At 39.0% G+C, this 61207-nt stretch overlaps 2 protein-coding genes across 2 annotated transcripts; both read right to left on the bottom strand.

The window, feature by feature from the left end:
- Positions 1 to 13864: 13864 nt before the first annotated feature.
- On the bottom strand, positions 13865 to 28260 carry KRT12 (keratin 12). Its single transcript, XM_027873115.1, has 9 exons — positions 28008 to 28260; positions 27640 to 27959; positions 25315 to 25397; positions 24358 to 24514; positions 22238 to 22399; positions 22030 to 22155; positions 21447 to 21667; positions 15989 to 16059; positions 13865 to 13962 (listed from the first exon to the last, which is right to left on the bottom strand). The coding sequence occupies exons 1-9, from the start codon at positions 28258 to 28260 to the stop codon at positions 13865 to 13867; spliced, it is 1491 nt and encodes a 496-aa protein (XP_027728916.1).
- Positions 28261 to 33309: 5049 nt separating this feature from the next.
- KRT20 (keratin 20) lies at positions 33310 to 50326 on the bottom strand. Its single transcript, XM_027873168.1, has 8 exons — positions 49889 to 50326; positions 45021 to 45103; positions 40886 to 41042; positions 40489 to 40650; positions 40272 to 40397; positions 38067 to 38287; positions 36834 to 36871; positions 33310 to 34039 (listed from the first exon to the last, which is right to left on the bottom strand). Exons 1-8 carry the CDS (start codon positions 50285 to 50287, stop codon positions 33942 to 33944), a joined length of 1284 nt encoding a protein of 427 aa, XP_027728969.1. The 5' UTR covers positions 50288 to 50326; the 3' UTR covers positions 33310 to 33941.
- Positions 50327 to 61207: the final 10881 nt, after the last annotated feature.

The raw sequence follows: 61207 nt of genomic DNA, 5'->3' as shown, positions 1-61207 counted from the left end.
TTCTTCTTCTTCTTCTTCTTCTTCTTCTTCTTCTTCTTCTTCTTCTTTTTCTTCTTCTCCTTCCCCTCCTCCTCCTCCTTCTTCTTCTTCTCCTTCTCCTTCTCCTTCTCCTTCTCCTTCTCCTTCTCCTTCTCCTCCTCCTCTTTCTTCTTCTTGTTCTTCTTCTTCTTTCCTTCCCCTCCTCCTCTTCCTCCTCCTTCTTCTTTCCAGGTTTTTCTGAAGTCTGCCTGCTCATCATTTCTTATAGCACAATAGTATTCCATTATATTCATAGACCACAACTTGTTCAGCCATTCCCCAGTTGATGGGCATCCATTCAATTTCCAATTCTTGGCTACCACAAAAAGAGCTGCAAAAAATATTTTTGTACATGTGGGTCCTTTTACCATTTTTATGATCTCTTTGGGATACAGACCTAGAAATGGTTGTTTTTGGGTCAAAGTGTATGCACAGTTTTATAGCCTTTTGGGCATAGTTCCAAATTGGTGTCTAGAATGGTTGGATCTATTCACAACTCCACCAACAATGCATTAGTGTTCCAATTTTCCCACATCTCCAACATTTATCATTTTCCTGTTTTGTCAAGTTAGCCAATCTGATAGGTGAGATGTGGTACCTCAGAGTTGTTTTGATTTGCATTTCTCTAATCAATAGTGATTTAGAGCACTTTTTCATATGACTGTAGATAATTTTAATTTCTTCATCTGAAAATGCCTGTTCATATCATGAACTCTTAATCTTTCTAACTCTTTCTAACTCTTAATCTTTGATTCTCTTGTAGATGAAAGGAAGCCTGGCTTCATCAACAAGAGGTCATGACAAACTGACCTTTCCTTTTATTTTTTGGACAGGACTATTAAATATAGTTTTCCTATATTTTAAAGAAACTTTTGATAAAGTATCTCACGATGGTCTTGTGGAAATGTTGGAGAATGTGAACTAGACTTCAATGCTTCTTAAACTATGGGTCATGACCCCATACCCACAGTTTAGGAAGAGCTGAAAACATTGCAAGTAGAAAAAGTTTAAGAAGCCCTGAAGATGATAATACATTAATATTGATTTGGAACTGGTTGAATGGCTAGGCTCAAAGGGTGATTACTGGTTCAATGACAACTTGGTAGTCGGTCTCTATTGACATATCTTGAGTGTCTGTGCTTGGCCCTCTGTTTTTTAAAACTTTGATCAGTGACTTTGATAAAAGCAAAGAGTATTATCAAATTTTCAGATGATATAAAAGTGAAAGGGACAACCAACACAGTAGATGACAAAGATATTGGCAGCATTAGGGTAAACTTAATGAAATGAAATTGAGTAGGGATAAATGTAAAGTTTTACACTGGAGCTCAAAAATCAATTTCATAATTGCAGGATGAGGGTAATATGCTAGATAGTAGTTTGTTTAAAAATATATGGGGGCAGAGGTAGCTAGGTGGCTTAGTGGATAGAGCACTGGCCCTGGAGAGGAGGACCTGAGTTCAAATCCAGCTTCAGACACATGATACTTACTAGCTGTGTGACCTTAGGCAAGTCACTTAACACCGATTGCCTCACCAAAAAAAATTGCCTAAGGGGGGAAAAACAAAATATGGGGGTTTTATTGAATTACAAGTTCATCCTTAGCGAGTAGGATGATATGACAATGAAAAATCACAGGTGGTCTTCAGCCAAATTAAGAAAAGTATCATTTCCAGGAATAAAGAAGTGATGGTACCTCTGTACTCTATCCTGGCCAGACTACATCTGGAGTGTTGTATTCAGTTCTGGGTGCCACCATTTAAGAAGTTTTTTGATAAGATGGAGAGCATATAATGGAATGCAACCAGGATGTCAAAGGGTCTTAAATATAATCCAAATGAGGACTATTTAAATGAATTGAGATATTTGGCTTGGAGGCAGGCATGGAGAACCTGTGGCCTCAAGGCCACATGTGGCCCTCTAGGCCCTCAAGTGTGGCCCTTTGACTGAATCCAAACTTCACAGAACAAATCCCCTTAACTTGACTGGTTCTTTCCAGTTCTGACAATTATGATTCTGTGAACCTTTGGAATTGGAGAATCATTTCCTCATGGATCATCTATCATTACAAGATGCATAACATCAGTGCCCAGTAGTAGCTAAGTGTGGATATGTAAAGCTCACATTGGTATGAACTGGAGGCTTACAGTATTGTGAGTATAAATGAACATTCCCAACAATCTTTTTGGCATTAAAAAAACTGCATAGAAGTGAAACATCTTTACATACTGCCCTCCCCACCACCATATATATGCATTTGGACAGGATAAAAGCCTCCTTCTCCAGCATGTGAAAATCTCTCCTAGTACTTTTTATATTTATGGGGGGAAAAGCTTGCAAATGAAAAGCCTCAAAAAGCAAATGATAACTGCCAATCTGTGTATTTAAATGGAAAATCACTTTTACTGAGTCATGCAGAACAGCAGGTTGAGCAATGTGATATGTATCAATATTCTTTATGAAGCTGTCAAGTTAAGACGTGCTCATTTGCGTTGGAAAAGTACCATCAAACTGAGGCACATAGTGTTAGCACAGGAGGTGCTCAATAAATGTTAATTGGATTACATGTTTTTCATTTAAAAGAATAAAAATCCTTCTGACTGTTTTGTTGACAACCAACATTATTTCTTGCTAAACACTTTGGGATTTCAAGAGAAGGATGTAAATGGCATTCATTTTTCTTACTCATTAAAACAAGTCCACAAATATTTAAGTACCTACTATGTGACAGGCACTGTGCTTGGCGATACAAAGAAAAGCAAAAAATCCCCTCCCCTAAAAAAACAACCAGTCCCTGCCCTCAAAGAGCTCACAGTCTAATGAGAGACACAACGTGCAAATAACAATGTACAAACAAATCATAGACAAAATAAACTGGATATAAGCATGAAGGGGAGGAACTAGAATACAAAGGGAATGGGAAGGGCTTCTTGTGGAAGTTAGGATTTTAGTTAGCTTTTGAAGGAAACTGGGATAGAAGGTTGTTGTTCTTGTTGTTGTTGTTGAATTGTTCCAGCGATGTCCAGCTCTCCGAGATCCCATTTGGGTTTTTCTTGGCAAAGATACCAGAATGGTTTGCCATTTCCTTCTCCAGATCATTTTACAGATGAGGAAACTGAGGCAAGCAGAGGTAAGTGACTTATCCAGGGTCATATAGCTACTAAATGTCTGAGGCTGCATTTGAACTCAGATCCTCCTGATTCCAGGGATGGGGGTAGGAAACCAAAAAACACTTGACTTAGCTCAATATCAAATGTTAGTGAACATTTTTCCAGTATTCATTCATTCAATACCACAAAAAGATGAGCAATCAACAGCAGTTCCAGAAAAATAAATATAAACATTAATTGAAGGCTTTGAGTCATATTTCTCCTTTACCATTTACTTACTGTGTGATATTGGGCGAGTCATTTCATGGAGTCCCCGTTAGTCCATATTTCAAATGAAAGAGTTGGACTAGGGGTGGACCTGCAGCCATGAGGCCACATGTGGCCCTCTAGGTCCTTGGGTGCAGCCTTTTGACCAAGTCCAGGTTTTACAGAACAAATCTTTTTATGAAGGGGATTTGTTGTATGAAGTTTGGATCCAGTCAAAGGGCTGCACTTGGGGACCTAGAGGGTCCCATGTGGTCTCAAGGTCGCAGATTCCATTGGTTCCTGCCCTGGTGTCTCTATATATTCAATATAATTGGTTTCCTTTGTGATCTTCCATATTTTATTTTGTGCATTTATGCATTCTGAAAAAGGGGTCCACAGGCTTCACTCAAGGAATCCATAATTAAAACAGGTTTAAGAACCCCTAGACTAGATCTGGTGACTTCCAGCTCTAAAATTCTGTGATTCTAATTCTGGATAGTATAAATCACTAGAATTCTTTTTAAAATGAAAAAAAAATTTCAATTACCTGCTTTTTTTTCTAAGTTGAAAAAATGATGTTTACATGGCAAGGTAACTTTAGTTTATATATATATATATATATATATGTATACATAATTTTTTTTTAATAAATTACTCATCTGATGGTGTGACCTATTTTTGCATGAGAAATATCTCAGGCACTTTTGGCAAGAATAAGCACCCTGTTCCATAATGCAATTTTGTTAAGGACATATAATTTACAGTTTCGATGTTTGCAAAGTATCCCTTTCCAACCTTCCCTGGTAAGATCCCTAAATTTCTTCTAATCACAACTCAGATGCCACCTCCTCCATAAGACTTTCTTTGATTCTCCCACCCCTAGCCCCCATTGTTTGCATCCTCTCCCTCTTGAAATTATTTTGCATATGTTTTGGAATTGTTTGCTTGTGTATACATTGTATCTTCCTAAGAAAATGTAAAGTCCTTAGAGTAGAAACTTTTACTTTTTTTTGTATATTCTAGTGATCTTTCCCTTTTTAGAATGTCAGCTTCTTCCTAAGTAGGAATTGTTTAGTTTATTGTATTGTATCCCTAGTACCTAGCTCAGTACCTTCAACACAGTAGGACCTTAATAAATGATCAATTATTCCTAGAACAGTTGGCATAAAATAGATATTTAACAAATGTTGGATTGAATTGAATTTTGATATTCTTTGGTTATATACCTAACTAGATTGCAATATTAATACTTATGAGAAATATTAATAATATCAATTAATAGACATTTATTAAGCACATACTACATGCCAGGTATTAGCACATAATTTCAGAGAGGACATCAACTAGGATGGGTTACAAGGAAATGAATTTTTTTTTTAGCCATACTGGTTCTTAAAGACCATCTACTAAGGGGTAGGGAAGTTGTAATCTGCATTAATTAGTGAAGGGAACATCCACACTGAGAAATCACAAATCTCCAAGTTGTTGACTTAAAATTTATACTGTCTATCTAAACATTGTTTGGGGAAGCTAAGTGGCAAGTGGATGGAGTGCTGGGCCTGGAATCAAGAAGACTCATCTTCCTGAGTTCAAATCTGGCCTCAGATACATACTAGCTGTGTGACTTTGGACAAGTCACTTAACCCTGTTTGCCTTAGTTTTCTTATCTGTCAAATGAACTGGAAAAGAAAATGCAAACCACTCCAGCATCTCTGCCAAGAAAACCCCAAATGGGGTCATGAAAAATCAGACATGGCTGAAATGACTGAACAACAACAAAAAATGGAAAATTATATGATGGCAACATTTGAGGTAAAGTCTTTTTTGACTTATGCGTGAAGAAGTTTGTCTCATCTCAATTATCTGGAAAATTCAGGTAACTCCCCTTCATCGCTTAAGTCAACCAGGCAACTGTGTAACACTCTGTTTTAACCCATAACCCTGTATATGAGTTGCATGACCATGTCCATGAAGTCTTCTGTGCTCATGTCTTCTGATCATGCTTTCCATAATACTTCTGAGCCCTGTACCCTGAAGGTGGTGCATAACAATGACTAAGATGTTGATTGGCCTCTCCTCCCTTCTGGAACCTACCTTCCCCTACAGCTATTCCCATCCTCCTTCTTGTTTGTATTCGGTCTTGTTGCTAGTTTCAGCATTTAAGGATGCAACAAGTAAGAGATTCTTGCACTGGTTGCCCCTCCCAGAGCATTCTCCTATTCTCCTACCCCTGTAGAAACAGTGAAGGGGTTCATTGCTCACCAGCCTCAGAGCTGAGATGGAGAATTGAGTTCATCATGCTAAGTTGTCTAAGAACACTGGATTTCAATTAAATGACTTTAATTCAAATCTCAGCTCTACCATTTCTTACCTGTGTGACCTTGGCAAGTCAGATAATCTTTCTGAGCCTCAGTTTCCCCATATGTAAAATTAGGAGGTTGAGTTCTATGACCTCCAAGGTCAGTTAGGTGGTGCAATATGCTGAGCCTGGAATTAAGAAGATATGGGTTCAAGTCCAGCCATAGACACTTACTAGCTATGTGATCATAGGCAAAACACTTCACTTCTGTCTACCTCAGTTTTCTCATCTACAAAATGGGGATTATAATAGCATCTACCTCCCAGGATTGTTGTGAGGATCAAATTAAATCACAATTATGAAGTGCTTAGCACAGTGTTTGGCCTTTAGTAAGTGCTAAATAAATGCTCATTCCCTTCCCCCTTCTCCTCCAAGGCCACTTTTCAGCTCTAAATCGATGAATCCTGCTCAATCTAAAACTCACTGTCTAAAGGCCTGGGTCGTATTTTGTGCATGTGTTTGTTTGTGTACAGGCTTTTTAAAAATCAAAATGATTTCCTGAATTCTATTAAATGAAAATGTATATGTTTATGATTCATTTTCCTGCTCATTCAGAGTTATTTTCATCATGGATTCTCCTATTCTCTCGGTGTCAGTATAGAAGGTTGTCATCCTGTGTGGCAGGTCTGTTAGAGCATCACAAGATGTTTATGGAAATCAATATTAAAATGTAATTAAATATTTTAAAATGTCATCACAAAAACATGCCCTGAAATTACTCCTTCAAAAGAGTGATGTTGCTATTTTCAAGGTTTATTAAAGCTCATAAAAGCAAACGAGAAAGGAAATACCTCATCTTGCAGTAGAGCCTAGCAGAATGAGATAATCAACCAGCATGTTTTAAAACTGAACTCTTACTGCCTTATCATATGCACTTGGCCCTGTTCATTTCATCAACAACCTAACTTAATTCATTCATGCCAGTTAGGAAGGACAATTAAACACAGCTTTATGGTGATTTAAACATATAAATAATAAATATTTCTAGTCAAATAGTCTGTTCAAATAAAAACATTTCTAAATTCTAAAAAAGAAATATTCATGCTTTTTTTCTATTCATTTTTGTGCCTTTGTTATTCTTCTGACTCCTCCATAGTGGAATCCTTGTTTGTATCAAAGGGGAAAGAGGTTACATGTCAGGATGATGACTGAATCATTTCTGCCTCTTGGAATCCCAAGTTTCCTGGCTCCCTTCAAAGTTCAGCTCAAATTTAACTCCTGCACAAAACCCTTTCTGACTCCACCCCATTAATTATTTTATTTTCCCCCTCTCCACCAAAATGATTTTGATTTTGAGTGTATTGGAGTCAGCTTTTACTCATTCTGGAGAGCCCACTGTTAAGTTTTCAGTGTAAGCACTTACATCTTGGAGATAGGCAAATGATACAAATTAGGGCTTGATTTGTTGATTGTTTCAACTTAAGAAAGTGATAGAAGAAATGTTAATCATGCAGATTAAGTGTGTTGAGAGTATTTTTTCCTTGAGAGCTGGTTGTTAAATATTTAAAGCACACCTTGATATTATATTTTGTATTTATTTGTGTCTATAATGTTTTTTCCCAGTAGACTGTAAGCTCCTTGAGGGTAGAGATTGTTTTCATTTTTAACTTTGCCTTTCCAGAACCTAGCACAGTGCCTGATAATGAGCACTTAATAAATGTTTGTCTAATTGAATTGAATGAAAAGAAAAAAAAATAACTAAACATTTCTTTATTGCTCTATCAAAATTCTTTATTGCTCTACAAAAAAGGAAATGTATTTCATCAGCTTTCCTCTTGAGCCAAGGTTAATCATAATCTGAGTTTAATTGCCTTTTAATGTTGTTTTTACTTACATTGTCATAGTTATTACAGATATTGTTCACCTGGTTCTGCTTTCTTTGCTTTGCCTCAGTTCATATTGATCTTCCAGGTTTCTCTCAATTTTTCCTATTCCTCAGTTCCTACGGGATAATAGTACCCCAATGCATCCATATACTCCAAGTTGCTCAGCCCTTCCCCAACTAATGGGCACCTGCATTGTTTCCAATATTTTGGGCTCCCTTGTAGTGAATTTTCTTTTAAGAGGTCAAATGTAGAAGTTCATTATTATTCACTGAACAAAAAATTTTAAGTATCTGTGATGGGCAAGACAAGGTATTGAAAAGGATGAAAAAAATTAATAAGATACAGCCTCTGCCTTCTAGGAAATTTTAGTCTAACAGGAGGAATTTTTAAAGTGCACATCTGATCATGTTATTTCCCTTTTCAATATATTCCAGTGGTTCCCTATTACCTCGATGATTAAATAAAAACTCTTTGGGACATTTAAGGTCCTTTACAACCTGACCCTGACCAATCTTTCTGGTCTTATTACGCATTACTTCCCTTCATGCATGCTACAATTCAGGCATATTCATTTTATTTATTTATTTATTTATTCCTGATCCCTTAAAGATTACCAATAGCAGTTCAGCAATCACACTTGAAAGTTCTTTCTGTACTTTTGGTTGTAATCAGATTTGAGCTCATTTAGAGAGGAGAGATGCTATAATGAGTTTAGGGAACAGCCACAAATTATTCCAACTTGACTGGAACAGAGTCAGTAAAGGTGCATAATATGAAATAAGTCCCAAATGTTCATTTGGAGCCACACTATAGAAAGCTTTAGGAGCTAGGATGGAGAGTTTGTATTTTATCTTAGAGACAGCAGGGAATCAGGCACTAAACATTTTTGAGTAGGGGGTGATGTGGTCAGACTTGTAACTCAGGAAAAAAAATTTTGGCTCTTGTGTGGAGGATGGAGTGGAAAGATGATATGATAGAAGGAGGGAACAGAGAAGGGTTTTTATAATAGGTCAGAGAAGATATGATAAGGATCTGGACCAGGGCAGTAGTTTCATGAATGGAAAGAATGGGACAATAAGCAATGTGGAGGTGGAATGATAATTGGCAACTGACTAGATATGGGGAGTGAGGGTAAGGAAAGAGTCAGGGATAACTCAGAGGCTGTGAACGTGGGTGACTAGAAGATGGTACCCACAATAATAGGAAAGTTAAGAGGAGGAGTGGTCTTAAAAGAGGTGAAAATAGAGAAGTGGTTTTGAGGGTAGGTAAACATAGAAGGGTAGGTTTGAGAGGGAGTGAAGATAATGAGTTCTGCTCGGTTCTGGTTGAATTTGAAGGGCTGATGAGTTGTTGTTTGTCCTTCATTCTCAAAGAGGACCATGACATCAGGAAGGTGATGCCATGACTTGCAATTTAAGTGAGGGAGGGCTTGTGCAAGGTCACCAGTTTCGTTCTGTCGTCTGGAGATATCTGGGTCCAGTGGCCAGATACAGATCAGGACAACTGGAGATGGTCCCAGATGCAGTGGGAAACCTTGGCCTTTTAAAATTAAGGTCTTTCTTAGGTCTCAGTTTGACTGAGGCAACGTCCATTCACTGGTTGAGGTTAGGTAAGAAATGAGGGGGAAAATGGCCTCTTTTACGTAGTAAAAAAAAAAAAGAGGTAGGGACAAATTAAAGATGATTCCAAGAGTTCAAACACAGGTAACTCAGGGAACTGTGGTGTCATTAAAAAAAAGTCTTGTTAAGCAAGTCAGGAGAAGAAAAAGGTATTTTTTGGAGAAGAAGAGTTAATTTTAAAGCATACTATGGATATGTTATTATTATGAAATATTATGAATATAAGATGTTATAAAATAGATGAAAATATAATGAATATGAGATACCAGCACAGTGCTTGACACATCATAAATGCTTGAAAAATGTTTATTAATTAATTAATTCAGCAAGATTTCCAGGTAGAAATTATTCAGTTGGAAATATGAGTCTGATTCTGAGCCCAGCTCTCCATCCATTACACCATGTTGCCTCTCTATTCTACGTTAGAACACAGTAATTTGTGAGTGTATCACATCCCACCTCATGTTAGATTGTAATTTTAGTGGCAGGCACTAACTGTGCCATTTTTCATCTTTTATCTCCCCCAGCACCCAGCACATGTATTGTACTATGTGGTAATTAATGGTTGTTCATTTGAATTTTTGGTTTTTCAAAGGAAAATAAAATAAAAAACTGAAATGGTACATAATGGACTAAGTTATTTGAATATTTGAAAAAAAGTGCATGCCTTAGCTTGTATTTTTCAGATTGGCTTCAGAAGCTTTTATTCTCAGGTAGTTATTTACTCTCCACTTTCCTGTGGAGAGTAAAAACTGGACCCTCAGTCCTGGGAAAGCCTTGGGTGTAAATCATTCATTTGTAAATTAATAAAATTCTGGTTACTCTTCCCTGAAGGCTTGCTTTTAGAAATTTTCTAAATATCTGAAGTGATTTTGACAAATGTCACGGTTTTTCTAAGACTTACTTCATGAGTTTCCACAAGATGGCACTCTGGTAACAGGTAAAAAATTAGCTTGGTCACCTTTTAGTTTAGTCTCTCCCATTCATTGATTTTAAATAACCTTAGTTATTTACAACAGTTAAATCTTTGGAAAATGTACAAGGGCCCTAGAGAGTGCTAGCCTTGGGACGTGGGTTACCTTTCCAGGTCCCTTACAGCAATTCTTTGCTTGTCAGCTCCTTTCCCAAAGGAAACAGACAAACAACAAATCCAAACCAAACGAAAACAAAACAAAAATTTTAAGGCGGCAGTGTGGTGCAGTGGAAAGAAAACTAATTCTTAAGTCATGAGACCAGAGCTCAAATTCCATCTCTGTTGCTTACCCCCTTCTCTCCCCACCTCCACCATTTGAACTGGGGCAAGTCACTTAACCTCCATGAATCTTAGTTTCCTCAAATGTAAAATGAGAAGGTTGGATTGAACTCTATTTGGGTTTTTTTTGGTGGAGACACTGCAGTAATTTGCCATTTCCTTCTCCAGGTCATTTTACAGATGAGGAAACTGAGGCAACCAGGGTTAAATGACTTGCCCAGGGTCACACAGCTAGTAAGTGTCTGAGGTCATATTTGAATTTAGGTCTTCCTGATTCTAGGGCCAGAACTCTATCCACTGGGTCACCTAGCTGCCCCAAGTGGGTTGGATTTGATGGCCTCTAAGTTCCTTTCAGCTCTAAAGCTATCTATACTTTGTTATGACTCTGATATTTCAGTCTAAGTAGATATGGCTACATATCTGTGGATTGTCTGTACTCTTACGATAAGGGCATTTATCTGCACTTGCTTGTGTGGAAAGTGGGGCAAAAGTTAGCTATGAGGAATTATAAAGTCCTCTCTGCAAAGCTTAGGCTCTGGCATACTAAAACAGAAATGCAGAATGAGAGCATTCTTTCATTTCATTCAATTAATCATTCCGCTTGAGGTCATGTATCAGAACTGTAAGGGACCTGAATGAAATGACTTGCCCAAGGTCTCACACATACTAAACCTAGCCAGGATTTGAACCAAGATCTTTTGGATCCATTTCCAATGTTCTTATCACTATGCCATACTGCCTCACTAATTTCATTTAACTTAGGGAAGGGCATTCTATGCTGTGTTCCATGAAGGGAATTTTAGATACAGATGCTGGCTATGGTTCTGTGGGGTCTTTCAAAGTAGGTATTGTTATATTAGATCGTGTTATAACCTGATTAATATTATCAACTGATTGTTTTGTCACTTGAAATGTGTGTGTCAATCCTATGTCTTAAAATGGTACTTTTCTCTTCTATATTCAATTTTCACATGTCTTAAGTGCCACGTTTGTTACCAGTCATAACAAAACCTATCTAAAAACAACTACTATAGTTGTTACCATCCATCCATGGAACTGTCATTACATTTGTAATCAAAGGAGAAACGCAAAAGCGGAAGAGAGTTTATTTCAACTCCTACAGCTTCTTCCATCTTCAACCTTATTACCCAAATTTACTGTCATGCATGACAACTGAGGTTCAAATCTTGCTTCTGAGATATGTGATGGTTGTGTGATGCAGGGCAAGACATTTAGCCTCCCAATGACCCACTGAATTTAGTTCTAAGACCATAAGTTCCAGAGTAGGTGCCAATTTGTATCAGTAGAGAGAGTTTCCGATAGCAGTGAAACCAAAAGTATGTTTTTTTAAAAAGTATTTTGAACCCTTAAAATTAGGGGGTTTCAACTCCTTTGAAATCTACTTCTTATATTTTGAAAAGTGTATGTCTCCTTGATCAAACAATAAAATGTTAATGACATAAATATAAGAAAAATAAAAATAAAGCAAAATGTGTTTGTAGCTAATGTTCCATGCTGCCTTTCATCAAGAACATCCATTATTTCTTAGTATATGCAATTGGCTGTTTAGAGAACGACATGGTATCCAGGACTAGAGCAGTGCAAGCCTTATTGTACTCTGCCCTGGTCTGAGCAAACCTGAAGTATTGTATTCAGTTCTGGGCTTTACATTAGTAAACCGGGTGTTCAGAAAAGTGCAACTAGGATTCTGAAAGTGCCTTGAGTTCATGTCACGTGAGAACTGGTTAAAAGGAAATAACAGGATACTTAGCCTGGAAAGAAAAGACTTAGGGACATTTTAGTTATCTTTAATTATTTGAAGGATTGTTGCTCTCTCTCTTAATACTCGCCCCCCCATCCAATCAATTGGCAAGTACTGGCTTTTGTATCTTTTCAACATCTCTCAAATATGCTTCTTTCTCTTCTGTGACACTGTCACCACCATCATTATTATCATTTCACACTTGGAATAGTGAAATAGTTTATAGGATGGTCCTCTTGCTTCAAATCTCTCCCCAATCCAATTGATCTTCTTTAAGTAATAGGTATGACCATGTCACCCTTCCCCTCTACTCAACAAACTCTAATGGGTCCTTATTACCTCCAGGATCAAATATAAAATCCTCTGTTTGGCTTTTAAAGCCCTTCATTACCTGGTCCCTTCCTTCCTTTCCAGTTGTCTAACTCCATGTACTACTCCTCCCCACACTCCCACCCACCATGTACTCTGCTATCTATTGACACTGACCTTCTCGCTGTTCTTTACAATATATACTCCATCTCCAGGCTCCAAGCACTTTCATTTCCTGTCCTCCAGGCCTGGTACTCTCTTCCACTTCATCTCCTTCCTTAATTCCCTGGCTTCCTGCAAGTCTCACTTAAAATCCCACCTTTGGCAAGAAGCTTTTCCTGATCCTCCTTAATGTCAGTGCCTTCCCTCTGTTGATTTTCTCCAATTTATTGTGTACATATCTTCTCTGTACATAGTTGTTTGTTTATTGTCTCCCCTATTAGACTGCGAGCTCCCTGAGAACAGGGAATGTCCTTTGCCTTCTTTTGTATTTCTGGTTGGTTAGCACAGCGCCTGACCCATAGCAGATGCTGAATAAATGCGTGCTAACTGGCTCAGGAGGAGTTTCCTTCTTAAAGGAGGTCTTCAAGCTAAGCTTGGAATCTTCTTCTCGGGTACATTAAGATAAGATTCTTATTTTGGTATTCATTGCACTAGATGACTTCTGGGCATTTTCCAATTCTGAACATTTTATGATTCTATGAAATTTATTTAAAAAGACTCAAAAACAACCCTCAAGCTTTCATTCTTCTTGACCCCCAGACTTATTGTAGACTCCTTTGGGTTTTAAAATATATTGTCTCCTTTAATGATAAATGAATATATGAAACCTTTTAATATACTATCACATTTTTAATCATGTTTCAAAGTTAAAGAAAATGCATATAATAATTAAAGATGAAAATTAGTATTACTTTAAAAATCAGTTTACAAACTTTTATGATTTTTTTCCTGAAGAAGTTATGAATGTTTACATTTGCATAGCTTAAGAGATAATAACATCAGTTAAGTAAACTTGACTGTTTCTTCTTCATCTCTTCAGCATTCATTCCCTTACTAAATCCCCCAGCTACCAGAAATATGTGCATTAAAGGGCTTCTCTGAGTACTGAAGACTGAAAGGCAAAATCCATTTGTTAAAAGGTCAGTGGCTTCTATTAGTATATTCCTAGTCACAAAAGACTGAAAAGAGAACTAAAGGAGAATAGAACTCATTTTCTTTTTAACAGTATTAGAAGGGACTAAAAGAAACAGAGAATGAGTTAACAAATAAAAACCCAGAGCCTTAGAATGGCAATGTTTCCTCTTGTGAATTTCTCCTTCTTGATTCAGGAGCCAATCATACACAGCTAACTTCTGGTGTCTTAGATGTCTTCTTCAATTTCCCGAACCTCAGAGTTAACAACTTTCCCATCCACTACCTCCTGCACAATTGTCTTGATTTTCCTTGTTCTGGTTGGATCTAAAGGCAAAGTGGTAATTTTTTTTTTTAAATAGAGTAGTTGTTTTAAAATGTGAAACTAAAATATGAAAGTTTCTTTTTCAAGTTAGGCCTCTAAAATAAGGTATTAGCTGGGGCAATCTGTAAAATGTCAACTACTGTTAGATTATTTTATAGGCTATTTTAAAATAGAACTTTATGCTCAAGTATGTGAAAATCTATGAATCCTTTGATGTAGTTCAACAATAAATTTAATTCGACAAACTTTTGCTAAGCTCCTACTATGTATCAGACAATGGGTACAAAGACAAAATGGTAAGATGAGTAGGGAGAGAGCAATAATGGTTGGGGGATACAGAGATAAGATGAAGAGATATGGGCTAGATGATAATACTCTTATGGACCCATTGAATGGCTATGTTCAAAGAATAGTTATAAATGGTTCTATATCAAGTTAGAAGGAAGTCTTCAGGGACCCTGTGCAACTTAATACTTTCAACAATGATTTAGATAAAATTAGAGATCAAATTTGTAGGTCTCATAAACTTGAGATGGATAGCTAACACATTGGATGACAAAGTCAGGACCTTAAAAAAAACCTTGGTGGACTTGAAAATTGGGCTGAATCTAATAAAATGAAATACAATCAGCATGAGTATAAAGTCTTACATATGGGTTCAGGAAATTGGCTTTGCATATACAAGACAGAGGAGACATGGCTAGACTACAAAAGTTAATCTGAAAAATATCTGGGGATTTTAGTGACTCGATATGAATCAGTATTATGATATGATAGCCAAAAAAGCTAATTTGGAGGCATAGTGCCTATGTTGTATTCTGCCCTGGTCTGACCACATGTATCTACAATACCTACCCAGCTTTTTTGTGTGTGTTATGGACCCCCTGTGGAAGTCTAGTGAAACATATGGATCCCTTCTCAGAATAATATCTTTAAATGCACAAAATAAAATAGGCAGGACTACAAAGGAAACTAATTATATTAAAATGCAGTTATGAAAATATTAAAAGTTCCAAATTCACAGGATCCATGAAATCTATTCCCAGATTTCTACTCTGCATCTAAGGTTAATAACTCCTGATCCAGAATACTCTACTCATTTCTAGGCACCATAATTTAAAAAGAACATCAATGACCCGGCATATATCCACAGGAGGTCAACCTAGATGGTGTAAAGGGATAAAGGCTGTGCCATACGTGGATAGGTTGAAGAAACCGGGCTGCTCAGCCTTGAGAAGAGAAAGTGGGGTGGAGGGTGTGAAGGGGTGGGGTACAAAGAAGACGATAGATGTTTTCAAGTACTCAGTAAGCTGTCAAGTAAAAGAAGGATTAAACTTGTTCTGTTGGTTCCCACAGGGCAGAACTAGGAATGATCAATGGAAGTTGCAATGAGGCAAGTTTAAACTTGATGCCTGGCAAAACTTCCTAACGCTCAGAGCTATCCAAAAGTGAAATGAGCTGCCTAGAGAAAAGGTGGGTTCCCTCTCATTGGAGGCCTTCTGGGACAGCTTGCATGGCCACTTCTTGGGCGTGCTGAAGTGGGGATTCTTTTTTGGAGTGTGGTTTTGACTACAAGGTTTTGGAGGTGCCTCCCAATTCTGTGAAGGAAGGTTTTTTGTTTTTTTGTTTTTGTTTTTGTTTTTTACCAAAATGTAGCCCCTGAACTAAACTTCTAAGAAAAACAAGGATTCTGAGAGGAAGAGATGAGGAGAAAGCATGTTCCAGGAATAGGGAATGTTCTCTTCTCATCATTGGCACCTTCTATGCCAATGAAAAAGACATCTGCTAATTCAAAAATGGATGTTAATTGTAATGTTCAGAATGCCTATTAAGAGAGCAGCATTCTTACCAGGCCAAAGACTATCATATGCTCTAAACTAATTAATTTACTATACAGGAGCATACGTTATTTCTTGATTCTCTGTGAAGAAGAAATGTAGCTATGACTTTATGATACCGAATGGGTTTCTATGGCTTGGTGTTTGATAATCTGATACGTTGAAGTAGTATCTCAGGGAATTGACCCACCTTTGGAAGAATCAATCGACTGTGCTTGAGAATTGGATTCTGGCACAGTTAAACTTTCAACAGCACCATTCCTGCATAGAAAAGAGGAACAATAATCATCACTTCATATTTTCTAGGATCAGGTGACACAGACCCGGAGGGAACTGGATTTTAATCATACCTTTGACACCTACTAGCCCTATGACTATGGGTCAATCATTCAACCTCTCTGAGTATCAAGTTTCACTTCCATAAAATGGGTGTGTGTCATATCTGTAATTCCTTCCTTATGGGATTGCTGTCACGATCAAATGAAATATATATATAAAGCAGTTTGTAACCCTGAAAGTGCTGTTGTGATTAGGGAAAGACAAACAAAATTATGTCAAAGACAAAACCATTGTTGATTTGTGATATAGTTCAGCAATGCCAAGACCCTTGAGATGTTCTCTGTACCCAATACCTCAGGCAGTTTACAGTCCAGAACACAAGACTTCCCCAGGAATATAAACAATAAAGAGGAATGCAGAAACAAACAAGGACAGCAGTCTGAATACAACTGGCCACTAGAGCTATACAGTTCTGTGAGGTCGTACCTGGCTCATGATCTCCCTCTTCTTCAAAAATCCAAACAATTCAAGGCATCCTAACAAAGGCCAGCCCAGGAATACTGGCTCTCCCTGATTTTATGTGCTGCCTCAGGTAACTTCAGAACTGGAGATAGCCTGGGACCTGGTCTCTGACCTATCACACACATCTGCTCAGATGCTCTGGCTTCTTCAGCAGGTTCAGACATGCCTAGGGTCAGTGTGCAGTTTGAAGTTGAAGGGAAAAAATATGCATAATGAACTAACCAGATGGTGATGGTGTCCTTTTCCTCCTGCTTGAGGATGTCAGAATGATGTACCCTGGGTTTAATATTATAGTTTAGGATACTGTACCTTTTCCTCAGTAAATCCTGCCTGGAACAATAAGAATACTAATACTGGAAAATTAGTCAGTCAATTAACTAGAATTTATCAAGCACCTATATACCAACCCCTATGGGGAAGCTGTGGCCTCAAGGCTTCATGTGGTCCTCTAGGTCCTCAAGTGCGGCCCTTTGACTGAATCCAAACTTCACAGAATGAATCCCCTTAATAAAAGAATTTGTTCTATAAAATTTGGACTCAGTCAAAATGCCACACCCAAAGACCTAGAAGGTCACATATGTCTTCAAGGCCACAGGCTCCCTACCCCTGTATCAGACATTATTCTAAGAGCTGAGATGCAAAGAAAGGTCAAAAAAATGACATTTTTTCTCCAGTTCCAGAAAAGCTTTCCTGTGATTACATAACAATCCATATTTAAACATTGTATTCGTATTATTTTCAGGGAGCTTACTATGAAATAAATGACATCATTCAGATGGACATGACCTCATTTTTCATCTTTAATATATTTCAATATGTCACTAATATATTTTGGTATGTCAAAGATCTGTGGTTCCATCTATGTAGGCATGCTCTTCACTGATGTACAATCTTTCTGTCTTAGTAGATGGTTTGGGAGAATTGTTGTTGCCAAACTATTCTTCATAGAGCAGTTAGTATGGTGATGAGACTCTCTGAATTAAGTGAGTTCATCTCTGAGCCCATAATAGATTCCTGTTAGCAAGGAGGGAGGCAGAGCCAAGATGGCAGAGTACAGGGGAAGCAATCTAGCTGAACTTTCCCATTCCCCTCCAAACAACTTAAAAAAAAAACTCTTCAAATTTCGGAGCAGTAGAGCTAACAAAAAGTCAGAGTAAGACATTTTTTCCAACCTAAGACAATTTAGCAGGTCAGCAGGTGAGGTCTATGACAACAGTGTGGGAGCTGGGCTGGAGTTTGGCAACTATATCAGCAGTAGGCCTTGGAGGCAGCTACAACAGCAGCAGCAACAGTAGTAGCCTCAGAAGCTTTCAGCCCAGAGACCATAAGAGGATCAGACAACTGGTCAGAAAGAGATTAAAGGGAACCCTTTGCTGGCACTGGGTGCAGCTAGCACTGACTGGCAGCTCTATTGACCATAAGCAGTTCTGGTTGCAGTTCCAGGGCAGAGAGGAGTGCTAGCACTTATGGCTGCAGGAGAGCAGGGGACCTGATCATAGTTCCAGGGTCAAGAGAAGCTCTAGTGCTTGTGGCTGTAGGGAAACAGGGGCCTTCCCTGTGTAAAAACTAGAGCTCAGACTAGGAGAGCGGTGACCAAAGCTCTCCCTAGATCACACAACCTTGGAAGCACTGAAAACTTGCAGACCCCCAGAACTAGTTCTAGAAACAGCAGCATGTGAACAGTGTCTCCTCACCCCTGGCTGAGCAAGTCCAACTTTAACATGAAGTTCAAAATCGAGAAATAGGCTGAGCAAACAACAACAACAACAAATGAACAAACAAACAAACAAACAACAACAACAAAGAACTTGACTATAAAAAGTTACTAGGGTGGCAGGAAAGACCAAAACATAAATTCAAAAGAAGACAACAATGTGAAAACAGCTCCAAGCAAAACCTTAAAGGAAAATGTTAATTGAACCCAATCCCAATAAGAATTCCTAGAACAGTTAACAAAAGAGATAAGAATGGTAGAGGGAAAATTGGAGAAAGAAATGAAAGTGATGCAAGAAAATCATGAAAAGAGAATTAACAGCTTGGTAAAAGAGGCACAGAAAATAATGAAGAAAACAACACTTCTAAAAACAAAATTGGCCTAATAGTAAAAAAGGCACAAAAATTCACTGAAGAAGAGAACTACTTAAAAGGTAGAATTGGCCAAATGGAAAAAGAGGTACAAAAACTCACTCAAGAAAGTAATTCCTTAAAAATTAGAGTTGGAAAAGTGGAAGCTAATAAGTCCCTGAAATATTAAGAAACAATAAAGTCAAAAGAATGAAAAAAAAAACAGGAAAATGTGAAAACAACTGAATTGGAAAATAGATTGAGGAAAGATAATTTTAGAATTATTGGATTACCTGAAAACCATAGTCAAAAAAGGAGCCTAGACATCATATTTCAAGAAATTATCAAGAAAAACTACCCCAATATTTAGATCAAGAGAGTAAAATAGAAATAGAAAAAAAATCCACCAATCACCTCCTGAAAGAGATCCCCAAATGAAAACTTCCAGAATATTAAGGCCAAATTCCAAAGCTCCTAGGTCAAGGAGAAAATGTTGCAAGCAGCCAGAAAGAAACCATTCAAATATCATCGATCCAGAGTCAGGATCACACAAGATTTAGCAGCTTCTGCATTAAAGGAGTGGAGGGATTGGAATATGATATTCCAGAAGGCAAAAGAGCTAGAATTACAGCCAAGAATCATCTGCCCAACAAAACTTAATCTTTCAGGGGGGAAATGGACATTCAATGAAATAGAGAACTTTCAAGCATTCCTGATGAAAATATCAAAACTGAAACTGACATTCAAACCCCAGACTCAAGAGAAGCATAAAAAGGTAAACAGGAAAGAGAAGTCATAAAGAATTCAATAAAGTTAAACTGTTTTCATTCCTATTTGGGAAGAGGATACATTTACTACTAAGAACTTTATCATTATTAAGGCAATTGGAGTCTACATAGACAGAGAACATGGTTGTGAGTTAACTATGTCGGGATGAGCTCTCTCTCTGTCTCTCTCTCTCCACCAGTCCCTCTCCCCAACAAAAATGAAGGGATGAGGAAGAGGGCTACACAAGAAGAATGGGAAACAGAGAGGTATAATGGGGAAAGTTTTCTCATATAAAAGAGGCATGCAAGGAAGAACTTTCATAGTGAAGGGAAAATGGAAGGATGGTGGGTAACGCTCAAACATCAGAATTGGTTCAAAGAGGGAAGAATTATATACACAAATTCAGTTGGGTGTAGAAATCTATCTTATCAAAAACAGGCATAGACCAAGATCTCACACCATATATCAAGATAAGGTCAAAATGGATACATGATTTAGACATAAACGGTGATATCATAAGCAGATTAGGGGAGCATGGAAAAATTTATCTGAGAGAATCACATGATAGAAAATGAATAATTTTGATTACATCAAATTAAAAAATTTTTGCATAAACAAAACCAATGCAGCCAGGTTTAGAAGGAAAGCAGGAAAATGGGGGAGGGATTTCACAGTAAGTTTCTCTCATAAAGGCCTCATTTTTCAATATATAGAGAATTAAGTCAAATTTATTAGAAAACAAGTCATTCCCCAATTGATAAATGATCAAAGGATATGAATAGGTTGTTTTTGGAAGAAGAAATCAAAACTGTCTATAGTAATATGAAAAATGTTCTAAATCACCATTGATTAGAGAAATGCAAATTAAAACAACTTGGAGGTACCACTTCACACCTATCACAAATGACAAATGCTAGAGGGGATGAGGAAAATATGTCCACTAATAACTTATTGATGAAGTTGTGAACTGGTTATCTGGAGAACAATTTGGAACTATGCCCAAAGGGCATAAAACTGTGTATACTCTTTGATCCAACAATACTACTACTAGGTTTGTACCCCAAAGAAATAAAAGAAAAAGGAAAAAAACTATATGTACAAAAATATTTATAGCATCTCTTTTACGATGTCAAAGAATTAGAAATTGAGGGGAATGCTCTTCGATTGGGGAATGGTTGAACAAATTATGGCATATGAATTTGATGGAGTACTTTTGTGCTATAAGAAATGATAAGGGGGGTGGTTTCAGAAAAAAACAAACAAACACAGCAAGAACTATATGAACTGATGCAAAATGAAGTAAGAAGAACTGGGATATTATTATGCACAGTAACAGCAATGTTGTAATGATGAAACTGAAAGACTTGCCTACTGTGATCAATACAATGATCTAAGACAATTCCATAGGATTCATGATGAAGAAATGCTATTTACCTTTAGAGAGAGAACTGATGAACTTGGACTGCAAGTTAAAATATAATTTTCTTGCTTTATTTTTTATTTTTTTGCATTTTTGTGATATGGCCAATATGTTTTCCATGATTTCATATGTATACTTGATATAAGTTGCTTGCCTTCTCAATGGGTGGTGGAGAGATGGGAGGGAGAGAATTTTGAACTCAAAATTTAAAAAAAAATATTAAAAAGAAATAAATAATAAATTTGTTTTTTTTAAACCCTAGTACTAAATAGAGCATTTACTCTGGTACAAGGAAAATGCATACGCACAAAATAGGCACGATAATAACACCTATGTGCCAGGATTGTTGTGAGGATCAGATGAGATAATAATAGTAAAGTCTTTGCTAACCTTAAAGCACTATACATAAATGCTATCTATTAATAAACGGTTGTTGACTGACCGACTGATGTAGTTTGTACAGAGCATGCACAGATAAGCAGTACTTTAATGTCACTCTATGATTTCTTTTGCACACACCAGCAGAAAATTTAATGTCCTCATTGGTGAACCAATAAATTAAAAATGCATCTTCTATTTCAGATTTCTTATTTACCCTTCGAGTTCTCCCTCCAACAGGCGGCGGTAGGTCCCAATCTCCATCTCCAGCCGGGTCTTGATGTTTAGGAGTTGTTCATACTCTGCATTCTGACGCTCCATGTCGCTCCTCATCTGGGAGAGCTGAGCCTCCAGATTGCCAATTTGGAGCTGTATCTGGGAGAGCTGATTGCAGTAACCACTTTCGGTTTCCGCTAAGGTATCTTCAAAGGACTTTCTCTGCATATTAATGAAGAATGGTGCTAATTCAGTGATGAGCAAGGGAAAAGAGCCTTTAGGGTGGAAGGATAGATAACTAGTTTTATAAGCAAGGTTCTTTTTGTTTTGCTATCACTTTTGAATTAGAATAGTGCATAAAATCAGAGAATTGAGAGCTGGAAGGAACCAAACTCACTAAGTTCAACATTTTCATTTTACAGATGGGGAAACCGAGGCCAAGAGAGTTGAAGTAACTTGGCAAGGTCATATAGGTTCTATGACTTGAACTCAGGTCTTCTAGCTCTACCACCAGTGCTCTTTTCTTTATATCCATCCCATTGCCCTCTTTGTTGGAAGCACTATTACCGAGTGCTTTTCCATACCATAGCAAGCTGAGACTGGAGCTCAATTTCTAAACTTTGGAGCGTGCGCTTCAAGTCCGTTATTTCGCTCTTGCTTGTCTGCAGCTGTTCCGTGTTGCTGCTGATCTCCTTCTTGAGTTCTCCACTCTGAAATACAAGAGAAGGTATCAGGCCAACCTATGGGAAAATCGGAATTCATTTGTCAAGGTAGCACAGTGCCTCGACCTACTTTTTCAATGAACCAAGCTTCGGCTTCCTTGCGATTCTGCTCGGCAATGACTTCGTACTGCCCTCTCATGTCATTCAAGAGTTTGGTCAAGTTGATTCCTGGAGCAGCATCCATCTCCACGCTAATCTGGCCGGGCCCCCCAGCTTGGATGGTCTGAAGTTCCTAGGAAAAGCAAGGAAGAGTGACGCAGCTGTGGATTCTCTCCAATTTATTCCCACTGTAGTTTGTTTATACATAGTTCTTTGCATAATGTCTCCACTGCACTGTGAGCTCCTCGAGGGCAGGAACTGACTTTTTTTTTTTGTAGCCCTAGCACTTAACACAGTGCCTGGCACATTGTAGGTAGTTAACAAATGTGTATTGATTTGACCAACCGTGTCCCAGGAACTGGTTAATTTAACCTATCATTGTTCATCATCATCACCATTTAGATAGTGCTTTAAGCTCATGCATTCTCAGATTCACAGGCTATCAAAAGTGTTGTTTATTTAAACCTGCTGCTTAAGCCCAGAGGATGACTGGGACTTGCCCAGGATCACATGGGTAATAAGGCCAAGTCAGTATTTGAACCTAAGTTCTCTGTCTCCAAATCCAGCATTCTTTCCATTTGCCTCCCCTAAAGTGAAAGTGGACTTCTCTAGGATTTGGACCCAGAAATCCTTGAAACCTTAAACAAGAATCTTACCCCTAGACCATTTGGCTTTCTTTAAAGTATCATCCCTTCCACGAGGATTTGTACTGTATTTTGTTTTTATTTTTGAAATGTTTGATTAAAACCTTAATAATTGAATATCAGTGCAGCTAATTAGACTTGCTTAATAATTCCTTCTAAATCTCAGGGCATATGTAATGTGATTCTTTCCACATTTCAGTGTATCTACCCCAAGGCCCCATCGGGACTCTTTGTCCATTCATTCCTATTCACTTTCCCTCTCTTTCCTCCCTCTCCTTCTAAATAAAACATTTATCAAGCATTAGTTATGTGCCAAGCACTGTACTTACCATCTCATTTACAAAGGAGAAAATGGAATTACCATGAAATAATGGATAAAGCACTGCATTTGGAGTCAGGGTTCAAATTCTGCCTTAGATACTTACCAGTGACTGGGCAAGTCATTTAATCTCTCTGTGCCTCAGTTTCTTCATTGGTAAAATGAAGGGATTGGCATGATAGTCTCTGATGTCCCTTCCAGCTCTAAATCTATGATCCTGTGAGTCCCAGAGAAGTGACCTGCTCAAGGTCATATAGCTAATAAGCAGTAGAGCCATGCGTGATTTGAACCCAGGTCTTCTGGCTCCAAGTTCAATATCCTTTCCACTTTCTGAACAGGAATACACTGAGTAGGCTCATAGGCACCAAAAACATGGTAGAAATCTTTTCAGCCCTCTGATGTCAGGGGACAAGACAAGTATCATTTATGTGATGGGGGCAGCTGGTGGCACAGTGGATAAAGGGTTGGACCCAGAGTCTAGAAGTCCTGAATTCAAATTCATCCTCAGACACTTACTGGCTATGTGACCTTGACTTAATCTCTGTTTACCTCAGTTTCCTCATCTTTAAAATGAGGTTAATAACAGTACCTACCACCCAGGGTTGTTTAGGATCAATTGAGATAGTATTTTAGCAACAGTGCTTAGCACAGTGCCTGGCACATAGTAGGTGCTATAAAATACTTGCAATTATAACTATAATTATGATGCCTTTCTCTGTCATCAGGTAGTCAGTCCTATTTCAGGGGTTGAATGAAATTATTTCTAAGGCTCCACTCAGCTTTAAAATTCTATAGATCTGTGTCCATCCAATTTTAGAAAAGAATGACAAGACTAGAGCCACTAAACTAACTTTATTCCCCCATCGTCAAAGTGAAAAGTGAGAAAAATCTGCTGATGGAAGCATCAACAGCAGCCAGGGACTCCACCCTTCTGTCTTCATATCTGAATCTGCTTTCCTTCTATAAATGAACTTCATCCCCCCATCACACACATCCAGCCAAACAAACCTCCCAGAAGTCAATAAAAGAAGCCCCCTTCATTCTTCTTCTAACTTAATAAGAATGTAAATTGGAGTGGGTTGGGGGGAAGGAGGAGGAAGACCTTGGGAGTGACAGATGCCCCCTCACCTCTTCATGGTTCTTCTTAAGATAAGCCAGCTCTTCCATCAGGCTTTCAATCTGCATCTCCAGGTCAGCCCTGGTCAAGGTCAATTCATCCAGCACCCTGCGCAAGCCATTGATGTCAGCTTCGACATTCTGGCGAAGGGCCTGCTCATTCTCGTACCTTAAAAGCAAAGGACAGGATGTTCCAGGGGATCAAAAATAAAATACCAAAAAAAAACCCCAAAAACCCAAAAAACAAAAACAAAAACAAAAAACAAACCAAAACCCACCGGAAGAAGTGATTTGTTTCAGGCACTAATTAGCACGAACACTTTGAATGGCTACCTATCTCAGAATAGAGAGGCGGTATGGCCTAAGGGATAGAAAGCTAACCTTGGAGAAGGGAAGGCCTAAATTCAGCCTTTGCCTCAGTTTACTTGCTAGCTGTGTGATCTAAGGCAAGTCACTTAAGTTTTTAGTGCCCCCCAGAAATTCTTTAAGTCTCCAAATGACAGGTGGGCTGCTGATGAGACTCAGAAGAGGGAGTTTCTGCACTGAAAATTCCCTATGCTGAAAAAAAAACCACGTCTGGGTAGAGTTTCAGGGGGAAAAAAGCAATTATTTAATATGATACCATGTTTACTGGAATCATCTACTTCTTCTCCTGATTTTCCTGCCCACACAGATATTTGATTGCTCCACTGGAAGGCAAGGGAAGAAGAAAGAACGAAAAAAAGGTCCTCTGTACTTTGGGTAGACCTCTGTGTGGTGAATTTCTAGTGGGGGGGTAGATGAGCACTGGATGGGTAGGCATGAGCAAGCTGCTATCTGAATTGTTGGGAGGACTTACCAACATTACTTAATAGCAGATACACTATTGTATTGAAATATGGAAAGTTTTATTCATTGGAAATGAACAAAAAGGAAGGATAAAGAAAGGAGAGAACTGCCACTGTCAGATTTGGCTAGGCTTGCGCTTACTTCATCCTGAAATCATCAGCCGCCAACCTTGCATTGTCGATCTGCAAAATGAGCCGAGCATTCTCAATTGTGGCTGAAATAATCTGGAAAAGTACAGAAAAGGGATTTCTAAAAGCACTGAGAGACTGGCCCAGACATTCTGTTCAGATCAGGAGATATGGTAATAAATTAAATCATTTTAGATTCTGCCAGATTTTCGATTTGCTTATTTTTAAAAACTAAAGTTGTGTGTTAAGAAACACCTTCCTTCCTCCTTCCCTCCCTTCCTCCTCTCCTCTCCTCTCCTCTCCTCTCTTCTCCTCTCTTCTCCTCTCTTCTCCTTTCCCTTCCTTTCCTTCATTCCTAAGGATCACAGGCTCTGGAGATGAAAGCAAGGGTAAATTGAACCAGCTCAAAAAGCTGACACCATTATTAAATTTTTTATTTTGTTGATTGTCTCAACCAGAGGGGTCAGACTTGCTTCTACAGGCTGCAAGACAGTAGAAAACATTATCCTGCTGGAATCAGATTAAAATGTAATTGAGAAAAGTTTAACAAAATAAATAAAAATTATAAACCAACACAGGTAATGTTAATTTGTGATTTTCTAAGGAAATAGGTGGCCTGCAGGGATCCATTTCTCTTTTTGTTTGATTCCACCGGTCAATATTGAAGAAAGTTTTAATACTGCAGACTAAACTTTGAAAACAAAAACAAAAACAAAAACAGTATGCATAATTCTGGGAACCCCCAGCCCAATTGTTAAGCCTTTACTATCATATTCCTGTATTGTTTTATAAACAGGATTAGAGATCAGCAGGAATGGAATTAAAAGCTCATGAAATGAAGGCATCACCAGATTGTGGGCCTGGTTACCATTCAGTTGTTGTTCACTTGTTTTTCACTCATGTCCTATTCTTTGTGACTCCATTTGGCGTTTTCTTGGCAAAGATGCTGGAGTGGTTTGCCATTTCCTTCTCCAGCACATTTTACAGATGAGGAAACAGGTTAAATGACTTACTTAGGGTCACACAACTAGTAAGTGTCTGAAACTGGATTTGATCTCAGGTCTTACTGACTCTAGGCCCTGAGCTCTATCCACTGCACCATCTAGCCATCCCCTGTTGACTATAGGCTGATGATCATAATGATAATGGGCATTTATACAGTGCTCCAAGGTTTGCAAAGTGCTCTACATCCATTGTTTCACTTCAGCCTCCCAACACACCTGGCTGGAAGGGACCTTAAAAGATCATAGGTTGACAACTGGAAGGGATATTAGGGATCACCTGGTCCAGCCCTGTTATTCTACGGATGAGGAAAGTGAAGCCCAGATTGTTAAGTGAAGTAGTAAGTAGTTAAGTCAGGATTAGAATCTAGGTCTCTAACCCCAAATCCACTGGTTTTCTCACTGTATTAGGCTGCCTCTTAATTAGTCTAGAGATCTTATACTTTTAATACCCTCATATTACTGCTGAGGAAATGAAAACCCATCAAGGTTCAATGACATAACCAACATCACATAGGGAGCAAGTTGCAGAGATCAAATTCAAAGCCATGTCCTCTGACTCCAAATCTATGGCTCTTCTGTTACATCACAGAGGAAACACAGTTCACATTAAGAAAGATACAGTGGGATGTAAATTCCTTGAGCTCAGGGACCATTTTCATTTTTTGTCTTTTGTAACCATAAAGCCTAGCACAGTCCATGGCACATAGTAGGTGTTCAATAAATTACTCCTGGAATTGAATAGATACAAAGAAGGACAGCTAGGTGGTACAGTGGACAGAAAGCCAGACCTGGAGTCAGGAAGACTCATCTTCCTGAGTTCAAATTTGGCCTCAGACACTTACTAGCTATGTGACCCTGGGCAAGTCACTTAACCCTGTTTGCCTCATTTTTCTCATCTGTAAAATGAGCCAGAGAAGGAAATGGCAAACCACTCCAGTATCTTTGCCAGTTGTTCAGTCATTTTCAGTTGTGTCTGACTCTTGGTGACCTCCATGGTTCACCAACAGTCAGGTACAGCTGAACAAGAACAAGAATAGCAATAATAAGAATAACAACTACAATAAGGAACTATCAGTCTTTATAGTTTTGAAAAATAGTGCAAGTACTATCAGATTAATTACATTTAACATTAGCACAATTTAGTAAAAGATTAAAATGAAAGCTGAATTATTAAAATCTTTAATTTATATTTATTTTAAAATTTGATTGATTAATTTAACATTTAATTTATATTATAATTATATTACAATTCATGTCAGGAGTCAGATTAAAATTACATGGGCACTGAATAGCCACTGCTACTATAAATGTTGCAATGGCAGAACTATTCTTACCTTATTCTTTAGATCTTCGATTAATGGGTAGTATTTTTCATAATCATTTCCTGACACAGAATCGCTCTTCACACGCGTTTCATACCAGTCTCGAATTTTGCTCTCCAGTTCAGTGTTTGCTTCCTCTAGAGCCCGGACTTTAGCCAGGTAGGAAGCCAACCTGTCATTGAGGTTTTGCATGGTTTCCTTTTCTGATCCAGAAAGAAGGACTCCATCGTTGCTACAGGGGATGCCTATTGAGCCACCAGCTAGCCCTCCGCCATAACCATTCCCTAATCCTCCTCCATACCCACTGCCCAGCCCCGCTCCATAACCATTTCCTAGTCCCCCTCCATAACCACTGCCCAGCCCCCCTCCATAACCACTGCCCAGTCCTGCTCCATAACCACTGCCCAGCCCTCCACCAAAGGCACTCCTGGAGCTGCTGCCAAAGCCACAGCTGGAACCAAACATGGATGCAGCACTGAAACTACCCCCTGAGTTTGCCCCAGAGCCAAAAAGGTTTCCACCAAAGCCACCTCCACTACTGGTGCTGGACAACCGGCTGAGCTGGCCGCCCCCCACCCCACTGCGAGAAGAAGTCTTCTCAGAGGCCCCAGAACTGTGGACAGAGAGAGACATGGTATCGATGCAGAGATTGCTCAGTTGGCAAAATGGAGAAGCAGAGGGGCAAAATAGGCTGAGATGTGCAACCTTTTATACCCATGAAGTGGGCGTCGCAGTTGTCAAGTCCAAACCTGCACACAACAATAAAATTCAACCCTTTATTTTTCTTTCATCAGCTCAGCATCCCCTGACCAAGTTAAGTCATATGTGCAGGTAGAAATTGTTTATTGGTGCAAAAATAAGAGTGCCCACTAGGTATTTGTTTGACAGAGATTGGGTGGGGTAGAATTTGCTTGTCAGAAGGAATTCCCTTACCCTTGCATAGACAATGTGTTGCTTTACTAACATCACCCAAGTCTATTTCTCATTCATATTTAAAGTCCTTTACAACCTGGTCCCTTCCTAATGTTCATCTTCTTATACTTTACTCCCCTCTAAGTACTCCATGATCTAGTGACAATGGCCTCCTTGCTGTTACTTGCACATCACATTCCATCTACCACCTCCTTGTCTTTGCATTTATTGTCCCCTGCACCTGAAATACTTTGATCCCTAACATCTGCCTCTTATTTTCCCTTGGCTTCCTTTAACACTCAGCTCAAAGTCCACCTTCTGCAGGGAGCCCTTCCCATTTTTCCCCAACTGCTAGTTCCTTCCTTTCTCATACTGCCTTCCATCTACTCTATGTATATCTTGTATGTACCTTGGCATTTTTGCGTTGTCTTGCCAGTTAGAATGTGATCTCCTTGAGAGCAAGGATTATCTTTTTGCCGTCTTTTTATTTTCAGCACTTAAGACAATGCCTCATACATTTAAAGAACTAAATGCTTGATGAGGGGCTATTTTCTTTCTCTGGTGTCCCAGAGACCAGCATAGCTTATTGCATATAATAAGTAGGTATTTAATAAATATTTTTGAGTGAATAAATGCATAGTGCACAAAGATAATGAAGTGAGCTATTGAATGTTCTGAAGTAACTTGAGCTTGTGTCAGGATGAAATAATTAGTCAACTTCAAGTCAACAACCGTTTATTACATCTCTGCTATGTGTCAGATATTGTACTAAGCTCTGGGGATAAAAAGGAAAGTAAAACACTGTCCCTGCTATCAAGGAGTTTACAATTAAATCTAAACCTGAACTCTGTCTTCTTTCTACAACTAGTATGTCCTTCTCAACTTCCCAATTTCTGTTAATTGCACAGACAATCATTCTAATAACTTAGTTTCAAAACCTAAAAGTCATCTTTGATCATCCCTTTCATTTCTATATCCAAGCAATCTCCAAGTCTGTCAATTATACTTCCATAACATCCCTCAAATCTTTTCCTATCTCTTTACTCCCATAGCTCCCACAGTCTTGTTTCATGTACTCTGCAATCCAGCTGAGAACAGCTAGCTGATCCCTAAACTTGATACACCATTTCTTGTTTCCATACATTTTTAACCAGCAAGTTGCATTGCTTCCTACTAGCCGTGTAAAATTTACAATAAGAATCAGGTGCTGGGAAAACCTACCCTCAACCGTATACTCCATCTAGTACCAGGGAGAACTCTGGGGAAATATCCACTGAGTTCCATGATTCCCATATGATTGTAGAACTCTGTCCCCTAATACTGCTCATTTATGGGTGGCACACTCAGTCATTAATCTAAAGACTGTGCTCAGTGTGGATTTATCCAATCAGAAGAAGAACAAGGATGAACAACAACAACAACAACAACAACAACATCCAATCAGAACAGCTCTCAAGTTCCATCTTACCATAAACGTTTCTCTCTTCAATGGCAGTATTTCACTGAGCTCTAGTTAGGGAGTAGGGCACAATGGAGGTGGCTACATAGACAAGCACACTTGATGTATAGAGTTTTTACTTATAGACATAGAATCAAGTAAATAAGTATATCAATTTATTGTATCAAATAAAATAGAATAATGATTTCATGGCTACACTCAGTTTCTTCCAGATTCTGGCCTCCCATGATCTGGAAGTCTTACCAAAGACATAGTACTCATGCTTAGTCCTGCTAGATGATTTCCCAAAGCTGTTCCTATTGCAGCTTCCAAGAGATCACAGCCACATTAGTTGAGAGTTCAGGAACTCAGAGTAATTTGCCTTCACTTTATGGTTCAGAGAGAAGGTCCTCTGGATACATTCTTTCTCATTCTCCAGTGCTTTACTCTGACGATTTCTCCAGCCTCTTGTGCTTCATTGGTGCGTCTTCTGATGGTCTTGCCCAGAGGAATCAGTCTTATCATAGGAGGCTGGTAAGTTGAGCACATAAGACCTTCTATGTCCTGCTCGCCATCTTGGTTCCCTGGTTTTTCTTCCTTTGTGTTCAGGTTTTCCTGCTGGCCAGGAATGATATTTCCTTCTCTATTTATTCAGTTTTTCAAGTGAGTTTGCCCAATCTGCCTTCTTTTCCCCAGCCCAGTAATCACGGCAAGAAAAAACTCGTGGAGTTAAGCCATCTCTCACTACTAGAATCTACTTCTTCCTTTTCCTAGGCTGTCAAAGCCCTTCTCTTCCTTCAAAGTTCAGCTCATATACTGCCTCCTATGAAAATTTCCTTAATTCTTCCCATTGGAAATATTCTCTCCCATCCTCAATTTTGCCTCCATCATTCTTATCATGCATTAAACTTTATGAGTTCAAAGAAATTTAAGACTAAAGAAGAAGATGGACTTATAGAAAGAGAAGGGGATCACAGGTATATTGCTTTTGTGACTCAGCGTATCTTTGTGATATCAGGAAAAGGCTTAGAAAACCCTTAACGTATTGAATGAACACCTTGTGGAAAACTTATGGGAGGGACAGGGTTCACAGAATGGTCAGCCATAGATACATTTGAATCTGCATCCTTGGAAGGAATATCCACATCACTCAGATAATAGTCCATTTAAGTATTCAATACTTGAATGGGTCCATAGAGGACATAAGTATTTTTCAAAGGAAAATATAAAACTTTAGCCCCAAATATGCTATATATGTGTAGGGCATGCATACATGCATATGCACATACAAAATGTGCATGTATCTACAAATGCACATATACATACAAATACAGTACATCTGGGACTAACATTTTGCATTCTGCTTCTGAAGTTATTTGACTTGACAGAACTTACTTTTCCTTAATCTTTAGTAGTTTTTAAAATGTCCTTTCAGACTCATTTAACTTTAATAAAGATGACATCGTAGACATTTTGATGAAAATTTGTTCTGAATCCAATTATATGCGGTGAACAGAATCACTCATTACAACCATAAAGCAAATGTCAGTGGAAATCTCCTTTACTACTATTTTTGCATAATATAAATCAATTAGCTCTCTCTTTTTTTTTTTTTTGCAGTTTTGAGAGATGAAAAGAATTGTTTCTGACAACTTGACAACTTTAGGCTTGTATGTTTATTGCAATAGGCTGGTGGAATTTTAAGTGGAAGAAAGACTTGTGTTGTACTTAGAGAGGGGAGCAGTAAGTTTAGTGTGAGAATTCACAACTTCCTTCAAAAGTTTAGAAAATCTCTGGCTAATTAAAAAGAAGTTTTACTTAGAGCAAATGGTATCTTTTTTTTTTTTTGCAAGGCAATTGGGGTTAAGTGACTTACCCAGAGTCACACAGCTAGTAAGTGTTAGGTGTCTGAGACTGGATTTGAACTCAGGTCCTCCTGACTCCAAGGCTGGTGCTCTATCCACTGCACTACCTAGCTGCCCCACAAATGGTATCTTAATTAGAGAAAGTTGTTAATATGATATTGACAGAACAGTAGAAAGATCAGTGGACCTTGAGTTTCATTGAGGTGAAAAAATTTGCTTAAGGTCAGTAGTTAATGAGTGGCTCAGAAATCAGGATTCAAACCCAGGTCATCTAACTGCAAATTCATCAATCTTTTTTATCACTGCAGAATTTATCTTCGTGGTAACAAAAATTGGTCAGCCATTTTGAGGACAAAATGGCCACATATGTATTCTAATTTTAAAGGTGGTGAGTATTAGGCACTCAACTTATTACATTATTTATCTGATTTTCATTCTTCCTTTCCAGCTCTGCTGGGATCTATATAACAAAAATTTTAAGAACTAAATTGGGGAAGAAAAATTCTCCCATTCCCACATAAAGCCTAGACATAGATCTGACATTCTGGATTCCAAGGGGATTAATTGGTATAAAACAATTGGATATTTTAATAGTAACCATAGTGAATTGTAAAACTGCCTATTCTCAAGAATCTCAAAGAATTTTGGCAAAATTTATGACTATATATACCTGTATTAAGTAATAAAAAGGTAAAAGTTTCTTGTTTTATAGATGCAAGAAGGGCAAATGAATGACGTCATGTTTCCTCAATTATCATTGGTGGGTTTTGGAGGTCAAAACTCTAACATCTAGTTCCCAGGTCTCTGTGCAGATTTGGCCACATTTCTTGGAAGTCAACACTGAAGAAACTGCAGGTGTCATAATTTAAAGACAATTATAGAGAAGTCTACATTTTGGTGAAAAAGAATTGAGTTGGAGAATTGGGCTAAATATAATACTATGAAATTCATTAGGGATAAATGTAAAGCCTAACATAGGTTCAGAAAATCAACTTCACAAGAGTAGGATGTGAATAAATGTATCTGATGAATGGTCAATTAGAGGTAAACAAAGATGTTAACACTAGCTTCTATGTGGTCAGTGTTAGCTAATATCATGTTAATGTAAACTGAGGATCAGCATACTTCCACATGAAATTAGTTACCATAAAGAAAATGACATTGCTAATCTCTGAAACCTGAAAAAATGCACCATATAATTAGTTATCATACCATCTACAAAATGACCTTGTTCAAACCTTGTTTGTTACAGAATAGTACAAAGAATCCTCAGTGTACCTAATCTATTAATTTGTGATACCATTTACCTTTAAGCTTTGAAAAGATAGTTGTCTCTAAGTTGAATGTGAAAAGGTAAGAATATATACATTTTCAATTCACAAAACAAGATAATAATTAGTCACTGAATCATATGGTTTATTGACAAGAGTATAAGGAAAGTCATTATTTCACTTTGTGAGAGGCTAGGGTCCTTGATAATTTCTTAGATGCTCATTTCAAATATGGTTCCCTGCATTTTTAATCTCCTACGCATGTGCCATGAGTCAAATTCTTAAAAATATGCCATGGAAGGTGGGTAAGGGACAAGAAATAGAAGCCTAATTCAGAGGAGATTGAGAGATCTGGACCTCTGAAGTTCAGTGAGATCGTTAGAGAAATAGGCATGACTAGGAAACAGACTACAGAAAAAACATATGCACTTTGGGGGAAAAAAAACTAAAGAAATTTTTCTTCCATTTATGTTTGTATTTATAAGATTATCTATATCTTATAGATATATGCATCTATAAGATAAGGGTTTTTCATGATTAGAAGGTCCACAACTTTCAGTCAAGGAAGCAGCAAAGATGCTTTAAATTTCCTTGCACCAATTATACTAACAATTTATTTGCAATATTCTTGCAAATGTTCTGAGTGAAGAAGAATATTTAGAGGGTATTTTTTTTAACTCCCATAGAAGAATATGATCAATGAGTTTCTTATATCTTGTTACTGTAGAACATCCACCAGGCTTTGTGAAAGGGACTTTCCTAATAGAACGTTGTCAAGTTTGATCAAGTTTTTCCGACTTGTTGAACCCGCCTTCTTTTCGTAGCTGTTTATAACTTCTCTTCTATTTCTTTTACTTGAGATGACACGACCTTGCCATCTACTACTTCTTCCACAACTGTCTTAATCTTCCTGGTTTTCGTTATTTCTGGATGAGAGATAGAAATGGAACTTGATTTTTATTCATGCATGTGAATCTAGCCATTCACATTTCTCTGTCTCTGTCTCTCTAGGGTCTCTCTTTGTCTCTGTCTCTCTCTGTGTGTCCTGTCTCTCTGTGTCTCTCTGTGTCTCTGTATGTCTGTCTGTACATCTCTCTCTCTCTGTCTCTCTCTCTCTCTGTCTCTCTGTCTCTCTCTCCCTCTCTCTCTCTGTCTCTCTGTGTGTCCTTCTGTCTCTCTGTGTCTCTCTGTGTCTCTGTATGTCTGTCTGTACGTCTCTCTCTCTCTGTCTCTGTCTCTCTCTCCCTCTCTCTCTCTGTCTCTCTGCCTCTCTGTGTGTCCTTCTGTCTCTCTGTGTCTCTCTTGCTGTCCCTCTCTGTTTCTCTCTCTCTGTGTCTCTCTTGCTGTCCCTCTCTGTCTCTCTCTCTATGTCTCTCTCTTGCTGTCCCTCTCTGTCTCTCTCTCTGTCTCTCTCGCTGTCCCTCTCTCTTTCATTAGCGTTGAGGAATTCATTGACAACTCATCTGTAACTCACCATGCTAGGATCATAGATTTCTAGCTGGGAGGGAACTCAGAGGCCATTTATTCCAACTCCCTCATTTTACAGATGAGAAAACTGAAGAGTTTAACCCCCACTAAATAGGGAGGTTAATCCTGCATTTAAGGCAAGATTTTGAACTCAAGACTCTTAACACTACACCTAGTTCTTTCCACTGTGCCAACTGCCTGGGGCACTAAGGGGTTATGTGTCTTGCTCAGGATCACATAGTATTTGTCAAAAGTGGGACCTGAACCCAAATCTATCTAACTCCAAGGCTGGCTCCTCCATCCACTATATCATACTTGCTCTCGCCAGCTCCTATTATCAAACTTTAACTTAGCATTATTTTGTACTTATGTATTTCTTTAAAAGATTGGGCAGCTAGGTGGCACAGTGATAGAACTCTGGGCCTGGCGTCATGAAGACTCATCTTCCTGAATTAAAATCTCACCTTGGACACTTACTAGCTGTGTGACCCAGGGCAAGTCACTTAACCCTGTTTGCCTCAGTTTCCTCATCAGTCAAATGAGTTAGATAAGGAAATGGCAAACCACTCCAGTATCTTTGCCAAGAAAACCCCAAATGGGGTCATGCAGAGTAAGACATGACTGAAACAACTCAACAACAACCTCCTTTAAAAGAGCTTTTAATTTACCATTCCAATTCACCCAGTTAGTTTTACGTGATCTTAATTCATATAGTTATATGATCTTAATTATTTGCTACAAAGAATAGCATTTCACTAATCTTGGAAACCTAATTGAATGTACCACCCAATTAATTACCATCTCATCTACATAATGACTATGCTCAAACCTTCCATCTGTTTACTAATTAATACAAGGAATCCCAAATCTGTCTAATTTATTTACTTATATCTTAATGATGCTAAGCAATGCCTATTTACAAGTAAGCATTGAAAAGATAGTTGTATTTAAATTAAGTGCAATGTCTACATCTATCAAGAATTTTGACTATATGTATGCATATATATACACAGACATATACATACATATGTACACATATGCGCATATATACACAATATGTGTGTCTATAATTGGTATTTATACATATGTACAGACATATGTAGACATATAAATATATATAAATCTATATGTAAATATACACATATATAAGTATACTTGTATACATATATACATAATTATCATACAAATCACCAGATTAGAATTAGACATATATTTTAAGGATAGACAATTTCCTTGGTGTGGGTAATCATTTTGCTATTGCAGATTGCAATCCTCCACACCTTAGGAGACAGTCCTAGAGAGTTGCTGTTGCTGAGAAATCTGTCCCTTGACAGCCATTCAGGTGATGAGCCCTTCCACACTGTGTTTTTAGCCCCTCATGCATCACTGGGCTTTAGTCTAAAACTTTCCAGTTTGGTGAGATCTGACATAGCTTAAAATCCACTGGCCCAGCCTGTAAGAACCTACTATCACCTGCATATCCAGCATGAAAATTTGAAGGAAGAATCTTATAGATGAAGGCAGAAAATGCAGTGGACTACTGAATTTCATAGACCAACTCTTTCCTTATGTTTATAATAATAACTAGAATAAAATACATGTGCCAATCTGATCCTTTCCTTCCAAAATCACAGAAAACTCTAATGCATACTTTGCAATTTCCTCCTTTACCCACCTCTATTAAGGAAAGTTAAATTTTCCCCAGTGGGGCGTAGTGGAGATGTTCTTTATATTATTTTCAGGAATGTCAGGCTTTGATACAGAAGTCATAGAATCAGGCTGTTTTAGCATTTATTCCTGGCTCTTGGTAAGTCACATGAATAAAAGTTCAGCAGAACCATAACTAGAAATTCTGGTGCCTAGGGAAAATTCAGTTGTGGGAGTGGGTGTCACAGAGGATAGTCTTCTCTGTTTGGTTGCAATTGCACAGAGAGAGGAGATGGCCCATCTCATAGAGAGTTTGGCTACAGATCCCAATGAATTCTGACTCTATCCCTCAATTTTTGGGGGGAGGCAAGGTGAGAGATGCAGTAAGGAAAGAGTACAGGGGTAGAGAAAGGCTGACCTCTGCATAGGGGCTAGACCCGGGGTGATACAGTGTTGCATAGGTCCTGAAGACCAGAAGACCATAGTGGCTAAGAAGCCTGCCCCACCTCAGATCAGGCCAAAACCCCAACTACCCTCCTCTAGTTTTGGCTCCAGAATTCAGTGTTCCTGGACATGTGTGTAAAAAGCACAATGTAGAATAATTACCTTTTTCATCGATCGTGTTTAACTGGAAGTTCTCAGGTCTATTTGGAGGAAAGAAAAAGAAACAAAAACAAGTTTAGCATCATCCACGCAAATGGATCTTCCCACTATTCAATATTTAGTGTTTGACTGTCCACATATGATGTTCCCTTAGGCTAATTCTAATATTACAAACACATTTTGCTCTGCGCTACAGGACATGTTATATTGGGGCAAAATGATGACCTTTCTTTAAGATAGAGGTTCTGAACTTGGGATCCACGGGCTCATAATAGGTTTTGAAATAGATTTCAGGAGGTCTGTGAATTTGGATGAGTAACATAAATCACATTTTTTCTTCAATATAATTGGTTTCCTTCAACATAATCTATTGTATTTTATTTTGATGCACTTAAAAACATTATTATGAAGAGTTCCTAGACTTCATTAGACTGCCAAAGGGGGTCTGTGACACCCAAAAATGTTCGGAATCCCTGGTTTATGATTATGTTAACTTAGTAATATTTTCCAAGATTTTAAATTGTGTGTGTGTATGTGTGTGTGTGTGTGCAAGAGAGAGAGAAGAAGAAGAAGAAGAAGAAGAAGAAGAAGAAGAAGAAGAAGAAGAAGAAGAAGAAGAAGAAGAAGAAGAAGAAGAGGAGGAGGAGGAGGAGGGAATGGGAAGGGGGAAAGGGAGAAAAGGGGAAGGAGAGGGAAGGGGAGGGGGTAAAGGAGGGGAGAGGGCCAGAGAAGGGGCAGGGGAAAGGAAGAAGGGGGAGAGGGGAGGTGAGTGGAAAGGGGAGGAGGAAAGGGAAGGACAAGGTAGGAAAGGGAAAGGGGGAAAAGGGGAGAGGGAGGGAGAAGAAAAAAGGAGGAAGGGTGAGAGGGCCAGGGAAGAGAGAGAGGAAAGGGGAGAAGAAAAGGGGGAAGAGGAGAGGGGACGGGAGTGGGAGGGATCTGTGAAGGAGGCAGGTGAGGGAGAAATTAGCTTTAATGTCCTTTCAATAGTTCTTTTGCTTTTAGATACAGTAGTTTCCTTGAAAGTGGTTCGCATTCAATTTTATTCAAAGATATGCAGATTTCCTCAGAACTGTGCCTTAAGACACCTAGGTCACAAACTGTGCTGGTTCTGACAGCACTGTAAGTCAGCGGGAGTCCAGTGCTGCCTTCTCTTCCCTCCCATTTTCAGGCACGAGCAGTTCCAGACAGTAGCCTTTGCTGTAGCGGAGGCTGGCTGATTCCAGAGGTGATGCTCACCTGAAATCCTCTCCTTCCAGGAGGCGGCGATAAGTGGCAATTTCCATCTCCAGGCGGGTCTTGATGTCAAGGAGGGCGTTGTGTTCCCCGTTTTGTCGTTCTGTGTCGGCTCGGACTTGCATCAGCTGGGCCTCTATAGTGCTTATTAATGCCTGAATCTGAGCCAGCTGCGAACCGTAACGGGCTTTGGTCTCTTCTAGGGCGCGCTCTAAAGACTCTTTCTACATTCAATGGAGAAATAAAGGATTTAATCCGAGTAGCACACGTGGCATTTTAAGGTTGCCGAAGCACTTTCCGCACTATAACCCCGTAAAGTAGATCGTGTAAGCATCATTGCCTCCATTTTACAGATGAGCAAACTGAGGTCCAAAAAAAAGTTAATTCCCCTGGTCACACAATTAATAATTACAGTACTAGAACGCTAATCCAGATCTTCTGACTATTGCTAACACTTTCCTCTAAGCCATGGGATCCAATGTAGGGCTCTGTGGATAGATTTCAGAGGATTTGTGAACTCTGATGGGGGCTGGGGGTGGGGGTGGGGAAATACATCTTTATGTTCATTAACTTCTAACTGAGACTTAGAACTTCCTTCAATTATGAATGCAGGCAACAAAGCGCTATAGTAAGAGCAGTATCTGTGGTTTTGTGGCCAATAGAAATTACAACTATTTTCATAGCACATTATAGTTGTTGCAAATATCTCAAAATATCATTTATTCTCATCACTACTTTGAAATTACTGTAGTTACTAGACCTATTCCTAGATCACACATGATTACAATCTTCCTATCTACAGATGTTTGTGTGACCTAACTGGCAAAATATCAGGGTCTGTAGGCTTTACCAGACTTCTAAAAGGGTTCATAACATAAAAAAGGTTAAGAACTCATTTAAAAAGACTTGATTCATGGAATGAAGGCTTTTTAAAGTTTATTTTTTTTAAAAGTTTAATTAAAATTTATTAATTTTAATTATAAGTAATGTTATTAATTATCATTAATTATCAAAAATTTATTTAAAATAATAATTTAAAATAAATATTTAAAATAATAATTTAAAACAAATATTTTAAATAATAATAATTATTTAAAATAATAAAAACCTCTTTCAACTGGACAAAGATAAAGATACAGGGCACTGTGCTAATACAGATCATTAAAATAATCGTTACACACATTGTACTTATAAGCAATATTATATTATACTATAATTGTGTCTTGAGAGATAGGGTGGCATAGTGTCTAAAAGGCTTTTGAGTCAGGAAGACCTAAATTGAGTTCTGACTCTGACATATGGTCAGTGACTATAGGCAAGTTACTTAATCTCTCAGTGCCTCAGGTAACACTCTAAGACTATAAATTATAGATGAGGAGTCGACTATGATATGGGGCAGCTTCATCTTCGTGAGTTCAAATCCAGCCTCAGACATTTACTAGCTCTGTGACCCTGGGCAAGTCACTCAACCCTGTTTGCCTCAGTTTACTCATCTGTGAAAATGAGCTGGAAAAGGAAATGGCAAACCACTCTACTATCTTTGCCAAGAAGACTCAAAATGGGGTCATGAAGAGCAGGACATGATTAAAAAATAATTGAATGTCTATGATATACATAGTGGAGGAAATTCCCCTACTGGGAGTTTCCTGTACTAATGGAATTACCAATTTGAACTGTTCCTAATAGTATAGCTTATTATATGTCATATATTGTATATCATCACATTGGCATGCACACACACACACTCACACATGTGTGTATACAGATACATACATATACACCTATGTGTATGTATGCATGTGTATGTGTACACACACGTGTAAATATATATATATACATATATACACACATATATACATGTATATTTATGTATGTTAAAAAGTATGAGAGCCAGAATGGTGTAATGGAGAGAGTCAGAAAGTGGTGTAATGGAGAGAGTCTGCCTGGGAGTCAGAAAGACCTGGGTTCAAATCCTACTTCTTATACATATAAGCTGGGTGACTTACTGGTAGGCAAGTCCCTTAACTGCCAGGTAACTTTCTGTCTCTAAGTTACAGTTGAGTTGCCAGTCTGCGCTAGTGGAGGGAGTTTCTCACTAGGAGTTACTCACACCAATGACTTAATAAGTCTGGAAAAATAACTACAAAAAAGGTCACTAGTATATGCCAGATTATATTATGTTGCATGATATGATGTCATGTACATTACCATGCTGTACTGGGACTGGAGCTCTATCTCTAAATTCTGATAGGTACGTCTCAGTTCGGTCACTTGAGCTTCATTGGTCTTTAGCTCACTGGTGCTGACTTGTACCTCTGTTTGGAGACTGTTAATCTAAAAGTCAAAAAACACAAAGGAAAAAAGAAAGTCATTTAAGCTGTTCCCTCTTTTGGGGACCATCTGGAAATGTGGTCTTCCTTCTCACCCGTTTCTCAAACTGTTCTTTGGCCTCCTGAAGATTCTTCTGTGCCATCATTTCATATTTCTGCCTCATTTCATTCATGATGGTTCCAAGGTCATGGCCGGGAGCAGCGTCCACTTCCACATTGACAGTTTTACCCAGCTGTCCTCGCAGGTTAGCAACGTCCTAAGAGAAACAGCATTGCCATCAGTTCTGTTCTTAAGTTCATTCTTGTACCTCTAGCTAGCTTGAGGAAATACCAGTGGCCTAAAGACCTTATTGTATTGACCTTAGAACTAAAAATGAATGAAAATGACAGGAACAGAAGCATTGTCAACCCCAGCATCTCTTCTGTTGAGATAGATTTCTGTTGGAAGGGCTCACAGGGCACCTGGATTAGAAGATGTCTCTTTTTCCTCACCTCCTCGTGGGCTTTTTTGAGGAAAGCCAGTTCTTCAGTCAGACTTTCAATTTGTATCTCTAAGTCTGTCTTCTGCAGTGTGAGATCGTCAAAGACTTTATGCAGTCCATGGAGATCAGCCTCCACGGCCATTCTTATTCCATGTTCAGTTTCATACCTATAAGATAAGCAGAGCTGTAATGAGCAATTATGGGGGCTGGGGCAAGCAACTTGTCCTTTCCTAAGACAAATGGGAAGGTGAGAAGGGAAGAACATGGTGAGAGATGCCAAGGACAGACTTCAGACCCTAGGGGATAAGGCCCCAGCAGCAAACAAATGTAGGGACATTGGCCCACGGAGACCCGAGGAGACTGTGAGGTCATTGCTAGGGAAGGAGGAAGGAGCGCATAGATTAGAGAGGAGTAACTACAGAGGGAGGGTGCAGAGAGAGAGGAGACCATAGAGTAGTTGGCTATTATCTTTGTGATATGATTATAAAGTAATGAGGCTTTTTTTTTTTTCCTGGAACCTCCCCAGTATTTGTATGGCGCAGTGGATAGAGTACCAGGGCCTGGAGTCAGGAAGACCTGAGTTCAAATGTGACCTCAGACACTTAACTAGCTGTGTGACACTGTTCAAATCACTTAACCTCTGTTTGCCTCAGTTTCCTCATCTGTAAAATGGGAATAATGATACCACCTATTTCCCAGGGTTGTTGTGAGGATCAAATAAGATAATAAATGTAAAGCACTTAGCATAATGCTTGGCACATAGTAAGTGCTATATAAATGTTAGCTATTATTATTATCCTAGGATTTCAAGGTTAGAAGCTATGGGGCACAGTGGATAAAATTTTGGGCCTGGAATCAGGAAGACTTGAGTTCAAATCCAGCCTCAGATACTTACTAGCTATGTGACCCTGTGCATTTAACCTCTATTTACCTCAGTTTCCTCATCTGTAAAATGGAGATAATAATAGCACATATCTCCCAGTGTTGTTGTGGAGAATCAAGTGAGATAATTGCAAAGTACTTATCATAGTACCTGGCACATTATTATTATTATTGTTGTTGTTACTATTATGCTAATTTTCATCTCATCCAACCTGTTCCTGAAAAAGAATTCTCTCTAATAGTTGCATTTGCATCATCATTGCTTGAAGCCCTCCAGTGAGGGGAATCCTCAACTTCCCAAGGCCACCTATTCTGTGTTGGGCTAATGAGAATTATTATGGAAATTTTCCCTTACATTCAGTTAAATTTGCCACTTTGAAACTTTTACCCATTGTTTTTAGTGCTCTCCTCTGGGACCAAACAGAGTAAGTCTAATCTGTCCTCCATGTGAAGACCTTTCAAGTATGGCTTTGAGCTAACGGCAATCAGTTGTATTACTATGTCAATACGATGTGGTTCAATGATGTGATATGAATAAGGAAAGATGGTTTGGGTCAGTTTTGTAGTGAAACCTCACCCGTATAAATTGCTTGGGGGAAGTGAGATCTCAAATAACAAAGTCTCTGAATTATAGTCTTTTTTTGTGTTTTTGAAAAAAAAAAAAAGAAATTCACATAACTTTAGTCTATATTTTAAAGGAATGGCAAGTTGTAGATAATAAGTTTGCAGTTTCATGTGCAATCATCTTTTTTATTATGCTATATTATGGAAATGCTTATTTTACTCCATAAAATAAAAATAAAATAAAGTTTTAAAAAAAGGACAAAAGGAGAAATACAATTTAATTGAATTTGGAAGCCAAAAGAGGAGTTAGCAATATTGAGGCCTTCCAAAAGAAATCTATTCAAATGTTTCTTGAAATATACAGAAAATAATGGAATTAAGTTTAGAAGGAAGTACAGACAAGCAGGACAGTTTTGAAAGTAATGTGTGGAATTTATTATATACTTAAAAAAATCTAACAGCGTGAAATGTAGATCCATGGTTTCATTTGGAATTCTCTTTTTGTATTTTGCTATGTTTAGGAAAACGCTTGATTTGGGGGGTTTAGTTCAGAATTTTAAAACATTAAATAAAAAATAAATTAAAATGTAATATAAACAATATCATATATATATATAAATAACATAATAATATAAATAAAATAAAATAAAAGTAAAAAAGAGAAATAGTTTCACAATTTTCTTATAGTGAAATTTCTGCTCGTGAAGATTGTCAGAATTGATACCTCACGGTCTTTAAACATACTTTGTGAACAGATAAAAATGATTTGTTCTGTGCTTGTATGCAGGTGAACACATGTTAATTAGTGCATCTAAAGGCCTGGAAGATATTTTTTCTTAATCAGCTTGTTTATATTTATACCATTCTTAGGGATGGGGATAGGGAATGGACCTGTGATTTTGGCAGTATAAGGAACTCCCAAGTGAGAAAATTCCCTCGGCCTATGAAGCTCAACATTTTCTCTGCCACTGATAGTTTCAGAGAGTTGCCTAGAGCCCCCAGAGAGACGTTAAGTGACTGGCGGCATGTCAGACTGTCCATGTTAGAGCCAGGTCTTGACCTCCATGTCTTTCCAGTTTTGAGACCAGTTCTCTATCTACCATGTTCTGTTTTCTTACAATAATATTAACATAATAATAATTCCAAAATAATTCTGAGATAAACTTTGTCCCACTGTAACGCAAATTTTTAATTAAAGCCAAGTTTTGAATTAATAAATGCGGAGGGGAGGGAATAAACATTTCTATAGGGCTAGGCCAGGGGTGGGGAATCTGTGGCCTCAAGGCCACATGTGGCCCTCTAGGTCCTCAAGCACAGCCCTTTGACTGGATCCAAACTTTACAGAACAAATCCCCTTAAAAAAAGGATTTGTTCTGTAAAATTTAGACTCAGTCAAAAGGCCACATGTGGCCTCGAGGCCTCAGGTTCCCCTCCCCTGGGCTAGGCATTGGCCTAAGTCTAGCAGAAAGAGAAATTGGATCTGTGAGTTCAAGCCCTAGTTCCAGGGCTTGTTCCCTAGTTCCAACACTTAGTAGCTGTGCCTCTTGAAAAGTCATTAATTTCTCTGAGCTTCAGTTTCTTCATCTGAAAAATGAAGTATAATTACACTTGCATTACTTACCTCACAGGACTTCTATAAGGAGAGTGTTTTGTAAATCTGAATGTGCTCAGCTGCTGTAAGCTAGTTCTTAAATCTTTAAATCTGCCTCTTTTTTGGAACTCTTGTTACCTTGTTTGAGATTCAGTATTTTTTCCTCCGTTTTTTTGGGGGGCAACCAGGTAGTGCAGTGGATAGGGTGCCAAGCCTGGAGTGAGGAAAACTCATGTCTCTGAGTTCAAATCTGTCCTCAGATACTTACCAGCTATGAGATCTTGGGCAGGTCATTTAACCCTGTTTGCCTCAGTTTCCTCATCTGTCAAATGAACTGGAGAAGAAAATGGCAAACCACTCCAGTATCTTTGCCCAAATGGGGTCATGAGTCATACAGGACTAAACAGCAAGTTTTTCCTTCATTCCTCCTTCTTTTGTAGTTCAGATTTGATAATATTTTTAGGTCCATAGAAATCTTTCCTCATAATCCTATGAAGCAAGTATCATTTTTCTCTATTTTACTTGGGAGAAAAATGAGGCTCAGAGGTCGTGATTTGCTTGGGGTTACACAGATAGAGTTGGGTTTTGAATCCAGACTGGGGCCAAGGGGTACAAATTACAAGGAGGTAGCTTTCAATATAATATAAAAAGAACTTTCTAATGGCTAGAGCTGCCCAACAAGGAAATTGTTTGACTTCTGAGAGTGAATTCCCTGTCACTGAGAGTACAAACTGGATAACCCTTTGCCGAGAAAGCTATAAGAGAGATTTTTGCAATAGGTGAGAGATTAGACTAGACGAGGTCTAAGGTCACTTCTAACTAAGATTCAGGGATTGCTTCTCAGATAAATATTTGTATGAATTGTTGAGGAACTAGAAAGGCTCATTAAAACAGACTCTACCTTATTTTCCCTCAAACCCAAGGAGCTCAGTTGTTCATTGAAAATTATTTCTTGGGGCAGTTAGGTGGTGCAGCGGATAGAGGCCTGAGTTCAAGTCTAGCCTCAGACACTTATTAGCTGTGTGACCCTGGGCAAGTCACTTAACCCCAATTGCCTCTAAAACAAAATAATTCTTTAGAGAGGTTTCACAGTTGTGGTCAGACCTACTTCACTCTGAAATCCTCAGCGGCCAGTTTAGAGTTATCAAGCTGCAGGATACAACGGGCATTGGCCACCCGGGCAGCGTTAATCTGGAAGAAAGGTTGAGAGAGAAATAGAGAGAGAGAAATAGATGACTGATTAGAAGGTTCTCATAGTTAAATTTATTTTAAAATACAATTACTTCAAATTAGAGTCTGGTATTTGGGAGACAATAATCATGTCAGGTATTTAAAAAAAAAATAAGTGAATGGAAATTACAAATGGTCTGAACTATTGAATGGCAGAATGGCCTAGTGGATATAGAGTTAGTCTCAAAGCTAGAAAGACCTGGGTTCAAATCCTGCCTCTGATACTTATTGGCTATATGACCCTGGGCAAATCATTTATCTTTCAGTGCTTTAGGCAACTTTCTAAGACTTTTAAGTTGTAGAGAAGGAGTCAGTCTATCTTATGAGAAGGAATTTCCTTATCCTATTCCAATGAAATCATCTATTCAGTCCCTCTCCCCATCCTGGAATGTCAAACCTAGAGTTCTCATACTATTAACTCATTTCAATTACTTCAAGAGCTTCACTGGCTCCCATTTACCACTAGGATCAAACACAAACTCCTCTGTTTGGCACTTAAAACTCTTTACAACCCAGCCTCTTTTCAACTTTCTAGTCTTCCCATACTTTACTCCCCCCATGCATACTAGGATCAGCAATGATGGCCCCCTTGCACTTCCTCCAACATGCCGCCCCATTGGCTGTCTCTATGCATTCCTTCCCAATACCTCCACCTCCTAGTTTCTCTGTCTTCTTTCAAGACAGTTGAAATTGTGGCAGTGAGGTGGCGCAGTGGATAGAGCACTGGCCCTGGAGTCAGGAGGACCTGAGTTCAAATCTGGCCTCAGACATATAACACTCACTAGCTGTGTGACCCTGGGCAAGTCACTTAACCCCATTGCCTAGCCCCCCCAAAAAAAATACAAGACAGTTGAAATCCTGCATTCTGCAAGAAGCCTATCCCAGTATCTCTTGTTACTGTATGCATATCTTGCATATTGGTAGTTATTTACATGTTGTCTAATATTATAATGTAAGATACTTAAGGGCAAGGGCTGTCTTTCCCTTTCTATTCATCCCTCAGTACTTAGCACAGTACCTGTTGAATATTAGGTGCTTAATAAATACTTGCTAACTGACCTTGGTCCAAACCTATGATTTCATTGTCTACCCACATGTAGTATTAGAGACTCATCAGGGCTTGCCTGGGGGCCCTGAAAATCCCATGTACACAATGCCAACATGAATCAGAGACAAGGCTGGAACCCAAGGCTTCCTAATAGATAATGAGGCTGTTTCACCATCCATGACATCTCTATCCATAATAGCTGGAGATGTAGCATGGCAAAGACCTGACTTCAGGTCTTACCCAGAACACAAATTACCTATGTGACCACGGGCCTGTTTCTGTATCCCCTCTGCCTAACATAGTGCCTGGCATGTAGTAGGCACTCAATGAATGCTAGTTGGACAAATAAGTAACAACCTCTCAGTGATCCATGGCAACTCTAAGGCTATGTGTTATAGAGGAATGGCCGAACAGCTCTAGCAGGAGCTTTCACAAACTAATGAAGTCACTGGACTGGACTCCCTCCCCCCCCAAACCTGACATTTCTATAATGCTATACTATACTATATTCTATGCTGTGCTATGCTATTATATACAGTTTTAAGCTATTAGACTTGTCTAAGACCTTTGGGACACTCTCTCTATAGACACATATAGATGTATATGAATATGTGTAACTTCCTCTCCATCACTACTTGTCACCTATCTATCATCTATTTCTATTGGGCCCTGAAGGCTCAGAGCAAGTGTCACTATTCTCTTTTGGTCAGAAACCCTGAGGGTCTTCTCCTCCCAGATTTTTTTTTTTTTTTGGACTAAGTAAAAGAGGCCATTCTTTGTCTCCCTTCTCACCTAGCTTTAATCACTGAATGGGCGTTGCCTCAGTCAAACTGAGATGTAGGAAAAGCCTTAGCTTGAAAAGGCCAAGGTCTCCCATTGTATCTGGGGCCACCTCCAGTCGTGTTGGTTACTATGAGGTCTTATTGGCTTTGAGACCAAACTGCCACTCCAAAGTAAAATGAAGATCTCTGTTTTACAGAGGTTCAGAGAGCTCTCATGGTATGACAATCTTAAGGAGGGAAGTTAGAAGGGGTAGCTAGGTAGCTAGGTGGTGCAGTGGATAGAGCTCTGACCTTGGAGTCAGGAGGACCTGAGTTCAAATCTGACCTCAGACACATAATACTTACTAGCTGTGTGACCCTGGGCAAGTCACTTAACGCCAACCGCCTCACCAAAAAAACAAAGGAGAGACCTTAGAAAACACTTCTACTCTTCCTCCCCCTCCCCCATTTATAGATCTAGGTTTCATAGATGCAGGGTTTAAAAGTGCCTTAAATGTCACATAACCCAACCTCTTTATTTTGTAATTAAGGACAGTAAGGAGAAGATAAGTTAAAATCTCCCAGAGTCACATTGCTGGTGAATGTCCAAGCCAGGATTTGAACTCAAGTCTTCTGACTTCAAATTCAGTGCTTTTTGATTGTGACACCACCACCACCAGCAGCAGCAGTATCTACTATGCTCCTTACTAATTAGATATGTCTTAGAGAATAACCCTTTCAAATCTATGTCAATCTAGCTACATTAATGCTTTTTAAAAAAATCATTACAATTGGCATAATGCTTTACAGTTTATGAAGGAGTACCTTATGGGATCTCATTTAATCTCTCTTTTTTTTTGGTAAGGCAATTGGGGTTAAGTGACTTGCCCAAGGTCACACAGCTAGTACATGTCAAGTGTTTGGTCTGAGGCCGAATTTGAACTCAGGTCCTCCCGACTTTAGGGCCGGTGCTCTATCCACTGCGCCACCTATCTGCCCCTGATCTCATGTAATCTCCCAAAAGTTATATAAAAATCAGAATTAGTCTATCTACTTGGATCATCTACAAATTTCATTTAGAAAATTGTATGGAGAGAGGGCTCTGGGTAAGAGGGATGGTTTCCTAGGCTCTAATTGTTTTAATAAAGGTAGGTTTTCACAAGAAGCCTGGAGAGAATGACCTGATAGTGGGGACAAAAATTAGAATACCTTTTGCCTGCTTTGGGAGGAGTCCTGAGACACCACCATGACTCTCACAAGAGCTTTATATAAATGACTCAACTGGCTGATGTCAGATATATCTTTAGAGAAGTGGACTCACAGATAAGTAACCTTAACTTTAAGGGTCATTTTTTCCTAAACAGGAAACGATAGTGAAAAGGAACTTCCTGCTTTGTTGATAGTCAAAGGCAAAGGTTAGCTGCCAGGACTATAAGCTTTCTTTAAGACCAAAGTCTATATAGGGCTTGGAATTGGTAATAAAGAGAGCACCACCTTTCCTGTGTACTACAGCTTTTGTGGATGGGACTGGGAGGCATCATAGGTGGAAAGAATATTAGCGCAGGAGTCAGAAGATTGAGGTGAGAAGCCTGCTTGTGTGAACCCTGGGGAATTTCCCTTCACTGGGTGGCTGCTTTGTTATTTGAAAAATGAGGCTGGAAGAGAGGACTTTTGAGGGTCCGTCTAACGCTAGGGCTGTTATCTTATGATAGATTGGCAAGAAATAAGAATGGAGAGGATACAATATTAATTTACATTAATAACAGTTCATCTTTATCTAGCACTTTCCCCCAAAATGAGCTTGTAAAGTAGGTGGTACATCATTCTTGTTTTACTGATGAGGAAACTAGAGCTGAGAGAGCTTAAAAGATTTACTAATATTCACAAGGCCAGTAAGTGTCTGAGGCAGAATTTGAACCTGGGTCTCAGGCTCTATCCATTATGAGTCACTGCCTCCCAACTAGTATTGCTGAAAAAAAAAATAGTAATGGTGACTAGAAAAGGATAATAGGTTTAAAATAAATTCAGGCATTATTGAGTCTTCTTCCAAGCATGGCTAACCATTTTCCACCCTATTTCATTGCATTCTCACTACTCATATCTGGAGCAATATGTCGGTGTTCATGTATATAGAGATTCAATATATGTTGGTGTTCATCTGTATAGGTATTCAATATATATTGGTATTCTTGTATATAGGTATTCGATATATGTTGGTGTTCATCTATATTGAGATTCAATATATGTTATTATTCTTGTATATAGGTATTCAATATATGTTGCTGTTCATCTATACAGGTATTCAATATATGTTGTTCATCTATAAGGTTTCAGAGAGTGAAGGAAGCCTCTGAAATGATTGGGGGAAAGTGTTGTGAATAAGGCAATTAAAAGGCAGCTACTGCCACATTTCTCAAAATTTAGAGACAACTATCCTATTCATTTATGACTGAGAAGCTATACCCAGGTAAGAACTTACTCATAAAATAAGGAGATAATTATAGATCAAATTTAAATCATCATTATCACAGACAACACAGAAAAGAGCACGGAACAGTAGAAAGCATGCTGGTTCAGGAGTGAGAGGACTTGGGTTCCATTCCCACCTTTCATAGTAGCATCTGTGACCTTGGGCAACTGCCTCAGTTTCCTCATGTGTAAAATGAAGGTGTTGTATTAGATGGCCTCTGAGGTCCTGTCTAGGCCCAGATCTACGATTCCTGTGTGACCAACATTATTGCCCTCCATCTGTCTCTCTGAGAAATCCCATGGATCTGATTTGCCTTAAGAAGTCACCCAAGGGGCAGTCAGGAGGACCTGAGCTCCAATCCAGCCTCAGACACTTATTAGCTGTATGACCCTGGGCAAGTCACTTACCCCCAATTGCCTCCAAAGAAAAAGAAAAAGAAAAAGAAAAAGCCACCCAGAATCTCTTACCTGATTTCGGAGATCTTCAATTGTTTTGAAATAGGCACTGTAGTCCCGGCTTAAGGTGGGAGAATTCTTCTCATACCATTGCCTGATCTGGATTTCCAGCTGGGAGTTGGTCTGCTCCAGAGAACGCACCCTTTCCAAGTAGGTGGCTAAACGGTCATTTAGATTCTGCATTGTGATTTTTTCATTGCCAACAGAGAAGTCTGCATTGAGACCACCTCCATAGCTGGCCACATAGCTGGTGCTTGAAATCCGGGTACCCTGACCTCCAGCCCCACCATAGACACTGGGAGAATAGAAACTTTGCACAGATCCCTTCCTAAGTGCTGCCCCACTCATGCCCACACCAGCCTGGCCAGATGAGCTGTTGCTTCTATGGAAACTTCTGCGAGAGAAATCCATAGTTGGGGTTGAGGACAGAACACTTGGACCCTCTGTGTACTTACAGGTTGTGGAGTGAAATCTGCCTCCCAGGAGACGGGGACTTTTATAGACTGGATGGACTCCACCCCTGGTGACACCTAAACTTCCTGTTATCCTTATAATCCATTCCTTACAGGTATCCCGAATTTGGCCATGCAAGACAGCTCAGAGATGACCACAAGTGGTCTTCCCCCAGGGGGGGGGGGGGGGGGGTGGTGTAGGATTTTTTTTTTTAAATGATGGTAACAAACAGAAACCATTCAATGAATGTTGTGACCCTTGCACCTCTCTTGGCAGAGTTTTCACTCCTCTCTACAAATAAGGCATATTTACCATCCTCATGAATAGTTTATGATTTAAAAAGGCAGATCTTTAAATGGAGTGCTACATTGGTATGGACCATTATTAACATTACAAAAATGAGGTTTTGATCCCCATGTGTAAAGATAGGTAGAGGAAGTAGAAAGTTTACCCCACTTGCCTAGAAAAATAGGAAGTTGGTTTAAGCACTGCAAACACCTGCTCTCCCTTGCTCCCATAATAGTCCAGATTTCTCTCAGCTCAATTTAGAATTTTAAAAATGTAAAAAGATAATTCATATATAACATTTCATAAACTTATCACAAGTTTGACATAACATATTTCTGCTCCCACCCAGTATTTCATTCCAGTCAATCAACAAACATTTTAAATGCTTTCTAGAAACCAATCACTGTGCTAAGTGCTGGGGAAATAAAGGCAAAAAAACCCAAGCAGGTAACATCATTCACCCGGCCCCCTTAAAAAAAAACCCAACAAAACAAAACAACAAGGCAATCTCCAAAGAGAGCTCAGGTAAAACCCATCTCACTTGCCATTATCACTCATCTCCTTTCCCACGTAACCCAACAGGAAAGTCATTGACATTATAGTCTAATATACATTTAAAATTTTTGGATTGAACTTGTGATTTCATTGCTATGGGGAACTTACAGGAAAGAAATTGTTTCTATGAAAGCAAATCAATGCCTGAGCCACTTATCTTCTCAGAGAATTATTTAAGGCACTGAAAGATTAAGGGACTTGCTGAAGGTGACTCAATCAATATGTACCAGAGACAGGAATTGACTCAGGTCTTCCTGATTCTGAGACCAGGTTTCCATCCATGATGCCATGCTGCCTCAGTATATCTTTTGTTGCTCAGGTATTTTTTTAGTCATGTCTGACTTTTCATGACCCTATTTTGGGTTTTCTTGGCAAAGATACTAGAGTGGTTTGCTATTTCCTTCTCCAGCTTATTTTACAGATGAGGAAGCTGATGCAAACAGGGTAAATGACTTTCCCAGGGTCACACAGCTAGTAAATGTCTGATGCTAGATTTGAACTCAGAAAGATGAGGTTACCAGTATATCTTTACCACAAGAAATAGGTAAAAGAACAGTACTGAGACTCCTGCAGCAGTGGCTCATTGCTTGGGTAAAAGACCTGGCTATCTCCTCAGTTGCAGCTATGATGTTGACACTGTTAGTGACTTGAATTCAGGCATTTCTTCTTACCAAGAGAACCACCAGACTAGGATGGTCCGTACTCCTCGCAAAGTTCATAATGAGCACTATCTGAAAGGACTGTGGATGTTTATCCCAGAAAAGAGACATCTTATTTGGGGAGGAGTGTGCTATAACAGCTGTCTTCAGATTTTGAAGGGGTGGTCACATAAAAGGGATTGTATTTGTTTTTCTTATCCCCAAAGGGTAAAATTAGGGGTTATGGATGGAAATTGAAAGAAAGCAATTCAATCTTGATGTAAGGAAATATTTCTTAACATTTTGAGCTAAGCTACAGCGGACTAGGCTGCTTTAAGAGGTGCTGGGTCTGCTTTCACTTGATATCTTTAAGAAAAGGTGAAATGACTACTCATCACTTAGGTTGTATGAAGATTTTTATTCAGGTATGAATTAGACTAGAAGAGATCCCTTTCAACATTCAATACTGGTCTGTGAGGGATGAGTGTTCTGATTAGCGTGAGGAGAATCATTGGGCAACAATAACTTCCTCATCCTTGATTAGGCGATCATCTGGTCCTGTGTTCACCATAGCATGGCATCATGGCCCCATGTCCAAGTTGGAAAAGGTCCCCTCCCCAAACTCTACTGTCTTCACAAGAGAGTCAAATTGGTTGTTTAATTTAGCAGAAGACATATAATATCTCTGATGCACACTCACATGCCCCATAAACAACTGTATTTGGAAGGAGACTTCAGCAAAATCTCTCCATTGGTCCTGATCCCAAAGGGAAGAGCCTCTGATTGTCCAGTCTTATTTACTCTAGGACACAGACCCATACCCTCCAATTAGGAATCAGTGTGGACAAAAGATGAAGACCTTATCTGCCCAGTCCTCCAAGATTCTCTCACATGCTAGCCATGGGATCACACAGTTCAATCCACTAGGAGGATTTTCCAGGATCCCTATATCCCAGAGTGAACCTTACTTGATTAATGACTACTAAAGTCTAATTGTACATGTCCGTCTTGTATTGGGAAGAGTCATCTACGAAACAGGCAAAACAGCAAGTTTAGGAGCCTGGTCTTCATAGGTAGGGGCCCATTGGGTTAGTGGAGGAGGTAGAGCATTGGGGGTTGGACTGGAGGTCTCAACCTCTGGAGGAGTCATTAGTGAAGTATATTAAAATCTGATGGAGCTAAATGAGCACAGTCTTGAATGTACTATTTCCATTTAACAACAGAGGTCTTCTGTGTGTGCCCTAACCATCTTGTATGAGGGTCCATCTTGCATCACCTAACTCCAAATATGCAACTCTGGATAAAGAATAATAGTATAACTCTGAGTTGTTTACTCAGTAGCAACTGAAGTCCATTAACAAGCAAATAACTGATTTTCAAAAGTGATATAGTAGATGGATGCTTCAGAGAGCTTATAGCTCTTGAAACCTAATTTTTTTTGTTATTTTTTTAAATTTAGTCACTCCTAGGTGCTTGCCAAAGGCTCCACTTGGTCTGGTCTTTATGGATAGAGATATCCAAATAGGCTCCACTGGACCACACCCTCAACAATCTTTGTTCAAATGACTGAGTATGTTGTAATTTAATCTTTACATATAGCCTTCCAGGTTCCTTGGAAGTGCTCATTTACCCACTGACCTTTCTGGGGAGGCTACCATGAATGAGGGAGGTAGGATTATGATAAGTCAGAGATGGGGTTCTCAATTCTTATCCTCCCTTCTGCTCTCATTCCCTTCCCTTTTAGCCCTGATCTCAGCAGGATTTCACATGTTTCCTAATGAAAATTCTAGGAGATTCTTTTCTCATGTGATTTTTGTGCCTTATGAAGTTGGAATGGGAAGAAGCCAAATTCACTGCTATTTATTAGCAAACCATACCTTGAGAACTCTACTAATATTCTGTCCACTCCCTGACCACACATAAAGCTTTGGAGCTCCTAAATTTCCTACTGGTTGCTTAGACACCAACCCCTATAAATATTTACTGAATCTCCATTTCTGGGTAGATAGAACAGTGGTTATGATAGAGTTGCATTTTGACCTTCAGGGTAGACTTTGTTGTTCATGTTAATGATTAATGCCCAATATGGTAGGAAAAAACCATAGGCAGGCTAGATTAAAATCTGTCATTTTCTTTGTGCTGTTCATTGTTTGGCTTTGTAATAAAGTTGGACATGGGTGTGAGGGCTGTCTTCCCCTATGTTGTAAGTGGGATACTCTTTTATCATCCATTGAGAAGAAAGACACATGGAGATATGATATAAAATTTATTGAGGAAGTCATGCACTCACTCTCAGACCCACCCTAATGTGCTGTCTCTGGTTGCTTTTTGAGAATTCAAAATGGCACCATTCAGATTTATGATCAGTCATGGCTTCATGCCCACCTGGTGCTAGAATTACTTCATGGGAAAGGCACCAGGCTCTAATTTATACTTTACCTCACCTGCCAACCACAGAGCCTCTACAATGACCCTAATCCCCATTCTCCCTTTGTTTTCTCTGGCAAACCCAGCACTTTAGAGATCTATACCAATTCATAACTTCCAGGGATCCATACATGAATACATCCATAAATCACCAAATTGCCAGGGATTATCCTTGGATACAAATACATGAACCAACTTTCATTCTCTCAACATGGCAATCTCAGCACTCTCTAAATTCTTTCTCTGACTCACACTGTTAATTACTACAAGTGTGACTAATTCGTGGTCCATTTTCTATCCTACCTATTCCATATCCCCGACGGCTACTTTCCTAGTCATCAGATATCAATAAACAGAAGGAGAGGGATGAAGATTGCACCTGTGATTTCATTGATATGGAGAACTTCCTGGTGAGAAAACTCCCTCTACCAATGCAAATTACCATCTTCTCTGAAATGTAGAATCTTAGAGTGTTGTCTAGGAAGCTATGTGACTTATCAAGAATTAGACACACCTGTTAGTTCTAATTCTTACTTACAACATCACTAATGTGAAAATATGTTTAATAGGAATAGCCTATATCAGATTGTGTGCTATCTTGGGGAGGGAGGTGAGGAGGGAGGGGGAGAAAAATTTAAAACTCAAAAGCTTATGGAAGTGATTGTTGATAATTCAAAATAAATTAATTAAAAAAAGAATTAGACCACCTGTTCCAACAAATACCAGGACCAGGAGAATATCCTGGGAAGTCCTTTATAAAATAGTCTAGGAGAAAATCAAGAATTGCCAGTAACTTTGAATCCTCTTTGAGCTGACACAAAGCAACTTCCCTCTCATACTTCATCAGTGGAGTTGAATTTACCATCACTAGGAGTAGACCATCTTGTCCTGGATCTACTTAACGGTGTCTGCCATAGGGAAGGGACTGTGGGAGTGGATGGGCTGAGAGGGTCCTCATTCATTGTTTAGCTGAATGCTATGCTCATAGTCAGTGCTCGGTAAATAATATTTGAATGAATGAATGGTCACTTCTCTGTGGCGTGGTATAGTGGAAAATGTAATGGAGTCAGAGGACCTGGATTCAAATCATGGCATTTCCATTGACTGCTTATGTGACACTAAGCAACTCACTTCTCTCTTGGGCTCAGTTCCCTCAGTTATAAAATAGTTTTTGGAATAGGTGATCTTTAAGATTCCTTTTTGCTCTAAGTCTATTATCTTATGAATTACCAGAGAAGGTAGATACCATGATGAAAAGGGAATAGCACCTCTCTAGTGGCTATGATGTTCAGTAATAACAATGGGCAGTAATATGGGATAGCGAAGATTCACCAGGCTATAGGGTGGAAAGGGTAGGGACCATGGAGTCAGGGGACCTGGGCTTCAGTCTGAATTCTCAAAATTGCCAGCTGTGTGACATTGAACAAGTCACTTAACCTTTTTTAGCCTTAGTTTCCCCATCTGTGGAAAGTGGATAATAATACCCCTTGTACCCACCTCACAGGGATATTGTAAGGCTCAAAAGAAATAACTCTTATAAAGGGCTTTGAAGGATTTAGGTGACGTAGCGGATAGAGTGCTAGTTCTGGGATCAAGGAAACCTGAGCTCAAATCTGGCCTCAGACACTTACTAACTCTATGACCCCTGGCAAGTCACTTAAGCTCTGTTTGCTTCAGTTTCTTCCCTGTAAAATGGGGATAATAGTTGCACCTACTTCTCAGGGCTTTTGTGAGGATCAAATGAGATGAAATTTTTTGTAAAGCATTTTGCAAGCTTTAATGCATTATGTATATTATTGTTGTTTGTCCTTTGTTCTCAAAGAGGATCAATGACATAAGGAAGGTGATGTCTTGACTTGCCAATGAATTAGATTCAAGTGAGGCAGGGCTGCTGTATATTATTATTATAGCTTTGAAAGTTACATGTTGAATTTATCATATACTTAAAATTATGGATAATAGAGATTCAGTCTCACCTACAATCTTTTTTTTTCATTGTATCTGGAAATATTTTCTTTTATAATTTTTGGTATGCAGTAGATTGGTGGCCCATTTAATTAGTCCATCAAAACTTATATCTTGAATAGGCATTGCAAATGGAAAATGATCTGGGCCAGAACTAATTAGGAGGATAAAATTAGATTAGATAATTTTAAAAATTATTTCATTTGATTACAGGGCATGTGTCTCAGCAAAACAGTGATTTAAAAATGTAAATTGAATCCACTTTTAATCCTGTACATCTGAACTCATATTTTCTGCAAAACCTTTTCCTTTTCTTAACTTCCCCTATTTGCCTTCAAGGGCACCAGCAACCTTCTAGTTCCCCATGCTCAAAAACAAGGTGTTATCCTAGACTACTCACCGTCTCTCATCTGTCAAATTCAATCTGTTGCCGAGGTCTGTTGTTTGTACCTTTGTTACATTTCTGATATAGGCCTCCTTCCCTGCTCTGACACTCACCATCCCTTTCCAGGCCCTTGTCACCTTACACCTGGTCTATTGCAATAACGTGCTGATGACTCTGCCTGCCTTGTCTCTCCACACTCCATTCAGCTACAAAAGTGATCAGACCAAACTCTGATCATGTCACCTTCCCCATCCCCACCCCCCCATTCATAAACCCCAGTGGTCCCCTATCACCTCCAGAATCAAATATCACTGTTTGGCATTTAATGCTCTTTATAGCCTGCCCTCAAACTGTTTTGGCTCAGAGCTCAGAGAAGAACTCTTATCTGTTTACACGAATTGTTCTGGTAGTCATTTTGCCTTGGGGATGCCACTTTTGTTGAATGTGAATATTTAGCTTGGAGAGGATAAGTCTATGATCAATTTTGAATGCTGTGGATAAGAGTTTTGAATGCTGTGGATAAGTTCATTTACCTTGGTAGTGTACTTTCCAGGGATGATAATGAGGTTGACACCCAATGTCAGAGCTAGCTCAGTGTTTGGGGAAAGAGGAGGTATTAAACTGACTACCAAACTGAAGGTCTACAGAGCTGTTATGCTGACCTCATTGTTCTATGCCTGTGAAACCTGGGCAGTATACCAGAGCTTTGCCAGGAAATTGAATCGCTTCCATTTGAATTGTCTTAGGAAGATTCTGAAGATCTCCAGGAAGATTCTGAAGATCTCCTGGCAAGATAAGATACCAGACACTGAGATCCTTTTTCAAACTAAACTGCCAAGCATTTAAACTCTGCTTCAGAGAGCACAACTCTGGTGGGCTGGCCATGTTGTCTGAATGCAAAATGTACTCTTGTCAAAAAGACTATTTTATGGAGAACTCACAGAGGGCAAGTGTTCAGATGGCAGTCGGAAGAAGCGATACAAGGACACTCTCAAGGTCTCTCTTAAGAACTTTGGAATTGATTGTATGACATGGGAGACACTGGCACAGGACCATTCAACATGGCCTGCCCACATCAAAGAAGGTGCTGTCCTCTATGAGAAAATCAGAATTGAAATAGCTCAAGAGAAACACAAGATATGCAGCCTTAGAGAATCCACCCCAAAGATTCACACAGACTGTTTGTGCCCAATCTGTGGTAGAACATTCCGAGCTCGTATTGGTCTGATCAGCCACAGTGGGACACACTAAAACTTGACTGTAGCATAGTGGTGTCATTTTGGTCCTCTTAGAAGGCTAAAGACAACAAAAGCCTGCCCTCTCTTCTCATCTTACATCTCCCCCCAGCCCCTGCCCCAACTCTGTGATCAAATGACACTGGCTTCCTTTCTCTTATTCTCACAAGACAAATCCATCTCTGAATTCTCTACATTTTCACTGGTTGTGTCCTATAGCTAGAATTCTTTCCCTCCTCAACTCTGTCTCCTGTCTTTGCTTACTTCCTTCTGGTTCAACTATTAAACTCTTACTTTCTGTGAGAAGTCCTTCCTGGTCCCCCTTATTGCTGGTGCCTTCCTTCTGGGATTATCTTTAATTTATCTTGTATGTAGCTTGTTCATACATAGTTATTTGCATATTGTTTCTCCCATTAGACAGTGGGATCCTTGAGAACAAGGACTGAGCCACCCTTTCTTTGTATTACCAGCACTTAGCACAATGCCTGGCACATGATAGGTCCTCAATAGATTGTTGCTGTTGTTTTTTCGGGACAACCTGGGTACAAATCGCACCTCTGATGCACACTGGCTGTGGGTGGGTAAGCCATTTAGCCAACCTGTGCTCTCTGAGCCTATATGTTGCAAAGAAATTGTTGACCTATACAGGCAGCCCCAAGAGCAGCTCTGTCCACTAACATCATGATGCCATGTGACCATGAATCATGGAAATTTACAATCTAAGAATCAGAATTTTAGAAGAGTGAAAGGACTTTGGGAAGATTCATATAAATAGTGCATATATAAGGGACAGTATGACTTGCAAATGAGAAGTGACATTAAAAACATGAAGGATAATGATTAGAAAGCCCCATATTTATCACATGATAAAGAGAAGTATGCATAGAATAATTTTGTATATATATATGTATATATCTATATCTATATCTATCTTTATATATAGATAGATAGATAGATAGATAGATATATTTGTGTCTAATGGTAGCCATCTCTAGGGCAGGGGGGGAGGGAAGAAAAAATTTACATGATAACCTTATTATATATGTAAAAAGAATAGCAAGTATACATAATAGATTTGCAGCTTCATGTGCAATCATCTTTTTTATTATACTGTGTTATGAAAATGCTTGTTTTATTCCATAAATTAAAAAAAAATACATCACAAGAGCTTAAAAAAAGTCACATAGAATTTATCATTTAGTGAGGATGAAAGATTACAACAGATGGACAGGACAGATATACACTGGATTACTAACCTCCACTAGACTCCTCACAAAATATGAAAGGAGCCAGAGGAAGATCTCCACCATTCTGTGCAGAGCAACTATACAGGATTCATGGAAAGTCATGGAAAAAAATTGCATACATCGAGAAAGCATGAATGGGTTACAGTCCATATCAGTGGAGGGAATATTTGCATTGATTAAATTATGGATCCATTGAAGCATCAAAGCAAGTCAACCTCAATTTTGGGAATGTTTTTAATTTTAAAGGATCAATTTGCATGATATTACACACAATATTGGGGCAGCACAGTGGATAGAGTGCTAGGCCTGGGGTCAGAAAGACTCATTTTCCTGAGTTCATGTCTGGCTTCAGATTCTTACTAGTTGTGTAACCTTGGGCCAGTCACTTAATCCTGTTTGCCTCAGTTTCCTCAGCTGTAAAATGAGCTGGAGAAGGAAATGAACTACTCCAGTATCTTTGCCAAGAAAACCCCAAATGGTGTCATGACGAGCTGGATGTGACTGAAACTATTGAACAACAATAAACACACAATATTTAGTTAATCCTTAATCATAAGAGAAGGCAGCATGATGGATGGAAAAAGCACTGAGTCTAGAGTTATAAGATCTAAGTTCAAATCCTGCCTCTGATGGTTATTAATTGTGTGTCTTTGGTAAAGTTACTGAACCTCTCTACACCTCAGTTTACTTGTCTGTAAAATGAGGCCTATAAGGCCTTTTCCACATCTAAATCTATGATTCTATGCTTTTCAGGTGAGGAGGAGAAACCTCATGGACTAGTGACCATGGTGTCAGGAAGATCTGACCCAGTACTAGCTGTGTGACCACGGACAAGTCATTTTACCTCTCAGTGCATGACCTCATCTGGGGTTTTCTTGGCAAAGATACTAGAATGGTTTGCCACTTCTTTCTCCAGCTCATTTGACAGATGAAGAGACTGAGGCAAACAGAGTTAAGTGCCTTGCTCGGGGTCATGCAGCTAGTATGTGTCTGAGGCTAGATTTGAACTCAGAAAGATGAATCTTCCTCACTCCAGTCCATGTACTCTATCCGCTTTCAGTGCCGCCTTCAGTGGAGGGAATTTCACGCCAGGAAGTTCCCAAGCAATGAATCACAGACCCAGACCAAAAATAAATAAATAGATAAGTAAATTTTTACAAAAAATAAGGGAAGAGAGAAATGTGTGAGATCTCTGTTGTTCTTTTGTTGCTGCTCGTCATTGATTCAGTCGCGTCAGACCCAATGGTCTGACCCCACGGACCATGCTATCTGTCCATGGGGTTCTCTTGGCAAAGATACTGGAGTGATTTGTCATTCCCTTCTCCAGTAGATTAAAGCAAACAGAGGTAAAGTGACTTGTCCAGGGTCACACAGCTAGTAAGTGTCTGAGGCTGGCTGAACTCAGGTCTTCCTGACTCCAGGCTCAATGCTAGTGTCTTTTATACTCCTATCATCCCTCATGTGTAAGTCACTACTCCACATTTTTAAGGTACTATATTGCTGTGCCTCAAATCCAGAATTAAGCTCATCTATTTTCAGGAAAGGAACCAAACTGCTCAGTGATTAAGTGATGGGTCCAAGGTCATACAGACAGGCTGTAGCCAAACCTAAGTCTCTTGGCTACTGTCCTCCAGACCACTCTGTGTCATTACTAAATCAGTTAGTGCCGCCTTCATTATGATCACATAATTACTTTGAGTATTCTCAGTGTTTTAAGGGTTCATTGACAAGGTCTAAAAAGTCATGGGAAATATTGTCTGGGTGTAGTTCATTAAATTACAATAATCTATTACAGATACTAAGATTCCATCTGAATAGTAGACATTAATCTCAATTTTATGAGAATGTCAGAGCTGGAAGGAACCTTAGAGACTATGAGTCTAACCCTCCCATTTTACAGAGGATGAATTAGGGCTACTAGGTGGCATAGTGGAGTGCTGAGCCTTGAATCAGGAAAACCTGAATTCAGATCTGTTCTTAGACACCTGGGCAGCTAGATGGTGTACTGGGTAGAGTGCCTAGCCCAAAGTCAGGAAGACTCCTTTTCCTGAGTTCAAATCTGCCCTCAGACATTTACTAGCTATGTGACCTTGGGCAAGTCACTTAATCCTCATTTGCCTCAGCTTCCTCATTTGTAA

Source organism: Vombatus ursinus, unplaced genomic scaffold (assembly GCF_900497805.2).
Source record: "Vombatus ursinus unplaced genomic scaffold, bare-nosed wombat genome assembly UNPS02014801.1, whole genome shotgun sequence".
NCBI classification, from domain to species: domain Eukaryota; kingdom Metazoa; phylum Chordata; class Mammalia; order Diprotodontia; family Vombatidae; genus Vombatus; species Vombatus ursinus.
Note: the sequence above shows the minus strand (reverse complement) of the source record. Positions and strands in the feature narration are given on the sequence as shown.

Excerpts from the sequence above, each read along its gene's own strand:
- KRT12 (XM_027873115.1), bottom strand. The coding sequence starts at position 28,260 with ATGTCTCTCTCTGTCCACAGTTCTGGGGCCTCTGAGAAGACTTCTTCT. Across the intron at positions 27,960-28,007 it reads TGGTTATGGAGCAGGACTGG|GAAATGGTTATGGAGCGGGG; the intron begins GCAGTGGTTATG and ends GAGGGGGACTAG. Across the intron at positions 16,060-21,446 it reads TTGGAGGGAGAACTCGAAGG|GAATGGTGCTGTTGAAAGTT; the intron begins GTAAATAAGAAA and ends TTTTCTATGCAG.
- KRT20 (XM_027873168.1), bottom strand. The coding sequence starts at position 50,287 with ATGGATTTCTCTCGCAGAAGTTTCCATAGAAGCAACAGCTCATCTGGC. Across the intron at positions 38,288-40,271 it reads TCCAGTCCCAGTACAGCATG|AAAGAGTCTTTAGAGCGCGC; the intron begins GTAATGTACATG and ends CATTGAATGTAG. Across the intron at positions 34,040-36,833 it reads AAACACGATCGATGAAAAAG|AAATAACGAAAACCAGGAAG; the intron begins GTAATTATTCTA and ends TCTCTCATCCAG.